We start from the raw sequence: 72,089 nt of genomic DNA, 5'->3' as shown, positions 1-72,089 counted from the left end.
ATTAACATTAATAGGACACAGAATCAGCCTGTTCTCAGTAGAGCTCGGTAGAGGGACTGTTAGACTGGAGGACATTCAGGACCGAGGCTGGATATGGGGAAATACACTTTAAATACAATATTGCTGGACAAATGACACCGACCTGAAATTGTTGAAAAACTGTATGATATGGGACCTTTAACATAAAATGAAACACGACTGTCTAGTATGAGTATTTCTCAGCCACCGAGACAAATCGTCTAATATCTGAATGCATAACGAGTGAAGACCCGGCGTTATTGAGTCCACAAGGCTGAACCAGAGTGAGAGCTTGCGGCTGTTTTCCTGAGAACGCTCTGTGTGCTTTCTACCAGACTGGTTAAGTGTCGCTGCTTTAGCTGTTATTCTTCCAAACTAATGGTTTCACCAGCGTCCCCGGCCGCTACCACACAGGTCTGCAGGCTCACGTCACCCTGGGCATGAAATACACGTAAATACCGAACATGTTTTGGATCCACCCGCAATAAGATCCAGAGAAAAACAGTGTGGGTCGGGTTACGTTCAGCAACGCTGCTTTCACAAGTTGAGGCGTTGTTGGGATGTGCAGAAAGTTCAGAATCCTGCTGGAGGTGTCGAGTCATCTCTCCGGTTTCATGTGTCCGTGATGGGAGGGTCAGACGGTGTCACATGAGGTCAGAGCGGCCCCGACTGTCCGACAGGATTCTGGAGAACGAGGTGAGAGGTTTATCTGGAGGTCTCCCAGGACATTAGTCCTTTATACACAACAACACAGGCCTGCAGGGCTTTGAGGAGTCCTCACAGTGCCACGGCCGCTAGATGGCAGCATTTCACTGCTTCATACGTCACCAGCTCTGACTTTCAATAAAAACTTTTAAGAGGAGACCAGGGCTCTACAACCTGCAGCTCTTCAACTCCTGTGTAGTGGCTTCCTACAGATTAAAAAAAGAAGAAGAAAAAAAATCAACTTGATGTAAATAAACATGAATTTTATTTGCACACTGATTTTCAAAAATGGTGAAATATCCAGGCTGAAAACAGCAAAATAGAATAAAAGCTCAGTCAGCCATAGCTTAAAGAGTAAAAGAGGAAGAGAAGGAAAAAAGATGAAAGAGGGAAAAAGATAAAAGGAAAAGAACTCAATTGAAAAAGGAGGAAAAATAAAGAAAAAAGAAGACAAAAGGAAGAAAAAATGCTTGCGTCACTCAAACTGCTCTAACTGTTTGGAAACATACAGTGAAAATACACAGATAAATATAATTGACTAAAGTAGCCAAGATTTATAGAATAACTAAAATGGGAATATCCATTGAAAAAAATAAATAGAAAATGGCCACAACAGCTAAAAATGTCATCAAACAAACTAAATTGTAGCTGTGACGTTTCTTTAACGCAACCTTGCTTTTTGTATTTATAGTAGTGCTGTCAATAATAACGCACCAATTTAATTAATTGATTTGAAATGTTTAGTTCGTTAAAAAAAAAAAAAGATTAACAAAGTGGTGGACCTGCACTCTAACAAAACCCAGACTTATGATAAATGTTTATTATTTTGATAATCTTGGAGAGAAACAGTTTCCCACAAAGCTAAAAGGACGTTGTAAAAATATTCTTTGAATTTAGATATAGACTCTGTGTTGAGTCGACATTAATTCCGTGGTTTTCCCTCAGTAAATATCCGTTACAAGGTTCAGTCTTCAGTAGAAAAACAATGCGATTAATCGCAATTAATTACAGAAAATTGTGCAATTACTTAGTTACATTTTTTTTATCGATTCACAGCACTAATTTATAGCTTCTTCTTTTTTCTCAAATTCAGATAATTAGCATGTTTCATGGCTCCAGACAATTTTGTGGGGGTGGAAAATCTGGAAGATGGCTCTTTTGGTGATTCAGGTTGCAGACCCCTGCAGTATGTTATTTCTCAGGAAGATGTGAGATGTTTGATTTTGCTCTGAGCAGCTATCAGAGCCTCTCAGCACTGCTGGATGCAGAGCAGTCCTCCCAGTGAAACACAGCGAATTCCTGATCCGTCCATCTGCCATCGTCACAGCTCTTTACACTTCACCACAAGCTCATACAGCGAACAGCCACAACTATAACTATTCGGCACAGTTACTTGCACCTCTTTGAGTGCAGGGGGTAAATTAATAGACTTCTAGTAGGTATGAGACGAGTCTGCAGTCTGTTGTGGAGGAGTCCAACCACAACTCCTAAAATCTGCAGTTAGAATAACATTCTAGATTAATTCTTACTCATTAATGACAGATATATAACAAATCCTCTATTCTCGCACCATTTCTTGAAAATTACACAACTTTTCCGGATCATAATAACTTATCAAGCCTTTCAGTCTGGTTTCTATCCACAGCACTGAGATATTTGAACTGTTTCAGTCGTTTCATTGATTCTAAGGCGGAGTGTCTCTGTCGTTTACAGAATGGAACAGTTGGCTGGCATCTCTGGCTTCACCCCAGACTATTTTAAATCCTTTCTAAAAGACACAGACAGGCGGTAACTTGAAGTCTGAGCTGAAGAGGAGGAGTTCATCAGGGCTCCATCCCGGGCCCACTTCTGTTTAACGTCTACACGCTTCCACCCGCTCAGATTTGTATGTAACAACAGAATCAGTAGTACCACAGAGATTGATAAGACTTATTCACCAGGACACCAACAGTCCAAAACGAGCACAAGCTTCGTTTTAAAAAGGAAAAAGATGAAGTGGCAGTTTTTGAATTGAGTGAGACATTAAAAGTGAGTGCTCTCCTTCAGTCCGTGAGGTTAAAGAGCAGAAACAAAGCCAGAAAACTTGGTGTGGTCATGAAGTCTGATCTGATTCTGAGCAGCCAGCAGGATACAGCTTATTCGTGCTTCTATTGTCAATAGACCGGACTAACTGAAGTCTCCACTGGACAGTCTCAGACAGTCTCAGCTGATCCAGATCCCTGCTGCTCAAGTCCTCACAAACACAAAGAAAACAAACTAAATCAGTCCAGTTCTCGGGTCTTTCATTTGGTTTCTTGTCACTCGCAGAATTCACTTCAGAATACTTAAACTGGTTGTTCGGAGCCGGATGTCCCAAAGTAGGCGTCAACTTTGTCGGCATCTAAGAACACAGACTGACCACTGCATGGAGGACCCGTGGTCTGACGATAGAGAATGGCTTCTTATCTTTTGTTCAGCTCAGATCAGAAAGGAGTTCAGGCCAATTCATACTTTCCTTCTCTGCGTTGGTCCATGACGGAAATACACGACAATAATGGACGCATGTGTGAGGAGATCTGCTGGTGTCTCCAGCTGTACAATCCTAATTTAAAAGATTATAACAGGAGCCAGATGACTCACAACTCCTGTCATTAAATGAACGAAACTTTAAGAAAGGAGGAGAATGCCAGCCAGCAGAGGTGGAAATATTTTCAGGATCGTTACGTTACATCACAGAAGGCGTACCGACGTGAACCTTGAACTATAGAAGGACTGGAACTGCAAGTCTGAGTCGTCTGCGGAAAGTATGGAAGAGCCTTTAGAGTGCCGGTCGTCAGGAGATATGCAACTCTCCTCCTCAGGAGCTACTTGGAGACAAAGAGAGGAATGCTGACAAGGCGAGGTCGCTGGACTTCACTTTCCTCACTAAGAATAAAAGCACTTGGCAAAGTGGACCCAATCCAAGATGGATCAAGTACTGGTCTACTTCTCTCTTTGTGTTCCCAGAGGCAGAACTAAATCTGGAGGAGCTGCTATCACTTTTCTTCTCCTCTTTGTGTTGATGTGAAGCACTTTGAATTCCCGTGTTGTTGAAATGTGCTATAAAAATAAAGCTTCAGGTTTTCCTGCCGTGGGCCATCAGGGAGACACTCGGTGCATTGCCACCTCCCTCCCAGCATTTTCACACTTCTCCCGGCCAACCCGACAGAATATCGGCTACCAAGCGAGCTATTCTTGGAGATCCACCACGGCAGACCAGACACAGTTGTACTATGTCCGTAGTTGTTGACAAAACACAACACGGCGTATCCAACAGCATGGAAGACCTCGGAGGATTACGCATCCGTGCTGAGCCCGGGATCCATTTCCAACCGTCAGCTCCCCGCGCAGCGCCGTTACCCCATAATAGGCAGACCTGGACGAACATACCGGTGGCTCTGCTCATACCAGGCAATTATCCCAATTAACACCGGTTGCATGCCTGCTGTTATTCCGAGAGAACGGCATTGTGTGGCTGTCGCGTCGGATTAAAAGCTGGAAAATAAAAGCTGGACGGAGGCGGAGAAGAGAGGAAAGCGAGCGGGTTCGCACTGTAACGTGACTCGGGTGTCTCTCCGTGTCTGTTGCTTCTCATTCCATTGTTGGATATTGGCTTTGGCAGGAGCCGAGGGCATCATAAAACACCCTGCGTCCTTTAAACACGGCAGCCATTGTGTCTTCTGTGCCGGCCGTCACAGCTCAATTAGTCGCGTTGTCCTTGAAGAATCCAGATTAGTGCAGGCGAACGGCAGCGGCAGCAGCAAAAGGTTCAGTTAATCACATTTAGTTCCCTGTAATGCAGGGGTGTCAAACGTATGGCCGTGTGATGGACTTGCCATGGAAAAGCATAGAAATCTTTTTGCTGGCAAAGAAGCATTAGTACCTAGTGAATACATGCACACAAGTTATTTGTTGCATTTTTTTCTTTTTAATGGGACAATACATATTAATGAGCAGACAACCAGTGCAGTAAATATGAAGGATTTAGCTCAGCGCTATAATTTCAATCTGCAGTCCCGTAGGGTCGCAACAAAATTGAGAAACACCATAATGCAAAGAAATGATTTTCAACCAGTGTGCTGTGGGAAAAAAAAAAGTCAGTGTCAATGATTCACCATTGTTGAGCGTCTGCGCCTGAAATGGAGGCAACATGTGTTGGCTGACGAGAAATTTAAACACCCCTCCTTGCCAGCAGGTGGCAGTAGGTAGCACATTAATAATGTCCTTGTTAATTTAAGACAGAAGAAGTTATGTGCAACAGTAAGGAGGGAAGTTACTTAAAGAATGGATGGATAAATATTTTAAAAGGAAAAATGCGAACTCTGACCAAACTTGAACCCAGGAGGAGAGAAAGGGGGAGGTTGAGAGAATATAATGAGTCACCTGGAGCTATGTTACACCAGTAAAGGCCACTAGATGTCGCTGTGTCGTGAAAAGGTCGTGCAGGTCAAGTTCGCCTCCTCACGGGTTTGGAGCGAGACCAAAATCACTGCTGACACAAGACCTCTGTTTGCCCTTATTTTCAAAGGGAAGCTTATTTTCTGTGACGTATTATAACGTCTGAAGAGTTACTGAATACAACTGTGTGTCTTGAAATAATAAATTAAAGACTTAAAAGCCTCAAATAATTTTTCCAAAACATGCTCTACCAAACGGTTGATTCAGCACTTTATGGTAAAGGTAGTGAAGACGTGCAGGTATAGTTAAAATTCACTGTTTGCTAAAAATAATGAATCACCTGAGCTTTGGTGTATTTCTGCTATATTCAACAGTATCAATGGTTTGACTTATTTTTGTATTTCTCAATGTATTTCCACACAGTGGCTATCCTACTTTATTAAATGCTGAAAGTACGTTTTGATTTTCAGTTTTCTATGTCGCCCTGTTCATGGAAAGAGTTAAATCTCTTTTATTCCAGTTAAAGGCACAAAATCTATGCAGATTTTCAAAAATGCACTTTTACCATGAAGGAACACCTCAACCGTGTGGTACAGGTCAGTACTTCCAAAACTGTGGGGTCTGTTCCAAAAAAAGAATATTGATTGTTCTTATCAGTTTCCCCAAGGAAATAAAAAATACAAATAAATAATTGTTTCATTGCTTTTTTTTGGCGGTGAGGACTTTAAAGGGTTAAATTTGGATTTTCCGTCACCAGCAGTGATCCCAAAGCAGGAACGTGAGCACTCAGGAGCTGAACTCGTTAACAAATTAGAAAATGAGAGACATGGATACTTCCTGCGTGCAAAGCCATTTTAAATGAGAAGCTCGGCCCCGTCGGGCTGAAGGAGATTGAGTCCCCTGTCGGATAACACAAAGTGCAGAGCTTTGCAACTTCAGAGTTTCTAGGTTTTAACTGGACAAGCTCAGCTAAAGGTCCAATGTGCATTTTGTGGCTGGAGACACGATCAGAGACAATCCTATCTCGTGTCAAATTTTCACAATCAAGTTGACCCGATTCAATTGCTCTGAGATGAAGTCCCGTATACTCAAGCTTTTTAGAACAAGAACAAGAGGGAAACCTTTGGTTGTTGATTCCTTCACTGGTCCGACCCACTAGTTATTTAATCAGGGTTTTTGTGGCTCCTGAAATAAAATGAATTTTGACACTCCTGATCCAATGCAAACGTCTCTAAACACTTATATAGTGGACCAAATGAAAATAAAATTGAAAAACAAAGTGGGAAACATGCAGGATAAGAATGATTCATTTGCAACGTGCCTTGTACGTTCCATATAAACCTGTTGGGTTTGGTTGGTTAGTGTAGACGGTTCTTCCTGGTGGTTTCACAGTTTGCACCATCAACGGAAACTCAAAATAATAAAGTCTATCGGAGTCCTTCAGTATATTTGCGAATATAAATCCACGATATGTTGTGTGGCTGTATGTGAAGACTCAGAAGACAGATAAAGCTCTTTGACCGTCCACCCAGCGAGGGACAGCAGTCGAATGAGTCCATGTCTTGTGCAGGAAAAAAAAAAAACAAACGCACAGTGAAGCGGAGAAGCACGCATCATGTCGCATCGCCGCTCCAACACTGTGGGAGCACGTCAGCGGAGATGTTTGTGCCGGGGCGTCAGAATCCGTTTGATCTGCTGGAGGCATCAGAGAGAGAGACGATCCAAAATAGCACTTAAGAGTCTGAGAACAAGTTATTCCCCGTCCTGGATTGGATTCATCCTCTTTGTCGCGTGCAGGGAACTCAAATGTGGCGCTGTCGACGTTCCCGCATTCTGTTTGTCATTGGGTGAAACCTTGGGAGGAAACGCAGCGCGGCTCCTCCACTGAGACTTGATCCAATAATTCAGACGTTAAACTACTAGAATACTAGTATCCTAAACATCTGAGTCCAATACTGAGAGACTTAGTGAGTCGATACATCATCGTGGAGAGGACAGGTCTCAAAGGTCTCGCAGAGACGCCGGCGTGTCACAGCCAGAGTCGGCTTTTTTAAAGGTTACAGCGCGGAGGCCGTCTGAACAGGTTAAAGGCTCCATATGTTCACTTTCTAAAGATGTACTGAGCGAAACCATCCTGCAAAAAACAGCCGACGTTAGAAATCATCCCAAAGATAGAAATACGATAATCCCGGGGGAAAACCCCGAAGCGCGTTCATCCTTATAGGGAATTCTTCTTCTTCACACCGTTTTTATAGAATTTATGTTTGTAAATGAGCAAAATCACACCTATTTCAGAAATTTCACCCCAAAATGAAAATGTCATGTGACGTATTCCCCTATTGTATTGACACATCATTCAGTCCATCTGCAGTCACCGCCCTCAACAGCAGAGGAAACATAATCCCAAGAATTTAAGCAACTTGCAGCCGCTCCTTTCCCTTCTCCCTTATTTTAATAATAATAATGTTGCCAGCCATGTTGTTACCCACCTCCACCTCCGCCACTCCTCCATCTTCGGATAGAGTCCGAACCACTATCTGTCTGTCTGTCTCCTCCCCCCCTCTTCTATCCTCCACCCAACCGATATAGCGGGAAGCCGCCACCTCTGGGTCTGGTTCTCCTGGTTCTTCCTGCTCCGGGGACTTTTTCCTTTCCACTGTCGCTCACATGGATCTTTTGGGTTTTTCCGTTGAAAAATCCTCTAGAACTGACTGTGTCCTTCTGGTGCCACAGACTTAAAGTCGACTGGAGTCTCCTGCTCGCCTCAGGCCTCATCCTCCTCCTCATCCTCCTCCTCTTCCTCACCACCACCAGTGTCCAGACTCCAGGGGAAGACTGATCCTAGATCATCATGTTCAGGCATTCATAACTTTGTTTGCAGTTTTCTGCCGGCGTCTGAGCGCCAAATAACCTTGTCATGTCAATGAAGTTCTTCTGCGGCATACCCCTGCTGGAGTCTTTACGGGGTTGAAATAAAGGCTAAACAACAGCTTCTGTGTGATTACGAGATCTTTAATGGAGAAATCATTAAAATCTTTGACAAAATTCTGAAAACTCTACCAAAGTTTGACTTATTTCAGTGTATCGTACAAAATATTTAACGTATCATTTATTTAGCAGTGAACATTCTGTCGTTAGTTTGGAAATAAAGTTATCAAATACGATCGTTTGTCCAATAAAAGGTTTTATTTTGACACTATGGTCATTTACTGACACGACACAAACAAAATCTCCGAAATATTTCATTTTAGTTTGAATTTTCTTTGTAAAAAATAGGCAAAAAGAAGCAGTTCGATCAGTCCCGGTGTAAAACATCTGAAACTAAAACCTGGAAGGAGACGTTGAGCTGCGGGTCTCAGTGAGTTCTGGTGTCCTTCAGCTGGTCCAGACGTACATCTCCATTAGACTAGGAGCTCCACCATAAAGCAGAACGTGGAGGTGAAACCAGACCCCTGCAGTCTGTCTTCACCCACTCAATCAACAGCAGAGCTGCTGCTGTAACACCCCCCACCACCCCCACCCCATCCACACTCTTACCAACCTTCTATATTAAGGCCCACCCCCCATCCTCCACTCCCCCCTCCATCAGAGATCTGTACATGCACATATCACCCAAGGTATTCTGTAGTACATTGCACAGGCGGTACTCGGGGAGCTCCTGTTACTCTTCATCACGACTTCGATTTTAATGGACCTGCGAAGTAACTGAAGTCATTAGGTCAGCGCACAGCGACTCTATATTAAGCATCAACTCTCAGATTGAATTACGCCCCTCTTTATGCACATAGTGTAACAAACCTGCCTCAACGTAAACACGCCAAGCGTTTACTCACCTATGGCGAGCTCGTGACGCTTCGGTACATCAACTTCAAACTCAGTCATTCGATATTTTTTTATTATTGCTTCAAATAAAGTGTCGAGGCTGTGAGGGGCTGCGCCTCCCACCAGTCAGCTGTTCTTATGGCCGATTGGCCGTACTACTCTGTGCTATATGATATGCAATGTTGTGTATGTTTTCATTAGAAATATATTGCTCAAAAGTAAAAGTAAAGTTTTCATTGCTCTTATTTTTATCCTTTTTATTCATATAAATATGTATATTATATTATTACAGAATGACTATACGTAATACAATAACAGATTAAATATTATTTGGGATGTATTTTTATTATCATTATTGATTATTTGTTATATTCTCTTCTTTCTGTTTCTAATTAGTATTAAACAGTAATTACGGTTGTTACTTCTAAATATTTGTATGTTTTCACCATTTTGTGAGAAACATTTCCCACGCAGGATCGGCACATTTTCTATTTTCTAAAAAAAAAAAAAAAAGAAGGGGGGAATCAAATCAATTCAAGAAACTTAATTCAGAGGTGAATCTAAATTTAAAGACAAGACAGAGACAAAACATGTCGATAAAAACCTAGGTTTTAGAGTCAGTATTTAAATAAATAAATAAATAAATAAATAAATAAATAAATAAATAAATAAATAAATAAATAAATAAATAAATAAATAAATATCAAGCTCTAAACCCTGGTAATTGGTAAGTACACTTTTTACCCTTGAGCAGTACATTATGTGAGCCGTCACGTTCACCCATTCACACAGTGACGGTGACAGCTGCCATGCAAGGTGCTAACACACCGTTTAAATGCTCTAACATTAAACTCATTGAGGCGGGCGATGGAACCCACAACATTCAGATTGGAAGCCAAGCTGCTGTGCGAGTCACACAATACACTCCCGTACGCGAGTCACACAAAGTGAGGGATGTTTGGCTTTCGGGTGAAATTTACGGATAATGTAAAGAGTTGATGTTACAGTGACATCACTGCATGGGAGTAGGGAGTTTAGGTAGGAGCATCACTGGCAGGGACGTGCAGGGACCTTTGAAGGGGGCAGGAGCTCCAATTAAACAAAAAAAGTGGCCGGCACGCCATGTGTAAATATCGTGTTCGGCGTGACTTCTGTCGTCTTCTGCGCTCTGGGGCCCGAAAGCATCCAGTCTGATCACGTTCACACGGCAGGCCACATTGAAAATGACCATGCAGAAGAAAAAAAAGTCGGATTCCAGCAAACAATCGGAATTGAGCATCAAGACCTGCGGTGTGAACGGAGCCTAATGTTTTCAAGTGGTTGTTGAATACGAGCCGACGGAATCTAGACAAAATGAGGGAAAGAAGGAGATCGGAGAGAAAAAGAGAGCGCAGCTTTTAACATTTTGGCGGCGCTGCTTCTGGTGCTGGGTCTGGTGCTGGGTCTGGTGTGAAAAAAATCGGAATTAGTGCATTCACACGTCCACAAAACAGGTCGGACATGAGTCACTGTTTAGTAAAAAAATTTGAATCTGGGTCGCTTTTCCCTGCAGTGTGAACGAGGCCTCAGCTTCTCCATAAGTGTTACAGTTACTACCAAGTAGCTAACGCTAGCTCCTGCTAACTGTAAGGGGAACTGTTACAGTTTTTCAGATTTTACTGAATTTATTCAGTATATCAGTTAGGAAGAGCTCCACTGACAGAGGGAGCGGTAATTTCCCCATATGACATCATGAAGGGAAAGTCATTGAATCGCCTGTATGAGCGAGTGAATGAGAAGACAGACTTCCTTCACTTCTGGGACCTCAAACACAAACTATGGAGACACGTCACTGTTAGAAAAGTTAAATTTGCATAATATGGGACGTTTAATATAGATCAGTTTGAAAACAGTATTATTACTTTTTTAAGTATGTATCTGTACATAAGTTTTAACTGTTGAAAAGACTGAATGTTGTATTTTTGAACTTATTGTGATCTACCTCTCACGGCCCTCCTCCAGTACCTCCAGTGGGCCGCAGCCCACACTGTGCTGGTGATACAGGTCCGGGTGCTTCGGACGCCGAATCACCGGTGAATCCGTGTTTTCGTCCACGTGTCTCTTGTGACGTGTTGTGGGTTCAGACGTGGGTGGAAGAGCCGCCGCCACATGAAAAGAGAGCTGGTGTAAAGCAGCCAAATGACTCAAACGTCTCGCGCGGGGGCAAATTTGTGCATGTAAGCCGAGTGAGGTCATGAGCAGAGATTGATGGTTCTGGCCAGCGTCTGCAGCAGCTGTCAGATAATATCTCCGATAAGACCGAGACTCCTGGAAGCGACGACGTGTTAATGTAATTTCACACACAGATATGACTCTCAAACTCCACATTCAAGCCGTGCGCTGAATGTCATCTGTCCATTTGGCTATTGTTCAGAACAGCTGTGTGAGATACACACCAATCAGCCAGAACATTACAACCACCCTGATATGGGCTCATGCACAGCAAACAGTGCAGCAGAGTGTTTCTCTCAGAACTTCTCTTTTTGAAGGATAATGAAAAAAAAAAAAAAATTAAATTAGGATATACCAAGCGAAATATTCTTATACGATATTTCAATTAAAACCTAAACTTTTCAATCCAGCAACTTCAAACTTTTTTTAACCAATTCAAGTGTGTTTTCATTGACAAATATGAATGATAGTCATCCAAACTGAAATTTAGTTTCAAAATAAAGTTGTAAATGTTTTGATTTCTCCACGTTATCACTGAACAGATGTGTTTTCATGCTCACTTAGATATGGAAACGATCTTTGTGGTTCTTCTGTAAAGTGCAATGACGTTCGTCAAGTTGCATTTGAAGACATTATCGCCACCTACTGGTGAGGAGTCCAAGATGATAAAACAGTGATTTATTTATTTTTTTTGCCATGGAGGAGCCACTAAAATCACACTGGGGACCCAATTTTGTGTCGGTTGAGAATCACTGACTTTAAGCACGTAATGTTCACTTGCTGCCTAAATGAACGTAACCCTCCTACCAAAGGTTTCACAATAAAGTGCTGAGAGGTGTTAGTGGTCTTAATGTAATGGATGATCAGTGCACGGAAACACTTTGGGCCCTGCTAATTAACATGACTCCAATTCCTGATCATCAGTCGTTTTATTTATTTATTTATTTTTAACCTTTAACAAGAGAATATTTGTATAGAATGAGCAGAGAATCCTGCAAAGCTTTTGTTTTATAAAAAAAAAAGTTCCATTTAGAGAATAAATTAATCAGTGTTTTTATTTATTTATTTTTTATTGATATTATACTGTACACAACAGTATATTTGATCATGTATATGGCAAATATGTGAGCACATAAACCTGTACCTGTAATGAAAATCATTTTTTTCAGAGGTAAAAAAAAACCCACATTGGACATAATTGTGGCCCATTTTTAATAATTAGATCGTCTGAATAACTGCTTAGTTCAAATAAAATGTTTGTAGAGTCTTTGTACTTTAAGTGTACATCTGTTACGATTGTAGTTAAGTAGTTGACGGATGAATTTAGTGGCATTCCTTTGCATTAGAACATTATCATCATGTACAAGGCTCCATTGAGGATTTACTTTGGGTGAGGATTTAATGTCGTTTATGGCTTTTTCTTCATCACAGTCACAGACACAAAGCTACTGACACTGGATGTAAACACTCTGCGGTCTTACCTTTGAGATAATCCAATAACCAATCAAGACGCACTCGCGTTCACATGTGGCGGATATTGAGAGACAGCGAACAGCCTCTACTTTTGTATACCGGCTCCCCAGGTGGAACTTTTCTTTGATGCTCGCGATCACCTCCCCCCGGCAGAGACCGCCAGAGAGAGCGCTGTTACCACCGCTGTGGTAAATACCCCTTCTGCTCCTGCTCGAGTAACAAACATGGCGGCCTCCAGAGTGGTGTGACTCCCAGTCCGTATTCTAGTTTTATCCTCCATATTAGAAGTTCTATAGTTGAGATTCAGCCCTAATCGCATCCGATTCGTCATCTGACCATACGAATGTCAGGTACTCTCGGTTTTGTTCACGTTTATAGCGTATCACTCCCTGCATGTGTGGTGTCGTCACAAAGAACAGCCAACAGCGCCACCCCGTGGCATGGCATGTTAACTACATTGTTTTCACAAGATTTGTACAGGTGGTATTCTATCCTTCCCAACTAGAATTTTTTCTTACAGAGTTAAACCTGTGATGTTGGAACGCCCTAAAATCCAGGGGCAAGTGTCCCCTGAAGACAGGCGTCTTTTCGTCAGAGGTCACGAGGACAAACTGTAGGAGCAGCTGATAGTGAATGAACCAAACACCAAATCTGAAGAAACTTTCTTTTATTCAAAAGCACATAACTGAACCAATACCAAAAAATGTATACAAAACAAATACTGAACAAGATATGTACATAATAAAGGTTAAAAAGGTTACAAAATAAATATTTAAACAATGATATATACATCTATTTACAATATTATATAGCAGTAAATCTGGAAAAGAAAAGAGAGATTCAAACAGTTGTCTAATTACATAACTCTACAATATTGTACAAATGTAAGCCTGGAAAAAAAACATGCAAAACAGTAACCTGCAAAATTATTTGAACTCCAATGGGAACCATTGTCATAACATAACATAGGAAAATGATCACATTTACATAGTAATTTATACAGAAACATAAGTTACATGGAGTTAACCAGAAACAAAGACTAATGTTTATTAATCATACATCCTGACACCATGTTGCTCCGCCTACCGTGGACCAGGCAAGCCTGTGATAGAAGATCATTTTATCTGGACTACTTTCAATAGATTCATTACTTTTTCAAGACAGGTTCTACCTGTATACCAACATGTGATATTACTATGGTACAATAATACAGCTAGTTGTTCTCGCAGTGCAGCGAGTGTTGAGTTGACATGGACCCATTGTCATACGGAGGCAACCCTCAAAAGAAACATGGCTGCTCCCATGGAGCGAGGACGTTGTGTTAAAAATAGAGCTGAACTGACAAAAACCTATTTTTATGATTATTCTCTGGGGATTGAAGTGAGACGAAAAACATCTCTGAGACATCAGTGAAATCTAACTTTTAAATGAAATTGCACTGAAGCGACGCTGTATGGGGGGATTTGTCTTTGTAAGCTTGCAAAATGCTGTAAATTTAGTATTTAAAAAAAAAATATATATATATATATATATTTCAATATATTTTGCAGCAGGACTCCTTGTGAGAGTTGATGATGTTTGCTCTGGTTTGTTTTGGAGCTGAGACTCAACACTTCATGATGAGCGTTGATGGGAGTCTGTCGCTAAAACCAGGACCGGACCCCCTGGGCCGTCCTCGGGGGTCCGTTCTGTCCGTCCTCACGGCTCTGTAATTCCACCCCAGCGAGCTGGGTCGTGGCGGGTCGGTGAGGTTTGGGACCGAGTCCGGCGCCTCTCAGGCTGCAGCATCGTGATGTAAAAGATCTCAAACAGGAGGTGACCCCATGTCGGCGCTGACAGCGTAACGCGAGGATCACACATCTGAAGACGCGCTCCTCCGAATGCCTCCGGTTAGCGATGGCAGAGTGCGTCCAGCCTCTGGGAACTCGCGGGATATTCTTGGAAATATCTCATCAATTCAAATACATCAATCATTCTGCAGCACAGGTCTGCAACCTTTACAAGCAATAGAGATGTTTGTGTGACTTTCCAGCCAATGAAATTCCTGTGGAGCCACGCGACGTGTTTAACCGTTAACAACAAGATCTCGCCGCCAATTCAGCTCCGTACAAACACCGGAGACACAGACAAAGGACGTGTCTCTCTAACAAGACAATTCACCATATGCATGTAAAGTCTCATGTTGCATTTATGGTTTAGATTATTTTTCGTTGTTTTAGTATTTTTTTCCTTTAAAGTAGTTTTACCGTCATTAACGTCATTGAGTTTAGCAGCTTTAGCCATTTTACTTACTGAGACTTTTTTAGCCATTTAGTTCTTTTCCTTTTTTTTTGAGTTGTTTTGACTCTTTTATTTAGCTTGTTTTTTTCTGTTCTATGTATGTTATTTATATTTCCTTGTAGTTTAAGCTGTTTTTGTTATTTTACTACTTTATCAGTTTTCGCCTTTTCAGCTCTTTTTATGAATTTTTGCTATTTTAGACATGTTTATGATTTTGACCTAAATATTTTAGAGGTTCAGCAATTTCCTAAAATTTGTAGTTATTTTGCTTGATCTTGTTATTTTTTTTTAACTCTAAGCCTCCTACTTTCAGCAGTTGGAGTCATTTGCGCCGTCATTTTGACTCTTTTAGTTGTTTAGCTTGTTTGTAGTTGTTTTATTCTTTTATTGTTCTTTTACAGTGATTCAAGTCATTGTGCTTTGCATTTCCATTTTATTAGCTATAGCTGTTTTAGAATTTTCAAAGTTTTCTTTTTAGCAGTTTAAGCTTATTTTTTGGGGTTGTTTTATTGTTCTAAGCCATTTAAGCTGTTTTTATTTTTATCCATTTGTAAATATTTATATGGTTTGAATTTTTCTTTTTAAGCTTTCTTTTACTCTTGCAATCTTTAGTAATTTTTTATATATGTTAGCTTTATTCAGCACTTTTTAGAAGATAAACTTGATTATATTTCATCATTTTGGCTGCTTTTTCCATTTTTGCTACCTTAGCTATCTCCGCTCTTATACATCTTCGGAGTACGTATATGTTTCGTTTTATTTCTTTATTTCCACTTTACCTAAGCTGTTTGTACCGTCTTCTATTTTTTAAGCAATTTTATCTCTTTTATTTTGAACTATTTTACTTTTTTAGGCAAAATCCTTTTTAAAACAAATAAGAAATAAATATAAAAGAAGAAGAAAAATGTTGTAATACTTTTTTTTTTAATATTTATATTTTAATTTCATAGTATAGTTTCATTTGACTTTTTTCTTCCGACAAATTGACTTACGTTTTTTAATGAATTTAACTCAGGAGTTTCAGAGCAGGAAGTTGCAAGGTGAACCTCCTCATCCACGTACCAGCGTGTTTCTTTGTGCCGTGTAGTAGTTTGGATGTTCCCCACTCCCAGAATAATCTGAATAACTCCCAACGATCACACACACACACACACACACACACACACACACACACACACACACACACACACACACACACACACACACACACACACACACACACACACACACACACACACACACAGTGGCTCACAGGTGTCAAAGAGCAACAGTGAAAACACCAACACCCTGTTAGAGCTGAAAGGATTGTTGGCTGCCCCCAGTGTGTGTGTGTGTGTGTGTGTGTGTGTGTGTGTGTTTAGGGGTGGGGTGGGGGGGTCATCAATGGGCACAGACATTTGGTCCGCCAGCGCTACGTGACCACCACGATACTGCGTCATTGTCGATGTGCTAATAATGGTGGTCTTACCAAACACATTGTGCATTACTGAGTTTAATAGAAGGTAAGAAGTTCAGATGCATTGTGATGAAAATTACGGACCTCAACTTATAATTCAATATGATTCCAGAGGGGACAGATCTTCAACCAGAGTGTGGCCCTCATCGCTTCTACCAAACATTCATTCAGGTTAGGGATGCACTGATACCACCTTTTTAAAAGACGAGTACAAGTACCAATGTGAGTACTTATCAAAGGCCATGTGTTCCGAGTACGAGTACTCTGTGCAGCATTAGATCCGATATCCGATGCTCGTATTGGTGCGCCCCTACTACATTTACATCTCAAATGATGAGAATATGGAGATTGAATCCAAACTATTGTCTGAAACTTCCATATATTTTTGATTTCTTGCGCACAAGCTGAGATATTTTAAGTAATTTTGGTTTCACTTCCAACAGTTTCCAGCAGATCATTGTCATTCAAACAGGCCAAACACAACAACGCCCACACTTCACTACTGCTGTTTGCATGAGATGGTTTCATTCTTACTTCATCAGCTGAAAGTGCAATTTAGCATGCCTCATGCAGGATCCTAGTAAATCAGAGCCAAAAATCTACAAATGCAACAAACAACTGAAGTTCAAGAACTTCACATTTGCCAAAATGCACAATTGGAATATATATATTTGTTTCTTTTGTACACTGGGTTTTGTGCACAAGAGATTTAAAAATGCGGAAATATTCAGGCTGCAGCTCTTCCATTCATGCAAACCAGCATGAACAGTGACGGATGGCTTTATGAAATTGTACCTCATGTGCATGACTTTATGAATGTGTAAGGGATAAGTAAACCATGTGTGACGGATATACTAGAAGTGTTCAGTACATTCATCCATTTTTTTTCTGCAGCCACTTTATACAACCGGTGGTCTGCAGGGTGGGATTTAGAGGGGATTCACTGTCCACAGTGTGTCCCAGCTACACTGTGGACAGGTCAAGATGGATTACTGAAAGAAAAATGAAGACGCGATATCACAGCAGGACCACCACAGCTAAAAACACAAGTGAACATGAGCTTCTGTGAAACTCTGAAAGAAATCCCTGCTTATCTTATTGGTGGCATACATTTAAACTCTCATACAAACACCTTTGGATGGTGGTAAAAACACACAAAATACTAGCTTTCACCATCAGTTAAAAGCTTTTAACTTATTTTGTCATAAATAATTTACTCAGCAAACGGTGCAGCCTTTTTTTTATAATGTTATTTTTAGATGTGTCACATCCTATTAATTCTGTCCCAATGAGCTAACCGAACTAGCTCACCACGGCTAACTCCAGCGGGACCAGTGAATGTCGACGCCCTCTGTCTCCTCTGCTGCCATCGGTGCTTTTTCAGCTGTGTGTTTGATATTTCGAGAGAATAAGCAAGAAAAAATGATGTTGAAAAAGCTAAAATAGTTAATGTTTACCGATCTTTGATGCTTCCAACAGCCTCTTCCTTTTTTCTTTTTATTAGAGCGGCGGGAATGGTATGGACTCGCTGGAACCAGCAGATGGCGGTAATGTAACTTCAAGGATGCCAAATGCCGTTGAACTCAGAAGAAGGGAAACAGTCATCAGGGATGACGAGCGCGGTGAGAAACAATGTAGATAGATAGAACCAGCAGATGGCGGTAATGCAACTTTATGGACACAAACAGCCACAAAACCCCCAAAAATAATGATAATGAGAAGAATTAAATGAGCTTTTAAGGCAATTCATTACGTTTGGCATGTTTTCTGATAGCTAGTCATCTATAACAGCTCAAGTTTTCTACAATGTGGACGTTTCAAAACTCCGGTAAAATTGCATTTGCTGAAAAGTGGGACATCTTTTCATTTAACTCCTCCTAAATTCCACTCTGCATAGAAGACTTCTATTTAGACTTTGTCAGGTCTCGTCCCGTGTCTCCGTGAAGTGTATGCGTCTTTACTGTTTGTCACTTACGGTTTTATTTTGTCAGTCACCTGTCAGGCTCACGTCTGACGCCCTTTGGACTGCCTGGCGTTTCAGCGTTTCAGGCCTTGGTGAATGACGTACTCAGAGAAATCCTGGTCTTCTCCCCCAAATTAACAACTCAGGTCCGAGACGTCAGACGAGTCTTAAGTAAACTGGTTGTTTTCTTTGTCGTTGGTTCGGGTGAAGGATCAGGAGAACGTCTCCGCCGTCAGAAATTGGCCAAGCAAAAAATAGCTACAAGGCTTTTTTAGGTTTGCCAATTTCTACAGACAGTTCTTTAGGGAATTCAGCAGCGTAACCACCCCACTGCATTTTTAACCACTGTGGATATACAATTCTCCTGATCCCCTCAAGGCGCCGCTGCCCTCAAGTGCCTCAACACTCTCCATACAGGCACACCTGTCCTGATGCTCCTGAATCCCAAGAGACAGTTTATTGTTGAAGTGGACGCCTCCAACCTCGGCATGGGGACAGTCTTCTCTCAGAGGAGCTCTACTGACCACCTTGTCCAACTCGGTGCCTTCCTCTCCAGGAGGCTGACCACCGCAGAGAGGAAGTACGACGCCAGTAACCAAGAGCTGCTGGTCGTGAAGTTAGCCTTGGAGGAGTGGCGGCACTGGCCAGAGGTGGCAAAGACTCCATTCATAGTTTGGACTGACCACAAGAATCTAGAGTATCTGAGGACCGGAGACTGAACTCACGTCAGGCCAGGTGGGCACCAAAAACTGTTCAACCAGACGCCCTCTCACGGCTGCTTGACTCCTCCCCTGCGGTCGAGGGCTCTGACACAATTTTGCCCTCCACATGTTTTGTGGGGGCGATCTCTTGGGAGATAGAGGAGAGAGTCAAGAATGCTCTTGAGGGCTAGCCGGTACTGGGGAAGTGCCCACCAAACCACCTTCTTGTTCCCGAGACCCTCAGGTTCGACGTGATCCTGAGGGACCACTCCTCGTCTGTGTTCTATCATCCGGGAGGCAGCAGAACTATTTTCGCGGTCAGACAGCGGTTTTGGTGGCCCAGCACCTACAGAAACATTCAGGACTTTGTGGCCACCTGCCATGTCTGCGCCCAGCACAAAGACCCCCGTTGTCCAGTGCCTGGCCTCATGCACCCCGTCGCAATGGGCTTCGTTACTGGGCTGCCCGTGTCTGGAGGTAATACAGTCATTCTCATGGTTGTGGACCGATTCTCCAAAATGGGGCATTTCATTGCTCTCCCTAAACTGCCTTCCGCCAAAGAAACTGATACTCTACTGAATCAGGTCTTCAGAATCCTCGGGTTCCCAGTGGACCTGGTGTCGGACCAGCGCCTGCCTGCAAACAATTGAACTCCTACATGTCACCTGTGTTTCCCTGTGTTTCGCTCAGTGCCAGGTTGTCTTTGTCCCTCTTCAGTAGACATCCCATGTCTTTTGTATCCACCCTAGTGTTTCCCCGCCGTTTGCCCTTAGTGCTTTTGGACGTCTGTTTATTGGACCTGGCTTTGGGTTACCCTGTTGGACACTGTTGCTCTTACCTCTAATAAACTCTGTAAACTGCACGATGGAGTCCGAATCTGCTGCGCTCACCGTGTTGTGTGACAGATTTATCTGATGTGTTTTTGTGTGGTTTGCATTTCATCCCTGCTGGCAATTCTGGGGGGTGATGTATCCTCCATCAAATTAGCAGTAGATAGTAAATTAAAGAGTAAAAGACACGCTGTGGACGGAGCGAGGTGACATTCAGGGAAAGGTCAGAGTCTGATCAACAGCTTTTATGGCGAACCCCCCAGGAAATGACAGTGTAGAGTCGTGTGTGTGTGTGTGTGTGTGTGTGTGTGTGTGTGTGTGTGTGTGTGTGTGTGTGTGTGTGTAATCAGCTGTCGGCTGGCTCCTGGCAGCAGTGGAGAGCAGAGCTGTGTGCAGCAGCAGCAGCAGCAGCAGGAGGAAGATTCACATTCAACCTGAGCTCTTCACAACAAAGCTCATTGTTTCTCCGCTGGTCTGATTGTGTGTGTGAGTGTGTGACAGAGAGTGTGTGACAGAGAGTGTGTGTGTTTGGATTGCCTGTTTTCAGACTCCAGTGACTGTGCTGACAGCAGTCTACAGACAAGGTAAGCCTGAAGCAGACCGATGTCTGGTCAATGTGACGTTAAAGAGCTGCTCTCCAGCAGTTTCACAACTTACCAGCAACACAAAACTTTTCTCCTTATTCTCTCTTTACCAGACCTTTCTGCAAATTTCCTCTTAGTTCGTGACAAACTCTAAAATCAAGAGTCAATTCTGTGAGTGAGATTTTGAGAACTGATCAGAATTAGATCAAATTGCTTTGTACTTTGACTGAACTTTGTCTTGCTTGCTTCAAAATGTGAAAAATGTTTAATACTGTTAGATTACAAAGGTATTTCATCAGGCCCACTGTGATTTTTAGGAAAATTTACATGTTTCCAGTCACAACCTTTTTTTCCCCCACAAATTGTTGTACTTTGGAACTCAGCAGAAAAAGACATTATCTAACATTTTTAAGCTCTAAATTTTAGAATCAGTGTGATGATGGATAGTTGTCCAAAATAAAGCTTGATTAATTATACACGAATAAAGTAAAGTATATTTTTAGTGACCCTAGAAAGTCACAATTTGAAACAATGTAAAGAAAAAAATATCCAGAAAGAGTGAGGGCTATTTATTTATTAATTTTATTCTTTAAGGTACGTATTTAGTTGAGAATATAGAGTCACTGAAACGTCCACAGACAGTGTATTTCATGTATTTCAGTCACTTTGTACATGACTACCATTGGTACTCTAATGCATGAAAAGTATTCAGTGACACTAACTGAATTTAGGGGGTGATTATAGTTACTTTACTACCTTTAAATACCTCCTTAGATGTTCTTGTTTATCACAGTGCTGAGCTGTCGGCACCGTGTGGCTCAGATCAATCATGTATATGTGTACAATAATTAAAAATCTAAAAAGCTCATGTGCCTCGAGGAGAGAATCCAGCCGCCATCATCTGCAATAAATGTTAAATTTGGCAGTTTGTGTTTAAAAAAGGTATTGTGCCTTCAACTAAATAACAGTTCTAGGTATGTTCATTCGGTCTTTATGGTTCTCGCTGAGTACAACCCCTGGCAAAGATTATGGAATCACCCGTCAGGCTTGGAGGTTGTTCGTTCAGTTGTTTAATTTTGTAGATAAAAAGCAGATCACAGACATGCCATAAAACTAAAGTCATTTTAAACGGTAACTATCTGGCTTTAAGGAACACTAAAAGAAATCAAGGGAACAAAATTGTGGTCGTCAATAACAATTGCTGGCTTTTATAGCAGCTTGCAGTCTCTGAGGCCTGGACCTAACAAGAGACAAACAGTACTCTTCATCAATCTGGATCCAACTTTCTCTGCTGTTGTCAGATCAGCTTTGCAGGTTGGAGCCATTTTCTTCAAATTCCACCCCAGAGTTTCATTTGGATCGAGATCCGGACTATTTGCAGGCCATGACATTGACCTCATGTGTCTTTCCTCAAGGAAAGTTTCCACAGTTTTTGCTCTATGGCAAGAGGCATTATCGTCTTGAAAAATGAAGTCATCGTCCCCAAACATCCTTTCAATTGATGGAATAAGAAAAGTGTCCAAAATGTCAACGTAAAGCATTTATTGAAGATGTAATGACTGCCATCTCCCCAGTGCCTTTACCTGACATGATATCGTCAATAACTGTGGAAATTTGCATGTTTTCTTCAGGCAGTCGTCTTCATAAATCTCATTGGAACGGCACCAAGCAAAAGTTCCAGTATCATCGCCTTGCCCAATGCAGATTCACGATTCATCACTGAAGTTGACCGTCATCCAGTCACCCACAGTCCACCATTGCTTTTCCACAGCCCATTTTAACCTGGTTTGTTTCTGTTTAGGTGTTAATGATGGCTTTTGTTTAGCTTTTCTGTACGTAAATCCCATTTCCTTTAGGTGATTTCTTACCGTTCGGTCACGGACGTTGACTCCAGTTTCCACCTATTTGTCCCTCATTTGTTTTGCCGTGCATTTTCTGTTTTCAGGACATGTAGCTTTGAGTTTTCTGTCTTGACACTTTGATGTCTTCCGTGGTCTACCAGCACGCTTGCCTTTTACAGCTTTCCCATGTTGTTTGTACTTGGTCCAGATGTTAGACACAGCTGACTGTGAACAACCAACATCTTTTGCAACGTTCCGTGATGATTTACCTTCGTTAAGACGTTTGATAATCCTCTCCTCTGCTTCAACTGACACCTCTGGTGTTGGAGCCATGATTCATGTCAATCCACTTGGTGCAGCAGCTCTCCAAGGTGTGAGCGCTCCTTTTGAAGTGCAGACTAATGAGCGGATTTAATTTAATGCAGGTGTTGGTTGAGGCAATGGAAATTTACAGGGTAATTCCGTATTTTTTTCCTCAAAATTGAGTGATTCCATAATTTTTTCTAAAAAGGCAATTGTTTTTGACTCCCACAAATTTTTTTTTCTTGATTTCTTTTAGTGTTTCTTAAAGCCAGAAAGTTGCCATTTATTTCGAATACGAAAACAATTGAAATGACTTTAGTTTTGTGGCATGTCTGTGATCTACTTTTTATCTACAAAATTAAACAACTGAATGAACAATCCTCCAAGACTGACTGGTGATTCCATAATCTTTGCCAGGGGTTGTACTCATTTCCTCTCCTCTGTCTTTAAACCACTTTGAGGAGACCTCCAGTTGAGTCACTTTTCTCCCGGACATCGCTGTATTGGTGCAGCTTTTCAAAGCAGAGTACTGTTATCTGGATGTCAGAGTGACTTTTACTTCTCTGTAGAATACAAACTGTATCAGATTGTCTTTATTCACATTAAAAAGACAAGACGAAGAAGAGACAATATCTAGTTTTCCTTAGACCCCCAACATAAGACCATCCCTCTCTGGAAGAAAAATACAAAAAACAAAAACTGCTCCTGCTGCTGCTCCTGCTGCCGCTCCAGCTTCAGTAACATCCCGTCCGCCGTCTCTTCTTGTTTCTGTTTGGCTGAAGATGATCGAGCTGGGCCTTGCTGACGGCAGCTTAATCGACGAGCTGATCGAGCTGACGGCACAGAGCCTCGGAAACCTGGAGATCCAGGAGCACTTCAACATCATCAAGGAGATCGGCAGAGGGAAATATGGAAAAGTGCTGCTGGTCACTCATCGCTTCAGGGGTACGGCCAGCTTTTGGTTTCTAACGTCTTCAGGCTCGGGGCTTTCAAGTATGGGTTAGTTAGTTAGTTAGTTAATACTCACATTTTGAGCGACAGTATTTGTGTTTAATACTTTATCTTGGAACAAATAAACAATTTTAACAAGAGACATTCTCAAGAAGTCTCTGTGGCGCAATCGGTTAGCGCGTTCGGCTGTTAACCGAAAGGTTGGTGGTTCAAGCCCACCCAGGGACGACTGTGAGCCATTCTACCCCCGGCTTGCTCAGATTTTAGAGCATGAGCCTTGCAGTCTCAAGGCAGTGGGATTATGTCACCACGCCTTCCCGTGGAGTCACCACCTCTACGAAGGTTTTTAATCAGTGTGATGTGCGTGACGCTGCTCATACTGCCACCCCCGTGACCCAGAAAGGGAAAAGTGGGAGTAAATGGATGGATGGACACTTAAACCAAAAATACAAAAGAGATTGTTACTGATCACCAAGTTCTTTTCCTATCCAATACCAAGTCAAACCAGAGCTGGTTATGACACCTACATACACATAAGTTTGTACTGAGTGAGGTACAAGGTCCTACAAATAATAGTTTGTAAAAATGATGATGTTCTTATTCTTTGTTGGAACTCCAAGCATCACGGTTTCCGTCCGGCTTCACCTAAACACGTCATTCACTGACATGATGATCTAAACTGCAGCTTCTTCATTAGCTTCACTGATCACACATGGAAGAAGAAGTAACTGGACCAAATTGCAGTAAATATGACCTCAATATTGAAATACCGATGTTAATGTAAATTGATCTCTAAACAGAGAAACGTGGTATCAGAAGAATCAATTTTTGGGATTAATCTGCACATCGGGAGAGATTATTTTTCATTTCTTTGAGAACATTGAGCTTCCAATTTATAATTTCCGATTCTTACAAATAGGAAACAGTAATTATTTAGACGACCCCCCAACATCAGACCCTTAGCCCTGAACCCTTTGTAGAGCTCTTAGTTTTTATGGAAAGAAAATCAAATCTTTATGTACTTTTAAATCATTTCTTTTTTGTGAAATGTTTCCAAGACTACAGTCTATTTAATGTCCAATTTAATTTGTTATTTGGAAGTTAAATTATATCTTAATGAGTAAGAATTCTTTTTTCAGTGGCCTATCAAAATGCATATGATCAAAAATATCAAACTATTGTTTTTTAAAGCAAATCACAGATACTTAAGTTGGACTCAAAAGGCAAAACAATAGTGTTTGTGTGATTATGAAAACTTTAAAGCGAAGGTTTACTAAATGTTTAAAAATCAATCCAAACCACATCAATTCACCTTGTTTTGTTACTATAAAGTCAAGCTGCTGCCTGCCGAGTTAAAAATGGTCCCCAGATTAAAGTTTGTTCCCAGGCCACAGCTTGGACTCCTCTGCTTTAGATAAAATACAGAGAAATAATTTTTACGTGGCGAATAAGGCTTGCTGGCTTTAGGCCTGGATGCTTTTAATTTGAAAAGCATTACAGTGACTGTGTTTACATGGTTGGGGGGTAACCCCTGAGATCTCTATGATTTTGAGTAAACATCCATATAAGGCTCTGACTAATAGATTTAAATATCGTCTTACTGAAATGGTCATAGGCATGTAGGTTACTTTTCTTCTGTCAGCTGATGTCCATGATCCGTGACAATAATAGCTGGATGTTCTGCAGGAACTCCCATGGCCTTGAAAGTGATGCCCAAAGCCTCAACTAAGCTGCAGGGCTTCCTGCGGGAGTACTGCATCTCCTTACACCTGTCACACCACCCCTGCATCGTGGGCCTCTTTGGCATCGCTTTCCAGTCTAATGAGCACTACTGCTTTGCCCAGGAGCTGGTCATTGGGAGGGACCTTTTCGCGGTTATTCAGCCAAAGGTGAGTCGAACAGTCATGGCATAGGACAGAGTCCAAGTCCAGAGTCTCAATGACGTCGATTATAGCTTCTCTGTTTCTTCCAGGTGGGTATCCCTGAAACTTCAGTCAAGCGCTGTGTCCTTCAGATCTCCAGCGCTTTGGAGTTCATCCACAGCCACGGCCTGGTCCACCGCGACGTCAAGCCAGAAAACATCCTCCTGCTGGACAATCACTGCTGCCAGGTCAAGCTGGCAGACTTTGGCCTTGCCCAAAAGCGAGGCACCCTGATAAGCTACATCACGGGAACGCTTCCCTACATGGCCCCAGAACTGTGCACGGTGGCCCTGCTGGAGGGCCAACAGGAAGTCAGCGCTCCGCCGCTCAGCGTGGAGCCCGGTCTGGACACGTGGGCCTTTGGAGTGGTCATCTTCTGCATCCTCACCGGCTACTTCCCCTGGGAGCGCTGCATGGACTCCGACGACTTCTACCAGGAGTTTGCAGAGTGGTGCCAGATGGAGGAGAGGCCGGACACTGAGGAGGACGTCCCTCTGTTGTGGAAAAGATTCACTCCAGACGCTATGGAGATGTTCGCCAAGCTTTTGGATCCAGACGTGGGGAAGAGGCGTGCGGTGGGGGTGGTGAAGGCGTATGTGGACAAGGAATGGTTGAAGAAGGTACAGGGTGACGAGCAGGGTAAAATCAGTGACTCTGGGAATAATGGCGGGAACAGCAAGGAGGACAACGGAACAGAAAGTGATATGAAATTAATCTAAAAGAAGCTGAGAGGTGGCTTGTAATCTGTAGGTAAAAAGCATGTGGTTTGTATCATGCTGAATGAAAGCGAATCATTCTGAGTCCGCTTTTGGCTCTTTGATGGGATCCAACAGAGACCAATCAAAGTGCTGCTGGAACATACTGACAGAATCAGATTTAAGTGAAAGCTGTAAAGATTCAGCATAAAATACTTTAGTAAGGATGAAAGCACCTCAAAATCCAACTTGTAGTCTCTTTATAGACAGTTCTATTTATAGTGTACAAGATTAGGTCATTGGCACCAATTCAATGTGTAATAAATACAATTGTGCTCAAGTGGAGGTGCTTTCACAAAGTTTGACTAAATTATCTGGTAGTTTCCAACCGGAGAACCATGAAACAGCCACAAAATAAGTCTTTACTTTAGTCAGAGCAACAAGCAGTAAGAAAGTTTCTGGTTCGACTGCAATGGGGGCCTTCCTGTGTGGAGTTTCCATGTTCTACCTGTGCCTTTGTGGGTTCTTCAGCTTCATTCATAAAAACTTACTCGGTGAACATCTAATGGGTGGAAACCAGGGAGCATCATTCAGACGCTCGAAGTATCTCAAATGGCTCGGCTGGACTTTAAGACTCGATCAGACGCTTGAGCTCGAGCTGTAGAATATGGATGAATGGACGACAAACCATATGAGACATGAGACGACTCTTCTTGGAAGCTGGTTCAACTCTGGACCTCGACTATCTTCAGTAAATGTCAAGAGTTCTGCAAATAATCCGTGATTTTTGGTGAAACACATTCCCCTTATTGCATTTCTGAATCACTTCACGCAGACTTTTCCTTTGACCAAATCCATTTTGGGCTGTGGAGGAAAGCGAAAGTGCTCAGACAAAACGGAGAACATGCAAACTCAACACAGAAAGGCCACACGCGGTGTTGATCCCTGTGAAGCAAGGCGAGAGCAAAAACCACGGCACCACCGCGTGGTCCTGATTTCAAAAGAAAATCTATTATTCCAAATGGCTTTATGCTCCACTGTTTCCCTATAAAAGCTTCTAAATATTCAGAACCAGTCTTATGTTTTTAAGAGCTGAGCTATTGTATTGATCAATAAAAATACAGCGGTGGAGAAGTTAACTACTCCCACTTGAAATGTATAATTAAGTCTAAGTGGTTGACTTGCAGTATTAAGCCCTGTTTACACGACAACGTTTCACGTGAGAACACCGAATCCGCAAAAAAAAAGCAGCAGCGGACACAGAGACAACGATGCAGTTAGTATGCCGGGCCACTGGAGGGCGCTGCTGCTTGATTTTGTAATGAAACTACACAGACGTGTGCAGAGAACAACACACTATAAACGTGAAGAAAATGGAGAGAACCCGACATCCGCATGGACTGATGACACATCGGATGCTATCAGGGGAGAGTCTCAACTATTAAACTACTGATCTGGAAGATAAAACTCGAATATAGACCGCGGGTCGTACCACTACGCAGCCGCCATGTTTGTTTACAACTGGATGAGCAGGAGGGAGGGGGAGAGTTGTGCATGCGCAGTAACAGGCTCTGTAGCCTCCATCAGTCTCTGCAGGAGGGATTTGCGCCGTGAAAGAATCTTTCCACCTTGGGAGCCGGATTAAAAACTTTGCGGATACAGTGCATGGTCATGTTATTTAGCCTAAATCACACCACAATGTATTTTTCTAAATATAAAATATCCACCATAAATAATCAGTTTTCTAAAAAAAAAATTATGCTAATCTATCCATCCATAAGCTCAAATGCATGTTTTCTGACTGTGGAAGAAAACCTGAGCACTGAGGGGAAACCGTCACAGAGGAAGAACATGCAGACTACATAAAGAAGCTCCACAGGAAGTGAAGGGGTCTTTCACTGCTGAGCACCTTCAGATTAAATACCACCAGGGATTTAAATTAGATTATTCATGAGCTCTGATGACTATATTCAAATTTCAGGAAAAAAATCAGTGAGATCATGATTTTTAAAATGCGTTTATTCAGATTATTTTGATGTGTGAATATCATAATTTTATAATAATTATAATTAAAAAAATACATCAATAAAAACATTTATTTATTTGGACTAAAAACCGGTTGTGGTCTGCTCCAGCCAATGGGTGCAGCGCATGCATTGACCTTTGACCTTACCACTTCCTGTTAACCAGAGTGCATTTCTTTTTTCAATGATTGCTTAACTCAGGCCCCGTTTACACGACAACGAATACGAGTGTATCCGCAAAACTTTCTTCACATTTGGGGGGTCCGTTTACACGACAGCGGTGTGCGGATGCACTGTATCTGTGAAGTTTTTAATCCAGCTCCCAAGGTGGAAAAATTCTTTCACGGTCGCTATTCCCTCCTGCAGAGACTGATGGAGGCAGAGAAGGCTGTTACTGCACATGCACATCTGTCCATCTTTCATTACTAAAACAACCAACAGCGCCCTCCAATGGCCCGGCATACTAACTACATTGTTGTCAGTGTGCTGCAGTGTAAACGCACTCCTTTCTTTTCACGGATTAAATGTTGTCACGAGAAACGTTGTCGTGTAAACGGGGAATGAGCGTCAACACTAAAACATGGAGAACTCTTTGCTCCTGAAACGTCGACGTGCTGTGGACGGGAGTGAACAGGAAGGCGATGTAATATCTTGCGTATTGTATATCGTAATAACTACATCTGTCAAAATGAATGCGTTAATTCAGATTAAACCATCATCATGGCTAATTTGATCAAAAATGTAAATACAATTAATCCGCCCGCGGTGCAGAATGAAGGTACGTGTCTACAACTTCCCATTCATTGTCTATGTGGAAGGCTACGCGGTGCATGCTGGGTGAGTTGCGACGTGTTTTGATTTGTCCCGGAGCTCATTTGCATAAACTTGGCATGACTCTGCTGGGGAGCGGCGGTCTGATGCATCGCAAAACTTTTGTAAAAAGTACCTGTAGTGCAACCAAAACGAGTATAGATTCAGCAGCTGCACAGATTATTTATCGCCTCAGAAGCTTTCAGAAATAATTTTCGCTGAACTGTTTTAGTAATAAAAGAGAAAGTTTGTTGGTTTGGTTTCAACTCCGGCAGCAGACAGCCCAGGGTGACTCGTGTCTTCTCGGACAATGTCATCAAGTCTGGGTCTTATAATCTGAATAAATATTTATTTTGAAAAAACCTTAATATGGACTGTTAAAGGTGTTTAATAAACAAGTCCGTGTGTGTGTGTGTGTGTGTGTGTGTGTGTGTGTGTGTGTGTGTGTGTGTGTGTGTGTGTGTGTGTGTGTGTGTGTGTGTGTATTCCCTTCTTCCTGGAGTTTGTTTGCTTGTGCAAAATGATTAATACAGATTAAAGATGAACGATATTTAATTGTGATTAATTGAAATGAATCCAGATCAACCCTGTGATTAATCTGATTAAACATTATAAGTGTTTGACAACACTGATAATAATGTTTTCCTCCAGTGGTATTAAAAACAATGTATAATTCCCTGGGAGGATTTCTTAGAGAGGCACAATAATGTGAAATGATCTGCAGCTATTTTGGTGTCTAAGTATGAGATGCCATCACATCCTTTGATACATTCACAGAATGCTGTTTTCTTGGTTCTAATGAAGAACTGAAACAGAAGAACTATTACTGTGTGGGTGTTTTTCATGTTTATTCGTGTCTACGTGAGCTCTGAGGTCTCCAGTGTCTTTATTATTCCATTTGCAGATTAAAGTCAATCGACTTCCCGCTGTTTGTGAGCAATACACACACCAGTTCATTTAAATAGAAGATAAAATAGTCTCTCCCAAATACAACAGCTGGACATTTTCACGACTCTATCAAAGCCAACCCAAACAGGACATGAAAAGAGAAAATACCCACACGAAGGACAATGTTTTGTCAACCTTTGGCTTTTCAGCATGCTTGTCTGATACTTGCAGGTCAGCTCACTGTTTTTTACAAGGTAGTTATGTGTTGTTTGTAAGATAGCGCCCCCCTGTGGAGTTTTCTGTACATGCTGACACCACAATATGCTAATGGGAAATACAAGAAGCAATAAAAAAAAGTGGAAAGACGCGTGACGTAGCCTTTTCTTTTTCCCCCAGTAAACTTCATGTTGTGTCACTGGTAGTGTAACATAATCTCCAATATAATCTCCAATCTAACCATCCTCACTTCTCTCGGCTGACAGACGACGAGCTCTCGGTCTACGGGACGATTTACAGGTTGTTTATTTCCCATTTTTAATTATACCTTTATATTTCATATTAAAAACTGTTCACCGTGCTTTGCTTGCTTTTCAGCATAACTTCCTGTTTTGACATGATGTAATGAACACACTGGACCCAAAATTGCAAAAACAAGCAGATTTTTATTTACTGTGGAAAAATCAAAAGTGAAACCAATCAGGTTTTTTTTATATATATATATATATATATATATATATTATTAATCAGAATGCAAAGCCTATCCTATTTTAAACACCAAAGTACAAATTTAGCAAAAAGTTGATTAATTAATGAATTTTGTGGCAAAAAAGCAACAAAAACACAACACAACACAATCATTAATCACTTTGTTCATGTAGTTAGTTAATTCATCTAGTTTAGTTTGGTTTATTAGTTGTGGGTGGGCAACCAGGAGTGAAGAGTGTTTTGTGTGGGGTGTCGTCCTGCCATGGTGCTCTTGATAAAGGCTGAGGGTCATATTAGAAGCTTATATGATTCATATATGTCATTAAAGAGTTTCCACATTTACTTATAAGACTTTACTTGAGAGTCTAAAGATCATGAGAGACTAACGTGATTTACTCTTCTTATGAGATTATGTGCCATTTCCCACTATACATTGAACATGAAAGTAGATATCCATTAATAACAGTATTATTGAGAGTTGATGGTCCACAGCTGGAGGGACCAAAAAAAAGTGGGTTGCAACTGTTATTAAGCCACATGTGTCTCAGAGATGTGATAAGAAGTGGAGGCAAGAGAAACCATGTTCAGAAGAGCCATTCATGATGTTCAGTCAATGTTCCATTCATGTTCAGGACACTTCCTGTTCAGAAGAAACCATTAAAACTGTTAATAATGACGTTTGAGGAATTTTTCTACAACTGTTTTGTGGAATCCCTGATGCGGCCCAGCCTCACCCAGACTCTGCCTCCAGCGGCCCCCAGGTCAATTGAGTTTGAGACCCCTGCTCTAAAGGAAGCAATGGGCCTCCGTTCCTTTGCTTATTGAGAATTCAGACAGTCCTTATCATGGCCGCCAAAAAAGTTCTGGGGTTCAGGAAAAGTCCATAGTTAAGGAGATAGGAGGGACAATTCGGATGTACCTAGAGTTTGGCTGAAGAAAGAGGATGTTCGGAAGGAATCACACAACTGTCTCTGGGCTTTAGTTGTTACTTCCGGTTAATCACTTCCTGTGTCAAAATAAAGGCACTCTGAGGAACAGGAAGTTTGAACCTAGAAATTTACAATCTAATCATTGAACATTTATTATTGAAGGCAGAGCAGTTCCCATTTATTCAACAATCAATTCATTTAAACATGTTAGAACTAAAATATTAAGACTAATTATCTGATGAATATGGTATAAATTACTTTTTTTTTTGTTAATGTCATGCTATATAATATAGAATAAATACAATTTATATACAATTTACAATAACATTGCACATGAATTAGTTGTGCCACTTCAAAAACAAAAAAAAGAAAATCTATTCTGTCTACCACAGAGTTAGATTAGACATCCCAATAGGGGATTAGTAAAAAGAAAGTACATGAATACTAAATATGTTTAAAAAATAAACTAGCAATAAATGTAAAAGAAAATAAAATCAGATGTCCTTCTTTAAAAACAAGGTTCAGGGATGTGTCAGACCCAACACACACACACACACACACACACACACACACACACACACACACACACACACACACACTCTGTGGTGTTTAAGGTACATTTATAGGCCATTACGTTACCCCAGGTCACCTTTCAGTCACCCTCGGGGTCCCAGTGCCCGTCCAGGCTCGTCGTAATGCTGCCTATGTAAATCCAACCGCAAAGCCAGGCTGCGGACATTTGACTCACCAACAATCTCGCGCTGGCGTTCACACAGAGGGTTTCCAGCAGATTACAACAACGTTCTGAATGCCTGCCCCATGCAACAAGTCATTACAGCCAAATCCACTGGACTTGGGGGACTTCAGAGTACATAAACATATTTCCTATTTACCTTGCAGGCTCTTTATTCCTTTTGCAGATGACTGACAGATTGTGCGTTTTCGCTAAGCTTGACGATTGAAATTGATCAGATAAGCAGAGGACATTTTACAGGAAGGAGCATCTGCTCGAGAAACGTTATCATCACACGATTTCCTTCATCTGCCAAATAAAGATCTTTTGGTGTCCTGAAACGATGGTGAGACACTTTCCTCTTTATCTAATCTGCAGCGCTCTCATGTTTCTGACACATCGCTCCATCACACAACTCTTATCTGCGAGGCCATTTCAGGCCACTCTGGAGCTCCACTCCAATACTTTTATCCATTTAGTCACTTTGCAGATCTAAAAATATTTATATTTGATATTTTCTAATGTAATTAAAGTAGATGTTGATGTGCAGGTGCAGCAGCTGCCGTCTTTTCTCTCAGAGGCTCAACTATTAATTCATTACTCATTTAAATGTAAATCTATTGAGGAGATATTGGAAAGTTGTTATGAGACCTAAAAAGATTTATCAATGTCAATATATTTTAGTGTAAAAACTATATTTTACTGCCAATGTTTGTGAATTTGTGAATGATTAGAAATGACTGTTTACTGCACAACATTATATTGACATTTAATACATGTTTATGCATCAGATTTGACTATGGATCATACTACACTGATGAAAATGTTCCACTATCCGAAGAAAATAAGACAAGATTTTGCATAATTTATGTTGATCAAGCCAGATAGTTCTTTGTTTTAAGTACTTTCTTCTCTTTTATTTTGAAAATATAATCCAAGTAAAGTGAACTTAGTGTTTTTCTTGTCTCAAGATAAAGGCGCCTGTTTATTTTTCCTTGAATATCTTGCGAACTTGTCAAAAACACTGATGTTTACATGAATCAGAGCCTGATTCCAGTTTTTATCAGTGAAGCACTCACAGTCACTGGGTTGTGTTTTTAATCCAGGTATGCAGATTACATTTTCCTCTGTGTTGATGACACACACGCACACGCCCACGGTTCCTGTCCTGTAGGGTGATGGAGTGATATCAGCAGTACATGGAAAAAGACAAGATGCTTTCGATGGATGTGTAATAGAATGTCAGTAAGATGTTCTTGCTGACAGAAAAAGATTTAAGTTTTCTGAGTAGGTACATCCTTTGGTGGAACCTCCTCAGGATCCCCTCAGTGTTGGAGGAGAACCTCAGTTGGTTGTTCAAGATGGCACCCAGGTATCTGCATTCCTCAACAGTCTCAACCGGTGAACCGTGGATCATGGTGGTCACAGCCGCTGTCAGGTCCCTGCGGCTGCTGGAGAAGGTCACCACCGCCTCCTTGGTTTTGCTGACATTCAGCTCCAGATGGGAAGAGTTACACCACCCTACAAGCTGCTGCAGAGTGGGTTCGTGATGCAGGGAGGAGCCGGATAGGAGCTACAGGAGAACCGTGTCGTCAGCAAACTTCACCAGGTGACAATCTGGACTTGCTGGGTTCTGTTAGTGAGAAAGTTCAAGATCCAGAGTAGGAGCTGACTGCACACGTTGAAGTTCTGGCGGAGTCGAAGGATGAGGGGTTGCAGAGTGTTAAAGGCGGAGGAGAAGTCTGCAAACAGGAGGAGTCTGGCAGATGTGTGGGGAAGCGCCAAGTGTTTATGGATGGTATCGATGATGAAGGCTTTGGCATCATCATCACCTCTGTGTGTTCGATAGCAAACTGGAGCGGGTCGAGCTGTGAGTTGGTCAGGGTGAGAATGTGTTGTTTGACAAGCCTCCACATGGCTTTCATCACCTGAGAGGAGAGCGCCACCAGGCGGAGGTCATTCAGGGTCATGGGTGGAGTGTTTCCAGCACTTGGGGACAATTCCAGTGCCGATGGAGGTCTGGAACAGGTTCTGGAAAACACTTCCTAACTGGTCAGCACAGTGTCTGAGGGCACGGCCACTGATGTGATCAGCTCCAGGTTCTGCTGTTGGCCTTAGACCTCTTCAGGCTCTTACAACGTCAATGGTGAGGAAGGTGATGGGGGGGTCGCCAGGTGTGAGGTTCGATCTGATGTTCGCTACGTGGGTGGAGTTGTTGGTCTCAAATGTGGAGTAGAAGGAATTAAGGTCAGTGGGGAGAGATGTTGGGGTTCTGCCAGGGATGTGTAAACAAAATAAAGCAGAGTCAAAATGCCGGGAACAGAAAAACAGAACGAGGATTGCGTCGGGGAAAAAAGACGAACTGACAGACCACAGAGGAAGAGAGGCTTAACTACACAGGGAAGGAGGGGAGAGGACAGGTGCTGCACATGAGACTGGGAATGAGAAGACAACTGCATAATTGGAAACGTGAGGTGAGACACACAGGCCATGTTCACACGTACCCGGGTTTTTAAAAATAAAGATATTTCCCCCTCTCCCTTTACAAACAAAAATCTTAATTGACACGGACGCCCATATACACCTGCTTCAGAGCTACCATGAGCAGCCAAACCTGTAGGGGGCGGTGTAACAAGTAGCCACTTGAAATAATTCAGTGGCTTTCCAACCAGCTGTGGACGTTTGGTTTCGAGATGCCGGCGGGGCTTTGAAGGATTCAGCGCTTCTTTCGCGAGCGTTAACCCTAAGTCACTCAACACAGTGGGCTGTAGGCTCTGCCTCACCACCTCCGTTCACAAAGCCTAACTTAATGAAGTCAGGGTTGTATTTGCGGACATATTTCACCTTTGAGGAGGGGGTGGCACCACTGTCATCCTCTTTTTTTCATTTTAAAAAGTTCTTCATCACTTTAATAAAAAGTTTCGGCCTGGCTTCTTCTTCTGATGCTTATTGGAGCGTGTTCAACAACTGAATGACGCATAACTGCCCCAAGTGGTGGGAGGCGGTATTGCGGCCCCGCAGGAGCAGAACTGAACATATATCGCGTCCCAGTAACTGGCTCTCACGGCCCATTCTTGGGCCACAAGCCAATGGTTGAGGATCACTGGTCAACTTTGTTTTTTCTTCAAAATGAGCCTGGAGATGAAAGAGCAGTCTTGTAATTAAAATGTGACCGATTACATGTTTGAAGCAGTGAAGCTTGTGTGTCTGTAACAACAGGTAAATGAATTAAATTCTATTGTTATATATCCTTGATAGAGCTGATGGTTCCAGACTGTAAAGTCAAAATATCACAAGTGATTAAAACTCTCATCATGAATTTGCTTTAAAAGAGGTTTGATTCCAATTGAAGTGTATTTCATTCACATGAAAAAATAAAAATCAGCTCTGTGTTTCGAATTGAAGTGGATAATTATGTCAAGAATAGAATAAATTGTATTTTACAAACTATGTGTCTCTGTTCATCTCAGTCAATTGGACAGTGGTGCCTCTTAATCCAGAAATACCCAATTCTACAAACAAGTGTGAGATTCATTATTAAACAACAAATGTACAAAGGTATCAAATCTGTTTAATCTAAGATGGTTTAATTTTAGTCAAACTAACAGAAGTACACATAGAATTTTATACAGTAGATGTATTTTAAGTTTACTACAAACATCATACCAGTGTTGATTAGAGTTCTTATAGTTACAGAGTTTACATTTATTTTGAAATCATGATTGGTAATAAAGTCCTAGTAGCTAGAAAGATATACTGAGTTCAATCTGGAAATGTAAGTTTGGAGCATTGGCCTCCAATAAGGGACCAGGGATGAAGAGGTTAACTGAGGATGAAGACTATGGCTTACGTAGGGAACCATGGAGTACACTGCCTCTTACAGAATGACAACTGGGACTGGACCCAGAACCCAAAGTCATCAATCAGTTCACAAGAATAATGAATGTCTGACTTAGATCATTGTTTCCATTACAGATTGAGAGCTTGATAGATGATCACATGGACGATGCCTCTCTAATGCCAATCCTCCATTTTACATAGCCACTGCAAGCAGGAATGGTGTGATCAGATATGGACTCGTCACCCTGAACAGAAAGACCCCCCACAGCCCTCGCTGATTTGCACTGTATTGCTTTTGTCTTTTCCAGACGGCTTGACTCATGGAGTAAATGCAATGACAAAAGGCAAATGGAAAAGGCAAAGACAAAACAGGAGAAGCATTGACAAAATGGAATAAGCAAAGACAAGATATGTACTTTTGTACATTTTTTCTCTTAATATTTCCACATTTATTTCCTTTTGATTTTGGCACTCCTGTGAATCCATAGGGGCGTGGCTCTCTGGGGCCTTCCTGGGTCTGGGGGGGGCCGCCGGGTGGATTCAGTTTATTAAGTCTGTGTTCAGATTCTAAAGTCTGTGTTCAGTTTATAAATTCTGGATTTACTTGATAAAATCTGGGTTGAATTCATAACGTCTGGATTAAGTTTCTAAAATCTGAATTAAGTTTAAAAGTCTGGGTTCAGGTTAAAATTTCTGGATTAAGTTAAAAAAGTCTGGGTTCAGTTTATAAATCTGGATTAAGTAGATAAAGTTTGGGTTCAGTTTATAAACACTCGGTTAAATTGATAAAATCTGGATTAAGTTTATAGAGTCTGGTTTAAATTCATAACGTGTGGATTAAGATGATAAAGCCTGGGTTCAGTTTCAAAATTCTGGATTAAGTTTATAGATTCTGGTTTAAATTGATAAAATCTGGCTTCAGTTTTTAGACTTTTTGTTTCAATAGTTTGCATCTGAGGTAAAGAGCTCAGGCCTGTTTCAAAGTTCTAGGTGTGGTTTAATGACTCCAGGTGTTTTCAGTCCATCCATCATCCATCATCCATGAATCCACACACACTCACATGCATGTTTTTGGACTGTAGAGCAAAACACAGTCACACATGGGGGGAACATGCAAACTCCACACAGACCTTGGACCTATGACCTTCTCGCCCGTGAAGTGGTAGTGCAGCCCACTGCGCGGCCCTCCGGATGTTTTAAACAGTCCTGAGTCTAGACTCAAGAGTTTCAGTGTTGTGAACAGGATTAAAGAACTCGGGTTGTGTTTGTAAGACTCCAGCTCAGATCTAAAACATCTGGTTCAAGGGGTTTACAAAGTACTTCATTTAATTCTTCCCTCCGCAGGTTTATGTACTCTATTTTTTATCTACTTGGAGGTTTGACACGACTGTTCCCTCGGGGATGAAGGCAGTAGCGAAGGTCCCTGAATGGAAAGAGGACCAGAGGATCATGGTGACGAGGTTCTTCCAGAGCACTTCCTGCTCCCAGCTCGCTCTCTGTCAGCACACATCAGTCCAAAACACGCGTCTCATTCTCACGGCGCAACTTTCAAGTAAACAACAGATGTGCTGGAGCTCCTCTGGGCCTGAGACAAACATTACCTGCGTCTGAATGAAACAGGGAGTCATGTCACTCTCAGACCTCTAAGCTGGGTTGGATCTATTTCAGTCTCCGGCTGCACCAGGCTCCCTGAGCAGTTCATCCGGGTGTGATGTTTACATTTCATACGAGGGCCGCCGCTTACAAATTAGTCCCTTTGGGTGTATCGCTGGCGCTGTGATCTTAGTGGCCCTTGGCGAGCTCCTGACTAAACTTCTCTGTCAGTCAGTCTCTTAAAAGCTCCAGCAGCGTGTCTGTCAGTGTCGTACGAAGGGCTTTTACTCATGTTAACATTCGTGGCAAACAGCTGCTCTGTCGCGTCCCGACAGTCGGAGGGAGACGTTTAAGTGATTATCGAGAATGTGAAAGTGGACGGAGGTGAAACCGGATTCCAAATGTTTCCAGAGTGTCGGTGAGAACCCAAACCGGAGGCGAACTCTAGCGATGTATCAACAAATAAAAATAGATATGAGCAGATAGCGTTCTGCTGACTCAGGGGTCGGCAACCTTCATCACCAAAAGATATCATTTGTCTGGCGTGGCAAAACTTGTTAATAATCTGGAATAAAGACAACAAAACATTTGCACGTTGAGTTCATGAAGTGAAGCTACAATTTCGAAAAAAATACTTTTATTCCTTTTCTTTAAATTGTGTCGCCATTTTTAGTTTTTTCATGGATTTTCCTGCTTTAGTCATTTTATGCAATTTGGCCATTTTGGCCACTTTAGCAATTTAAATGTTTATAGCTGCTGTGTGTTTCCCAATAGTTAAAGCAGTTTTAGCTGTATTAGCTATCCCCCCTGTTATATCTTAATTCTTTTCTGTTTTCTCATTTTTTTCTTCTTTTCCGCTTTTTTCTTTCTTTGCTTCACTTTTTTTTTATTACTTTTTTTATTCATTTTTTCTTTTTACTTTTTCTTATTTTTCCCCCTTTATTCATTTTTTTTATTTTTCCCATTTTTCTTCAGTTTTTTTTTTCTTCTTTTTTTTTTTTACCCCTTTTAAATTTCATTTCCCTTTTTATTTTTTTCATTTTCTTCTTTCAAGTTTATTCACATGACATATTGTGAAAGCGTCAGGGAGCCGCTCCAGAGGGGCCGTAGTCACATGTAGGCCGCTCGTCTAATTCATCCCAACCCGTCGTCTTGAGGAGGAAACGGCTTATTGTGCTGTGTATCAAACTATATACCACATACAAAACATACAGTTTGATACTCAACATCTGAGCCGAGTCCAATGTCTCACTCCCAGCGTGGCAGGGTCGGCATTAAAAACAGCATACAACAAGAACCGGCACATTCGTCACCATGGAAACCGATGGATTACGAAGTTATTTGATCCACCACACCACTCCTTCCATCATTTGTCATAATTGCTTCATGTTATCACTGTTAAACTGCACGCGCTCACATTAGCATTAGAGTTGCTGAGGAGGTCAATTCAAGCTCCTGCTACGTCGGATTTTTAAAATCTGCTGTTGCTCGCGGTAACAACGAACAACTAAAGGAAGTCGGTCGCCAGTAAACAGGGTCACCACTTAACGTGGAACACCAGGTCAAAAGGAATGTGTGTCAATGTGTGTTTGTTTTTTTAATCAAATAAAAATAAGACTGTTTTTCACGTGCTGACTTTTTCAGACCTAATAAATATATATAAACTCACATCCACTCATGAAAAGAAACCGTGGCTTTCGAAACATTTTAATGTAACAGCATGGTTGTGATGTGACACATCTTTATGAAGCTTGAAACGGAAGGAAAATGCACGCTGTGTTATTGCGCTTTAGCTCATGACTATGTACTATATTCTTCAAGAGAGTGCAAATGATCAACTAACACAAACAATTTAAAGAACACAGATAACACAGCAAGATCTGATGAATGTTCTATTCTCCGACAAAAGTCATGTTACACTCTAAACTTAGAAAATCAAACTTATTCAGAAATTACACATGCAGCAGACACACACCTGGAAGCTCTAAACATGAGTATTATATAACCTGGTGTCGACATATAAACAATATTAAGTGCCTAAATGTTGAAGTACCAGAAATGCAATAAACTAAATAAAATAGGTCATATACTTAATTTCTACCAGTCGGTGGCAGATAGATCGGGCCTAAATCCTAAAATTGTTTGTGAATTTGCGTTTACATTCAAAGATTTTCAGAAAAATATATAGAAAAATAATTTAACGCTCGCCTTCTGTGTCGTGGGCAAGAGTAGAGAGAGAGGGAGAGAGCAAAGTCAGTGAGAGAAACATAACAGCAAAAACATTTGTCACTACTGAAGTACTTAGAGGCAGTGATGGCCAAATGAAGCTTCGTGAAGCTTCATGAACCACTGTCTATATTTTGTAAAGCCACTAGATGGCAGTGTTTGTTCAACAAATGTGTTTAAAAGCACCCTTCATTGGCAGGCTTTTGGCCTCTAGCTTCAAACCAAGAGCGCCATCTGGTGGACACTGGAAATAAATAATGTGGTTCATGAAGCTTCATTTGGCCATCACTACTTCGAGGTACTATCCAAATCTGACTTTAAAGTAGTGATGAGGACATCAATACCAAAATATTTATTCGTTGGATTTCTGTTTTTAGGTTGATTCTTGTGTTGAAATATCAATCTTCACATTGTAGTTAATATTTTTTGAATGACGTGTTTTTACAAATACCATATTATCCCTCTGAAGTTAGGCTTTCACACAAGCTCCTTTGGACTAACACCGGGTCAGACAGCAGATGAGTGGCATCACAGTTTAGAGAATCCTTTTGTCTTCATCTGTATGGAGTCGGCAAAAACTGGTGTGTCTACACCTCGCAGCAGAGCACAGTGACGGTGCACATAAAACAGCACATTTTCAAGATTTGGCTTACAGGAGCTGGGGCAAGAGACATTAGACCAGAAGGGGGCGTTACAGGGGCAGCAGGGTGGTCAGAGGGGTTGAGTGAAAGGTAAGTTTACTCTATAGACGAGGAAGTTTAGAGACACTCTGATGAGCCTGTTTATTATGTCGGAGACAAATGGCAGTTTTCCACTGGTTCATCCTCAGCCTTGACTCTACCCGCTAAAGACGCTTTCCCACTACGTGTAAAAGGACAATTCATACTCCGTAAGAAAAAGAAGAAAGTTCGGCACTGCGGGGTCCTGACGAACAAAACAACATCATTTCCTTCGGCCAGCTCCCTCTGGCGACCGAGGCTGAGTCGAGTAGAGTCAAGTCGAGTAAGGCTGAGTAGGAGCTCGTGGAAAATCGCCAAAAGATCCCAGTGATTTGTGGGACCTTAATGAGCTGGTCTTGCCCACCAGATTTAACCTGGGAGGTAGATTTTAAAAAACATTCTGATTCTGATTCTTATTACAAGTGGAACCAACATCTGTATCCTTCACAGTGCATTTTTTTTTTATCTCTAACCACTTCAAAGTTACAATCTTTTGAAATCTTGATTCCAAAAAGTAATATTTCCCCTCCCAACAATACCGTGGTCCCTAAAGAGTTAAAGGATCATTATATCAGATTACGTCAGAGGATTTGGGCTTCATCCCTGGATGAAGATTGTTAACAAGGAAATCTGTAAATTCTTTCTGCAACATCGTGTTCTTTGGGAGGGTTTTTTTTCGCACTTTTTGGTATTTTGATATTTCTCAGACTTTGCTCACCCATCTTCTCCCGACACCAAATACTTTTCATCCCGCTGCTGAATTCTCGGCAGTTCTTCGTCGTTGCCTTCATGTTCAGCTTTGGGACTTTGGTGGACTTCAGCTTCGGTCTCGGTCTCGGTGAGTCCAATGTCATCGTAACCCTCCAGTGAGTCGTCCACCTCGTACGTCACTTCATCTGTTTCAGGAAGGAAGAAGGAGCTTTTGGGAACTTTTCTCAGTCAAGTGGAGCAAAGAATTGAGACGGAAAAGTAGAAGACTGGATGAAAAGGTGCTTTGACTGAGTGAATCTACACGGAATATTCGAAAAGTGTTCTCAAAGCTCAGTATTAGTATTTTTGTAAAGTAAAAATAAAGACAACTGGCATCGATCCAAAATACAGCAAATAAAGTATTAATATTGAAACCTGCGCAGGCAGTGAGTAATGTGCTGTTTCTTCTTTCTTCTTCTAAATTCATATACAATAAAACATCCCTTATGTTTAAACTGGAAATAAATGTATAATTGGTAAATGGAAATTTGGTTACAATTAAAATGAGGGTTAATTTTTGTTTGGCAAAACATACTCACCCCCCACAACGAATTCCTGTCGAATAATAATTTTCCCGGTTTTCAATCGTTGCCACCACGGCCTCCACCAGAGTACTGCTGAAACTCAATATCTTACCAAGTTTATTAGTCTTGTTTTTAGTCAAAATGTCTCATCTCATTAAATTCAATTAACAAGTAATAGATAGAGGGATGGATAGAGGGAATTTTGTTTAGAAATCTTAAACATCTTGTTGAGTCAAACAATCTTGAAATGATTATTATATTTTAGAAGTAACTAGGTTTATTTTACACCTCATATTTCAAGCTGAGGTGTTATTTGTACAAGATAGATAATCTTGATGATAGCATTTGCGCTTATTCTAAGACAATAAGCTTGAAAATACTGGTAAATTATAGATTAAAATGTTTTCTCTGTGCTAATATTAACATCTCGATATTCTTGATCAAGTCACATTTCAAGAAATCTTATCAAGTGAATTTTCATTTTGTGCTATTGGCAGATTTTTTTGTGTGACTTTTTTCAAGGTAAAAGTACCTTAAGTTTTTGTTTTCTTGTTTGGCATTTATTTTGTGTGCGGAGGCCGTGGTTCTCCATTCCCTCACAGTGCCGCATGGCGCCATTCTCTCTGTTGGCTTCTGGTGCCGAGAGGCAGCAGATTCATCCAGTAATTCTAAGAAGTATTTGACAGGAGCTGTTTGCTTGCTCTCTTCACTTTCTGAAACTTCCCGGTCTCCAGCTGGAGCAGCCGTCTTGGTTTTGGGGTTTTGCATCCCGGCCCACCAGAGCCAGTGAAGAGTCGTCATCTTCCTCATCCTCTTCAATCATGAGGGTTTCCGACTCATTGGCTGAGCGACCCGCCGCAAGGTTGGGCTCAGCTAATACTCTTGGCAGCGATCAATGAAGTGGACCTGTTTCCATGGCAACATTAGCGGCAGCCATGCTCACTTGCAGGGTTTGTTAGCTGTGAAGCTAACGTTATGCTGTGCTGTTGAATGCTATTGCTAACCTAACGAGGCTAGAGGATAGCGGGACCAAATGTGGAAGTGACGTGATATCCATAGGGTTGCCACCCGTCCCTTAAAATACGGATTCGTCCCGTATTTGGTCATTAAATGGTGCGTCCCGTATTGAGCTAAAACGGAACGTTGTTTGTTCCGTATTTGCATAAATTTAACCAGACATGTCCATCAGGCCGTCAATCGCACGCACACACACACACAAACCACTAAATATGAGAATTGTAAACAAAATAAAACGCAGGGAATGCCAAGGCCAGCAATATTGTTGTGCCGGGATATACATAGGACCCCTGCTCCTCCGGCGCGTCTGCCCCACCCCTAATTTCACCGGACGCGGACACTGACAGCGTCTTGCGCTGTCACGGAGTGTTGGAGAGAGAGAGAGAAAGCGATGACACACACCAGCGATCCTGCGCTGCACAAACCGAATTTTAAAGATGTCTTGTACACCCAGTGCCTCACCTCGTCCTCCTCAAAAAAGAAAGCGTTTGCAGAAGTACAGGAGAGAGTGGGAAGAGGCGCATCATTGGCTAAATAGCGTCATTGGGAGAGATTACAAAGCCAGTTGCAAGGTGTGCCGGCGAGAGTTTTCAGTGTCACACGGTGGACTGTCTGATATCAAACAGCATGCCTCAGGAGAACAGCACCGTCGATATGTTCAGAGAAGACCCAAGCATCAGTGTCACAGTTTTTCATCCCTCAAGCATCCCCTGAAGCTGATACAGTAAGGACCATCATGGTTGTATTGATAAATAAAATATACTTGGATTTCATTTAATGTTTAGGATGTGGAGGTTTTCGAGTCTGACAATAATAATTATTATTACAGTGTTACTAATCAATTAATCATAGTGATAGGTTAACATTGAATAAATAAATGCATCTATATATATATATTCCCTAGATTAAAAATGTTAAAATGTTTGTAGTAGAGATTTCTGTATATTCAGTGGTTCCCAAGCTGGGGTAAGTGCCGTTTACCCCTGGGGGTACTAAAACCTCTCAGGAGGTACCCAGAAAAATGTGTCTATACAATAATCATATTTATTTAATTTTATTTAACATTATTATTGTTATTATTATTATTAGTAGTAGTAGTAGTAGTTGTTGTTGTTTTTTGTTTTTTACATGCACATACTTTTCCCTCATCCATCAATAACAATTTGTGGCACAACTTTTAAAAATACACCAAAAGGTGATGTTCAAATTCTAAAACAAGCAAAACATCAGCAATAAATTAATAAAAAAGGCCTCAATTGAATGTTAAAGAATATTTTCCAGAATGGCCAACAAATGGAGTGCATGCAGGAACAAATGCTCCTTGGAGCTCATGAGGAGTGAGCTTCTTATCACTCTCAACTTTGAGCAGTCCTGTTCAGAGTTTTACAACAGCGCTTTAAAAGACAAAGAGTTACTCAGTTCTGCAAGGAGTAACAAGAAGTACACTTGGAAAAATAAGTGATTCAGGCAGGAAAAGAGTGAAATCAGTTCAAATGTGGCCTACTCCACAGACCGGTTTTGATGAACCAGACGGTTAAGTCTGTTTTGCACTTTTTTTTTCTTATTTGAATAAGCAGGTGAATATGTTTAGAAGTGTATGTTCTTTTTTTCCTCTCTAAGTGTTCATAGAATGTCAGTTACGCATTTTAAATTGCATTATGTTTTAAATTGATTTAATTTATTTTTAAAAGTTCATTGTTGCACACTCCATACAGACATCTTTTAGGTGCTCCTGTTAATACCATGTTTCAGATAATAGATTTCATTCAATGTGTTAAGTGATAACACATTAGAATGTGTTCCTTATAATAAAGCATTTCAAGCTTTAACTTTGACTAATTGATTTCTTCATCACCCCTTTATGGAAAACACTGACACAAATTAGATACAACAGTTCTATGGGTGCCGCACCCCACACGGGCCCGTGGGGGCCATGGCCCAGGGGCGTCCCTTATTTTTTTTTCTGAAAGGTGGCAACCCTAGATATCCAGTTGGATTGTGCAGCCGCGGGACTACTCTGAAATGTGTTAGCTAGGTGAGGCTAACGTTTGGGAGTATTACTACTACTACTACTACTACTGCGGAGTGTTGCCACTGGGTTTGGCTAGCGGCCGAAAATACTGCTACTCTTAGCAGCCAGCGACTCAGACTACTGTTTGGTGACAAGCTAGTCTGTGCAGTACAAGTCAAACAACTGAACAAAGCGCCCGGCGACCAAGTCTTTCGCTCATGTCTGCGGACAGTTAAGCTACGACCCGGAGAGACAGTTTGCTCGAGGGAGAAAGTTAGGAAGTTCTGCTGGTAGCGAGAAGAGGTATCTGAATAACTGGCAGCGCAGTGTCGGGCCTTTTTATAGGGGGAGGGTCTCCCTCTATAAAACAGAACTACTGTCAAAAGTACAATTCATACAAAAACTTATAGACGCAAATTTTTATTGTGCCTAAAACCAGGACCAAGACCCACGGGGAAGCTGTATTCAACTCTTATGGCCGCCGTTTGTGGAACAGCCTGCCGGGGAGCCTCAGGGCTGCAGAGACCGTTGAGGTTTTTAAAAAAAGGTTACAAACGCACCTTTTTAATCAGGCTTTTCACCTGATGTTTATATATGTGTATATGTATATATACAGATATGTGTATTATTTATTTATCTACTTTTATCTACTTTATCTAGTAGTCATTTATCTACTTTTATTAGGTTTTTAACTGAATCTTTTATCTCCAGTGATTCCTCTCAGGGGTCGCTACACTGGTGGTGGCCACGTTCCCCACTGGTGGGGTGGTCCCGCGGGTTCCCCCGTCCCAGGCACCTGGTTGGTCCCCTACGAATGTTGTGGGATTCGCCGGTCTGCTCGGGCTGGGGGGACCTGTGTGGCAGTGGCCCCTGTGGTTAGAGGCTGTGCCACTCCCAGTGTGGACGGCCCCCAATTGTGGCCCTTTCCTCACCTTAGTCTTCAGTGCCCTGCCATGTCTCCATATCACTAGGCATGTCTGCGTGTGTGTGTGTGTGTGTGTGTGTGTGTGTGTGTGTGTGTGTGTGTGTGTGTCTCTGCGTGTGTGCGTGTACGTTCACTTGTTTCTTAAATATCTATTGTATCTTTGCACTGTTTTTAAATCATGTCAAGCACTTTGTATTACATTAATTGTATAAAAAAGTGCTATATAAATAAAGTTGATTGATTGATTGATTGATTGAATGTAATAGAGTAAGGCCCCATTTACACGACAACATTTCATCCGACAACACCTTGACCGTGAAAGAGAAGCGCTGGGTTTAGTTTGTGTTATGAAACCACACCGACATGTGTGCAGAGAACAATAGGCTATAAACGTGAACAAAAGCGAGAGAACCTGACATTCATAAGGACGAATGACGAATTTAATGCTGTCAGAGTTGAGTCTCAAATATAAAACTACCAATATGGACTATAAACCTAGAATACGGACTGAGAGTCATGCCATTATGGAGGCCACCATGTTTGTTACTCGCGCATGAGCAGAAGGAACTATTTACCTCGGCGGTGTGCGCATGCGCAGTAACTGCGCTCTGTGGCCTCCGGCGGTCTCTGCAGGGGGGGAATCGCGACTGTGAAAGAAATGTTCTGCCTTGGGAGCCGGTATGAAATAGTCAAGGCTGCAGTGGATCCGAGCACCGCTGTCGTGTAAACAGACCCCCCCCCAAAAGTGAAGAAGGTTTTGCGGTTACGTATTCGTTGTCGTGTAAACGGGGGCCTGAATGTATTGTGTTGGTAAACACCTCTTGTGCCTGCGTCCGCGTGAGTCAACGGCTGGGACTCAACAGCTCCATCAACGTCATCGTAAGAAGAAGTGCTGCGTGCGTCAGGTTCTGTCATCACCCCAGGGCCTGGTCTGAATCCTGCACCAGCAAAGGCTAAAAAACAAAAACAAACTGTTACCTGACATTTATGTATTCATGATATGGAGGCCCAGAAGGGCCAACGACACAACACAACAGCAAAAAGCCATGTTGTCACCTCCAAATGCTTTCGAGACATCACAGGTGGATTTTTTATTTATTTAGGGCCATAACATTGAAAACCTCCAAGCAATTTATGGCAGCAATTAAATGGCATTTCTGATTTCTGGAATGGCGCTCAGGGGGAACAAGCAAACATTAAACGTGCTCATGTCACATTTTCTATTGAGATTGACGTGAGAACATTGATTTGAGACCCATGTGTCTGGATCAAATAGATGAGCTGTGGTCTAAAACTGGGCACCAGAGGATCCAATCCAGCCCATACAAACTGCTAATTTATTGACAGGAGATTGTACCCTCTGTTTTATTACCAGTGCATGCTGAAGGCTGCAAAATGCCATAAATTAAGTGTTGAATCTAGTTTATTTCTCTTTTTTTTTTCTCTGCATTTTGCACCAGAAGCCACAACGTTGAAATTGCTCTTTTGATCAGGTTGTAACTGGAGAGATGTTGCACCAAACAAAAGCAAAACATTTGACGTCAGACAAGAAAATAGTCTTCAAAAGATTTCATGCTGCCATTTTCTTTGTCTGGCCCATATCAAGTCAAAGTGATCAGTGTGTGACCCCCTGGACTGAAATGAGTTCGGCACCACTGCTGAAGATGAATGCAACTGAATTGAAATTGCTTTAATTCACTGATCATAATGATTGTGGTTGTCGTGCGCTGACATATTTGCTAAGCGCTGTTAGGATTGTGTGAAGCATGAGGAGGAATGAATAAATGGTGAACGAATGAATGTTTTTAGACTCACTGTCTGGACCGATGTCTTCCATGTCACTGTCGCCGTGCTTCATATCCTCGTAGCTGCCACTTTCAAACTCCTTTTCCTTGTTTGACAGCTTTCTCGCTACAAGAAAACAGTGTTATGTGTTTACCAGCACAGAGCAAAACATCTGCTGTGTTGTCAATAAGAAAGCGGCGCAATATACATATAAACAGGGTTGAATAATCTGAAGATTTAAGGGTAGATGTAATGATGTAATGAACATGGGTATGGTTGGATTAAACGCTACGGTTGTCTGAATGGATTTATCGTGTACAAACAGCTCCCTCTTGTGTCAAAATGGCAAAAGCTTCTTCTTTCCATGAGATCAGACGTCTGCAACATTTCGGACCCAGAGGGCAGTTTACCCTCCACCAATCAAATCTAACATTTTGAAAAGACCAAAACCTTCTTAACCTTCAAAATGAAGATGAACCCTGCTCATAGTTTTCCATGTGTAGTTTGTATATGTAAAGGCAGAACTGCCCTTTATGTTGCATTGATCAAATTAATAACCAAAAGTCTGTGCACCCTGATTTAATGATGGAAAAATGTACAAAAACAGTATTTTAATTTTATTGACACTATGGACAACTTCTTTAAAAAAACTACGTTTTTACACACAATATTCAGTATTTTGTATATATAAAAGTCCTTTTCCCTCCTTACTCCTTAACATTTTTACATCTTCCTGTAAGACGTCCTACTTGAAGACGTCTTTATGTAAGAGCTTTTTTCTAAAAGCTCTTTTAAAAAAAAAGGCAATGCAAAAAGACCCCCCCCCCCCCCCCCCCCCCGCCAAAAAAAAAAAAATTTGGAATGACTTGCTTAGACTGGTAGGTCAAGATGATTTAATCAAGTTATAGGTTTAGCTTGAATAAAAATAGTGCCTTCAGAGTTTCTCGATCAAACAGCCAAGAAGGACTTTAAAGGGTTAAACTCTCTTTCTGTATAAGGTGCTCGAGATGTGACTTTATTTCTGCTATACGGCACGCTGCAGCTGGTGATGTTACACTGGAAGCGATATTCAAAGAGCACTGGCTTCACCTTTGTTTAACAGAGTTTCATTTTAAAGCCCTACTCACACAAGCTGTTGGACTTCTTGGCTCTTTTAATGACGCACAAAGCCATCACGACGCCCAGCAGGATCACAACAATCACCACTCCGATGATCAGTCCCACTGAGACAGACGCCGCTTCTGCAGGCACAACTTGTTCCACATAATCTGAAATGAAACACAGAACGACAAGAGCTCCATCTTATTAAACGCATCAAAATAAAAGGATCTATTAGATAGAAACACTTTGATAGTGACAGTTGTTTACTGTTGCAGTAGATCTCAGCTGGGAAGGAGTTTTTACAAGACTGTCTTTTAACACAGTACTTGATATCGAAGGTTTCTTCGCTGCACTGCAGGGTCACCTCCAACTTCACCTTCCAAGCAATGGAACATTTAGGATCAATCAATCAATCAATCAATCAATCAATCAATCAATCAATCAATCTCAAATGCAAATAACAAAACTGAAGTACAGTGTAAAACCTAATATCACTCCTTAATAACAGAAATATGTTGAAAAGAAGTTGAGATTAAATTCATAGAATGTAATTTAACACAAAAAACAATTTTCATCATCATCACTCATCTGAATTGAGTTCACTTGAATAAATGTTTATGCCTTATGGCAGATGTAGAATGTTTCAAGCACAAAACTAAATTCAAAATATTAATATATTAGCATAAAGGAATATCTCAAGCTTTTTTTGAAATTCATCTGATTTCAAATGTATGTTGTTCCTTAATTATTCTCAATGGGACACATTTGGTGTTGGTATTTTCAATAACCTAAAACAGTGTACGTTACTAAAGTTGTAACAATACTCACGTTATCTGAACTCAAATTAAATCATTTGCAATGAATAAGCGATTTCAGGCAGTCTGTGTCTTCAAATGGCTTCAATTAATGTAACTCATCCAGTTTTAGAGTGATGCAACGATTGTTGTTAAAAACCATCATAAAGTTACCATAAATACTACATTTACTAAAATATTGCCTTCCGTTAATGGATATTTAAAATCTGGCTTTATCATGATAAAAAGCATTAAGGTAAAAATACTGGAACGATCAGTCTGATGTGCCCAAAATGTTCTGAATAGAATAGAATAGAAATACCACGGAAGAGTATTTGGGCCACTGAAGAAAAAAAAATTCGGAGCTTAAAAAAACCCCAAAAAACCTCATGCGCTTCCTAAAAAGTGGAAAATCAAAGTTGAGATTTTTTACAAAGTGGAAATGTTCGTCTCCTGTGGTCCATCCACATGCCGGCTTGTGTAACTGCTTCTACAAAATGCATTGCAGGCAGTTTAATGAAGTGGTGGACCGACGCTTCAGAACAGGATTTAACTCATAAACACAGCGCGCTTATCATCAGTATTAGGACTTTGCAGAGACAGTGCAGCTTGCAGCTCTCTGTCACGTTAGTTTGTCGAGTACAAAGGACAAACACACGGATCCCGGGGTGCTTAGAAAATTTATTATTGATAAACCAAGAAATCCTGAGTAAAATCAGACGTCCTGAAGCAGTAAGCAACCCAATATAGTCAGAATTATGTGAACTAATGGGATTATTTCAGCATCCACAGGCTAATAATGAGGGATGGAAAGACGTCTCTAGTTTGTATTTAAAAAATAAATAAAATTTGACATTGATTTTCGACTTTTTGTCGAAGTGCATGAGGATCGTTTTTTTTTTTTTTTTTTTTAACTCTGATATTTAGTTTTTCTTCAGTGGCCCTAAAGAAAAACCCAACATTGATTTTCTATTTTTTTTTTCTCTCTCTAATATACTTTATTAATACAAGAGTAATTCTACCAACTTGTACTTCCATGTAAAAACGATATCGCTTCTTGTTTGAAATTCCTTTAAGATTCAAACAAAATCCGCAACTTGTAAAACCAATGAGACCTGTGAGTGATGCATAAATATGGCATATGAACCGAACGGAGAGTAAACATTCACCTTCTTGGTTTCCCTTCGTGTTTTTATCCCTGCATTGTGGCCGCCGCAATTCAGTTCCCTGCACAGTTTCTCCTTCATTTCCTGGGAGAGTTCCTCCGGCATGCACACGCGTTCCCATTCCTTATGAAATCTGACTTTGAGAGCACCGCCACAGTGCTGCGAGGTGTTGAATTTGATACTGTCTGCAGAACCAAAGAAGAGAGCGTGTTGAGAAGACGGGACGGCTACTGGAAGTAGCCTCGTTAGCTTTCTGTTCTGACAAATATGACAAACGTTAACTTGGCTTCATCGTGCCAGCGCGACGGAAAACAAACGTGCGTCTGTCTAAAGCAACATTTCAAACTATTTTTACAAGGAAATAAACAAGGATGTAAACCTTCATACATTGTGAGCAATAAAGTTAAATAAAGTTTGTCTTTGAAGACAAGTGCCGAATCATGCTAAGCTAAGCTAATGGACTTAAAGCTTGTATTTCAAGGGTTTGTGACAAAGATTATTTGATATACCATTAAATCACTTATTTTGATAAACTTCTACAGTATCTTCCATATGTGAAAGTTTTCATGGAGCCTTACCTGGAGATACAACTGTTTTAAAAATCAATTATTGACTTCAAATATCCATATTTCCCTTGACTGGGCTGTTGTTGAGATAACCATGTGCTTTTTTTCTAACAATCTAATAATTGCGCTACTCTGGTCCTATTTCCTTCCGCCTGGTGTGAAGTACTTCCTCCTGGTTTGACTGGTGATGCCATTTCGGTTGGATAAATGCTGAAGACGATCATGTTCAGACGGTGACTGACTTCTAACGGTCACGTTTGGAGAAGAAATAACTTTAGGAACAAAATATTAACCTTTGAAATAAGGACAGGCTCATGTTTCATCGAAACGTGGGCTTTTCTGAAGTTGTTTCAGCAGGTTTATCGTTTGTTTTGACATTTTTATCAAATACTACCGAAGTAACCATTTTAGCTTTTGGGATATTTTAACTCTTTTAGCCATTTTACTTGCTTATTTTTCTTGATTACATTTTCTAGCTGTTTACGCTGTATAGCTATTTTAATACAGAATTTCTGTTCTATGCGAATATCTAGACTACTTTTCGTAGTTGCTCTAGCTATTTTATCCATCTATTGGTGTGTGAATGTGTGTGAATGTGTTAATGTGACTAACGATGTAAAGCACTTTGGGACTGCACTTAAAACCTGCTATATAAGTCAAATCCATTCATCATCTAAGTCATTGTAGACCTTCCATAGCTGTTTTAGTTGCTTTCGCCAACCTGTGAAATGTTGGATGTTTTTCATTTTAAACCAAATCAAGTAATTTATTGCCATTTTGACTGCTTTTCATTGTAAAATCCTATAAATCTTTTCCTTTTGTTGCAATTTCAGCTGTAGCTCCCAAGCTACAGGTTGCAGACCTCTGACCTTGAACATAATCTCAAGGTCACACTACAGTTTTATACTTGGTCTAAGATTTTTAAGGAGATCAGTGATATAGCTTGACGGAGCTAGACGGAGCTTGACGGAGCTACACGGAGCTAGACGGAGCTAGACGGAGCTACACGGAGCTTGACGGAGCTAGACGGAGCGACCCGCAATGAGAAAGTGCATCGGGAGGTCTCCAAGCTGATGGCCGCTCACGGATAACACCAGACAGTGAAGCGGTGTCCTGGAAAAGCTCTGACGACCTCGCGCATGATGAGGTGGTACTATATTGGAATGGAAAACTGAGTCGAGACGATTCGAGTCGAGCTGGAACTGTGTCGTGGAAAAGCGCCACTTGGGTCCTTACCAACACAATTAACAGATACCAGGCTTTCTTTGGAGCAGCTTTCTTCCACTCTCCTGCACTGGCCGAGTTCATAGTGGTGCTTGTCGCAGCTGATGTAGTACGCCTTCGCAGGAACTGGCAGATTATCTTGCACGTCATCAACTATGGCGTTGCCACACTCAAGCTCTTGGCAAACCATGTGAGAATATTCAACCTTCCAGTCATTATTGCAGACCGCCGTGTTGCCTATCCTCAATTCTCCGTGACATTGCTGGGAAAGGGTGATCTTGGGTCCATCTATGGAGGAAAGCAAAGGACGGTTAAACATTGGGCAGTGGACTCAAACTGAAATGGTGAAAGTGACAACTTTTTTATGTGTTTGGGGAGAAAGCCCCAGAAAATGACAAGGAGGAGAATATGGATGCGGTTGTGGCTCGGAAAGAGAGACCAACTTGTGACGCCAATTTTACAAGGGAGTATGAAGTAAGTACTTGCTAGCATTTACTGGCATGTTACGTTAGCATTTACTGTTCTGGTCTTTCATTTCCTGACAAATCACCAGTGGCAGCTGGTCAATAGAGGGTGCCAGGGATAACGGTGTATTCTAATGCATTCTGGACTACGAAATTCTACATTGTGACATCTTGATTTTGCTTCTTAACAGTAATATATTTCCTTTTCTCCTTGACATTTTTGCTGATGCATCCAATATACTTTCTTGCTTTGTTAAAAAGTTGTATTTTTCTTTTTTAAGGTAATATTTATTTTCTTATTTTCATTGGTGATGGTTTTCACTTGTACCTGTACCTGTACCTGTACCTGTACCTGTACCTGACTCACCTCACTCTAAACTTCACTACATGTACTTGTTTATGCGCCCTGTAGTTGACACATTGCTTCTATCTGCAATGTACACCTGTAAAATATGAACTCTGAAATAGTTTCTATTCTCCTCTTATTGGTTTGTAATTGAATATTAGATCTTATTTGTTCTCTGCAGACCTCCTATAGCTCAGTCCCAAAACTTTAGAACATCACAGTCACACATAAATTGGTGATGGAACAAGGATGATTGTCAATACTTATCAAAATCAGCATTTTTACAGCAAATATTTCATTCTTCAATGAAACGCATGAATGATGTTCAGTTAATCCAACATCTGTCAATCATTTTGAAAATGAAAAATTTGATCGATCATAGGTTTATAGAATTCGTGCCACCTGAGTGGATTCTGCTGATATAATTCCTCAGCATTTTTTAAATAAAATACATCCGACTTCCTCCCCTCTGCTTCACCATTTGAATGCGTCAGGGTGAGTCAGAGAATTACGAACCATTCAGAAGCCGCCTTTCAAAAGGTATAGACCACACGGTATGAATTGACCAATCACGTTGCTCTGTACTGTGCGTAATACTAAACCGGAAGTCAGTTGCAAGTTGTGTACTCGAGCCGATAATTTGCTATATTTTGGCAAAAAACAGATGAATTTAGGCAAAACTAGATGGTGAGAAGTAGTGATGGCCATCATACACATATTTTAGAGCAGGGGTGTCCAACCTTGGTCCTCGAGGGTCCCTGTCCTGCATGTTTTAGCGCTCTCCCAGTTGCAACACACCTGATTGCAATGAGGGGCTTGTTATTGGGCTTTTTCACAACCTTGGTGAATCTAATCATCATTAGATTCAGGGGTGCTGAAGCAGGGGCCAGACACCAAATGATGGCTGGACGACTTGCTGCCAAAAACCATGTTTAGAAACCATACAATGTAGACTTGTGATGTCACTGGCATTGTCCTGTTTTGACACAGTCTTGGTGAGTTTCCAGCCGAAAATCTATACTATCTTAGGCCACGTTTACACAAACCCGGGTATTTGAAAAAACTGATATTTCTCTGCGTTTGGGCCTCACATTTACACATAAACGCAGCTACGACTCACCACTAACGATAATTCCTGAAAACTCCGGCCACAGTAGAGATCTGGATAAATTCTGTGTCGCTGATTGCATCTAAAAGTGGGTAGGCGGATATTTACGTCGCAATTCATGACGTGGTGTTTTTTTTTCCAGGATTCTGATTAGCTGTTATGGCTTCATGCTTCTTGCTACACTGCCCCCTACAGGTTTGGCTGCTCATAGCCGCTCTGAACGACTGTATATGCTGCCCGTGTAAATGAAGATATTTTTTTTAAAGGTCGAGTGGGAAATGTCCATTTTTTGTAAAAACCCAGGTACGATCTTACCTTGACATTTGATGAAGAGCTTTTTCATCTCTGCCGGTGGGTCTTGGGTCTCGCAGTCCCAGATATTACTGACGTTTTTACCACCACAACTGAAGCTTCTGTTCCAGAAAGGATTGACCTCATCCCGGTTCGGCAGACTTTCCGCCATTGACTTGAAGCTGCCACACATCATGTCCTCGCAAAGTCTTTGTCCCTCCGTGTCGTTCCAGCCTTCGGAGGAAACAAGGTGTTTTTTTCCCTCGGAGAAAACAAAAACTTCCCCGCTGCAGGTCTCTTGGAAGCTCATCGTCCTCCAGTCTAAGACAGGCAACAGGAAGTTGAGTTGATTACAAAAGCAACTGCACTGGTTGAAGATATTTCACTTATGAGGGGAAAGGCCTTGGATTGGATTTGAATTTCTCTCAGCAAGTCTGGTTCCCTTTTGGTCAATAGTCTTCACAGATAAATGAAGGGTTCATTGTCAAGATCGATACATGTCTTTGCGTAATCCATGAAAAGATGTTGACAGAGAAAGTCTTGAACCTACCAGAACATTCGAGGCCTTCATAATTGCAGCTGGTCTTCTGAGGGCTCATGGTACATGCCGATAAGGAGCCGGCCGAACCTGTAAGACACTTCACCTCCGACACGGCTGAAGGACTGACTTGCATCGGTCCAAAGTAGCGCCGAGTTCTGAGAGCCCTGCCACAGTTCAGCTCCCTACAGATGACGTTTTGAGTTGTGACGTTACTCAGAGCCTCCGTGCAGATTGGGACCGACGTCCCCTCGTAGTCCACAACCACGTTTCCATAACACTTGTCTCTGGTCATTTCAAATCTCGTCTTGACGCTTTCTGCAAGAGAAAATATGACACTATTGAAAATGAATACATCAAACGAGAAGAATAGAAATTTACTTAAACGTTTTTAAAAAATGTGATGCTTTTAATCCTTTTTTGCACATTTGGTCTAATTTTGGAAAACTGAGTAAACGGTTTACACTGGAAAGTTTAAATGCAATGATGTTAATGAAAGACATTTTCAAGCTTTGGTGACTTTTTGAAAGAAAAATACAGCAAAAAAAAATAAAGATTATTTTGAATAGCCTATGCTGATGGTCACACGGTTAAGATTAATACAAGATATATGTATGTACCACAAGTAAAGATTTTGGTTTTACAAAGCTGAAAGTTTTGGAGGAGGTGGGTTTATGGAAACTTTTGTATTTAGGTGAAGTCAGTTTAAGGGCTCACAAGTTATTGTTTCAGAAGCTACCGAGTACGAACACAGGCTCATACAAACTACAAATACATGTAGTGTTTTTTTTAATGCAGCTTCATGTAGGTTTGCTCTGTGCTACACAACTGTGAACGAGTATTTTCGCAGAAAATTGTGTTCAACGGCTGATCGACTCATCCTTTGAAAAGAATGAGCTGCATACTGAAGATAAGCCGCAAACATGTAAAACATATGAAGAATTGTGGTGAATTATTGAAAAAAAATTGAACTGAATGGCAAATTATGTAGACAATAAAATTACTCTCAGATATTCAGCTTCTTGTTTTTTGAAAGTCTGCAATGCGACATGTATTACAAAAAAAACTTTTAAAAAAGTGTGCAATGATTGGGAGTAAGAGAAAAAAAGTCCAAAAACTCCATCATTTGTAGGAAACAGGCATTGTGCATTTTCATAGTTTTCTCAAAGTAACAGCTCTCCTAGATTTAGCACAACTTTATAGTGACATATTCCATCAATAGCATCGATTTAATATTGATAGGAAACAAGAAAGTGAAAGAAACTCCCAAACTGTTCACTGTACGAATGCCACTGCTGTGTTAAAGTAACAAAATCAGCTGAACTGTAGGACTTTACTGTACAATCACACAATCTTTTACCTGAGCAAACAACGTAGGCTGGGTTTCGGTCGCAGGAGTGGTCGTTCTTCTCATTTTGGACGAGGTTGCAGTGGCTCAGGTCAGTGGTGTTTCTGGTCGTTTGCAGGGTCTTAAACTTAATATTGCCGCTCTCTGGTGATGTGAGGTTTTTCAGTTCTCTGCCGCAGCCGAGACTTTCACAGAGCATCGAAGACTTGTTGGGCGTCCACGTGTCTCCGCACACGCCGCCACATTCTCCTTCGGAGCAGACGACGACCCGTCCCCAACAGCCATGGGTCAGGCTCACATTCCGGTTTCCTGATGTGGAAATCCACAAAACAAATGGCAAAAGGCACGAAGAAGTTTGTGGAAAGTGGATAGTGGAGGAATTTACAGGCAACATGCTGTACATTCAACCACCTGGCCCTCAACAGGGTGTTTTGGATTCTTGCAAATCAGACAAAGAAACATCACCTCTTAGTTTTCGTGTGTGTGTGTGGGTTAGACCTAGACACACAGAACAATGGAAAATAGATTTTATAATCTTCACCTTCCACAGTTATACACTCTCAAAAGCTTTCCCCCAAAAGGAGTCAATATGTGTTGGATTTGTCACCACTGTCTGCAAAGATGGACACGATTAATCAACAAATGTGGCATTTAGCTGGCAAGAAGCAAACCTGTTACTCAGTGGCTTGCAAAAGTATTCCTCTCTTTCAACTTGACAGCCCAAAATTTTATAGTGGATTTCATGTGCTCGCCCAGTTTCCACAGTTTTCTACCAAATAGAGTCAAGAGCCGCAAAGCTTGTTAATGATCTGGAATAAAGGAAAGAAAACCTTTGTAGGTTGCATTCATGGGGTGAAACTACAATTTAGAAAATACTTTCATACTTTTTTACCTTTTGTAGTAATTTTTTTCATGGATTTTCCTGCTTTAGTCATTTTATGCTTTTTGGCCACTTCAGAAATTAATTAAAAATTAAAAATTAATGAATTTTTTTTTTTTTTAAAGTTGTCATGTCAATAACATGACATATTGTGAAAGCTTCAGACCCCTGTGTAAGACCAACACATAGTGAAGTTTAAGGTAAATGATACATGGTTTTAAAGATTTTTTTATCACTAATAAAAAAACTGAAAAGTGTGGCGTGCAAAACTATTCAGCCCCCCTTTACGCTGAGCCCCGTCAATAAAATCCAGTCCAAACAAGTGCTTTCAGAAGTCACATGATTATTAAAAAGAGAGTGAATTTTAATCTCAGTATCTATTTAATCCTGTTATGTATGATTAATGCTGTTCTGCGATGGCCTCTGACATTGATTAGAAAACATTTGTGAACAAGCGGCATCATTAAATATTTTACCAGAACAAACTGAACAAGTATCGGTGAAAGGCATGTTATCCTAAAATATATGAAGCCGTGGTTCCACCGCGCAGTACGTGCCGGAGCAGGAGGGTACGGTACGGCAAAGCGCGCCCAGGCCAAACTCTGTTGCGCAGTCCCACCACAGAAAGTACGGTTAAAATGTAGGCGGGGTTGTGAACAACGCGGGGACGCATCGTCTGGGCAAAGAACGCGGAAGCAGTCGGCGGGAGTTGTGGCCGGCTTCACCCGGCCACAACTCCACGGCCATCCGAGTAAAGCCTTGAGCCTCGTTCTCTGTGACACAGCATAAACTTTGTCATTGTGAACAGTAGCGTCCAGCTCCTGCTGAATCTCCTCCTCCTCCTGAGAGGAGCGTCTGCACCTCGTTGAAAGACGGCGATGTTGTGTTGCCCGCCGACGTTTCAAGAAACCCGGTTAACAAAACAACCAGTGAGCGCAAAGCGGCGTATGTAAACAAAAACAGGAGGGTTTACGGCCAATGAAATATTTAAATATTGCGGGCAATATTGCAGGCAGTATGAGAGTCCTCACAGTCCCGTTCCTCAGTGCGAGGTACCTCAACAGAGGGGTGACAGAAAATCGTAGCCTGTGGTCGCAGTTTTTTCTGTACCAAACACACATTTTTCGGTGAGACCACACAAAAATCCATAACGCCCCGCTCCGTCACTTCGTAAAAAGTGCGGTGGGTCCGCGGCTTTAGAGTAGAATTTAAGATCCATGGAGCTTTTTTTTTTTTATTTACCTGTTTTGGTTGTTTCCGAAGTTTTTTGCCATTTCACTTTGTACCTTAGTCATTTTTATAAACCTACTTAAACCAAAATACTTTCAGGGCCTGAACATCAACAAAATGACCAGATACACATTCATTTTTACATCCACTTACATTACTGTTTGTGTACAACACAGTTAAAGCTATGGGGGGTCAGGGGGCAGTCACTTCTTTCACAGTGAAAGTTTACAAAAACATGAAATACATCATCGCTGATAAAGACTTCAATGTTGGTACTGGCTTGGCTCTCACTCCTTTTTAGTGAAAATAGTCATTTCACCAAAACATACATTCACTTTTTACATGAGATAGCTCTTACGTATTGTATTTTTGTCCACGTGTAATTATTTCTTTATTGGTTTGTATGTATGTATGTATGTATGTATGTATGTATGTATGTATGTATGTATGTTAACAACGTTTCGCAAAAATATTGATCCGAATCGCATGAAATTTTCATGGATGATTTATCTACATCCAAGGATGAGCGATTTGGTCAAAGGTCAAGGTCTGGATCAGGTCATTTAGGTCATAAATGTGTTTGGTCATGACGCGGTCAGTTTTAATCCGATTGATGTCAACCCAACGGCAAATTTTTCAGTTCCTATCCAGAAATATCAGTTTTCCTCTGATATGCCACCTGATGCATTGACGTCATTATCCTAGTTAGTGGTTGGGGGTCAAAGTCAGAGAGGGGGGTTCACACAGAAATCCTAAAATGTGTGTCAAACAGTGATAACATGAAGCAATTCAAACAAACATGACAAATGATGGAAGGAGTGGTGTGGTGTGGTGGATCATATAACCTTGTAATCCATGATTTTCCATGGTGACAAATGTGGCGTTGGTGAAGGTATGTGCTCTACTGAGTGCCCGTTATAGTTCCAGTATAATTATCTTTGTTCAGTGTGCTTTTAATTTCCAGATGCTGTACAAAGGATGGTGAGACATCGTGGTTGTCAGATGACGAGTCTGTTGCTATTGCATCATGGACATCTTGCATCATCCAGCTTTGTATGAGCACGATCACATACCTGAACACGTGACGGAGGCAGTGGTGTTGAGGTCCTCAGATGAAAGTTTTGTTTCGTTGCATTCAAACAGGCTCTTATCGGTGGATGAGCACTTGTAAGCAGTTCTCCAAATGTCCTCAGTCACATCACCTCGGGCTTTGGAGATAAAGTCTACGGCGGTTCCGCAGTGCATCTGTCGACACACTGCATCTGCAGACTCTTGGTTCCACAGCATGGAACCGGAGAGCTGGTAGGTTTTGGTCATGTCCTCTATCATGACCTCGCCGGAACACGGATGCGTTCCTCGCAGAAAGACCACCTTGTGCGCTGACGGACAAAAGAAAAACTGTGACAAACACGCTACTGAAACTCAAACGTCAATCTCATGCTAGCAGGTAGGAAAGAAGCAAGCACACGCTGGAATATAAGACAACAATATGGGAATCTGTCAGTAAATAAGGTTTTGTTCAAAAGAACTAGGATACCGTCATGGAAAAGATGGAGGGTAAGCTCTCCAAGTGGAGGTGACTTCTCCAAGAGATGTCACTGAAGGTGCTTTCACACCAGAGAGGAAGAAATGCATGTCAAAGAAGGAACATGTTCATTGATTGGTCCGGACCCAGAGCGGAAATCCCGCCCCTTTAGCCGGTAGTGGCTCAATGGGCTAATTAGCTTGTGGCTAATGAGTAGCCACAAACAACTGTGATATATAGTCTTCAGATCAGATATAAGCGCCTTTCTCAGTACTTCTTCCTCACTACTCCACGTCTGCCCGCAAGATATTTTCCAACTTTTTCTTTCTACGTCTGCTTCTTCGGATTTGCGCCGTTAGCTCTGTTTATGAACTACACAAAATGCACTGCGGCTGTAGGTCACATCCTCTAACTCCGTCCACCTGAAATCCACTGATAGTCCCTGACGCATTCACATTGAGAAGCGAGAGCCACGTTTTCAAGTGGAGAAGCGTTCACTTGTTTGATCCGGATCAGCTAAAGCAATTTTTCCGACACAAAAAATAAGACAGAATGTAAATGAAGTTGTCAAAATATCAAGAGGAGGCAAAGACTTGTTTGTCCAACAACAGCAACTTAATTGCCAAGACATTTGATCCAGCAGAGTTAGCCTGCAATAGCATTTGTAACTTCTCTGAGGTTACTGCTTATTTCGTCCAATTTCAGTCCAAAATCTGAACAAAGCGGTTTCAGCTCTGCTACCACAGTGGCTATGTCGGCCATGCTCCTCGGGTCGGCTTGCAAATGGACCGGATCATAATCATACACAGTGATGCAAGAACAGAACTCACCTTCACAAGTGATTTGTACCACCTCAGCGTCTCGGAGCAGGAATCCGTCGGTGAAAGTACACTCAGATATTCTCTGCATTTGTGGCTGGCATTGTACAGTCAGTGGAGTACCAGTATCTTGACTGAATTTGCCAAATTCTCCTCGATTTTGTGCATTGCCACAATTCAGCTGTTGGCAAACAGCATTTGCGTATTCTAATTTCCATCCAAAGTTGGTGACTCTTTTCCACTGGCCTTCGTAGTGAATTGCCAGTGTGCCAGCACATCTTTCATGACCATCCACCAGTTTCACATCCACACTCTCTGGATCGTGACAGCAGGGGAAACGGAAAAATGAGTCATCCGTGATTTCGATCATCTTAACCATCTCCAACACCTTAAAGCTCGGAGTAGTTATTTACAAAAGGAAGAAACAATCAAGACAATTCTCACCTGAACAGATGATGTAAGGTGTGACCCAACAATCGACGTCTCTGCCATGACGAGCGTGACAGTGCCACAGCGAGGACTCATTGTCTTTGCACTCCACATAATCTATACCCTCACGTCCAGGATGGTCGAGGTATTTGTTATTACTCTGAACTACCTGGAAAAAAATATTTTAATAGTTTGATGGATTGATTCACAATCAACGCGTGTGGCCACAGTGCGAAGATTCTTTTCAGTCAGACAGTTGTGGAGGCGTGTGTGTTGCAGTTATGGAAAGCGGAGTGGACGAGCGGCCACTGTGTCCAAACACTGTTCAAAGCGGTAGTGGCAACACGTCCAACATGTCGGGGGGCTTGCAGAGACATCACCCAAGTGAGACAATAGACAGTTCAAGAAGGAAAGAATTGAATTAGGAAAGTGTAACTGGTGGCTCAGACAGGGCCAAAACTACAACCAAACCACTGGAGTGTTTCATTGCCAAAGACATGCAGCCATCATCCTCGTCATCATCATCATCATCATCATCATCATCATCATCATCATCATCATCATCATCATCATCATCATCATCATCATCGTCAGCAGGCGTCTGTGCATGCTGTGGTCTGGGTCGGGAATTGGTCGATTTGGCACTACTTCGTAAGTTTAGCATATTGGTGAAATGAAAACTAACAGTGCAGCTGAGTTTTATTTCAATCGTGAGCACACGTGAGAGAAAAAGCAGTGATTAGTAGTGGCGCGCAGTACATCATGACGCCGCGTAAAAGAGCACGGCAATTCCTGTCAGTTCTTGAAAACTTTCGGGGTCGATGCATAATGATGCTTGAGAGTAGAAGAATGACATTATTCATTTTGACATAAATAAAAGACATAAATATAACAAAAGTATAAATACATCAAATTGTGTATTCATTGTCCTATTTTGGGTGTCTTTTCAAAATATTGTTATTTAAACATTACTATTTTTTGTGTGTGTTTTTGAAGGCGCATTATGACACATTTCCCGGCTTCATTTTACAAGTTGACTTTAAATATGAAATAATGCTGTAGCCATCTAAATTTCTATTATTCTATTGTGAGTACTACACATCCTTATGTGAAAAAGTCTATTAGCTAAAAAGGGAGAAATAAGATTTTCTAATAAAAATTAATTGGGGAAAAAAAAAGAAAGAAAGAAATTTCAAGCAAACTCAAAGCCACAATTCATAAAAAATAAATAACTAAATTAAAACCCTGAAATCTTTGCTGTTGGTTCTGAGTGGTGCAGAGGTTAACGCTGCAAACTTACCTTTCCACAGCCCAGCTCCCTGCACACCACCTTATCCTCCGCCGACGTCCAGCTGGTGGCGCACACCTGGGAAATGGAGTCGTTTCTCTTGAAATGAACCGTGCCGTAGCACTTACTCTCCTGGCCACCGTCCATCAGAACTATGCTGATGTTGTCTGGAAGAAAATCAGTTCCGTTATCTGAGAGCTCAAACCACAGTCTTCTTATGCCAGTTTCAGCCTTTTAATTTGAACAGTGTTGCCACAGTTACCTTGAAAAAAGTAATCCGATTACTAGTTACTCCTTTAAAAAGGAACTTGGTGACTTTACTGATTACTTGTTTTTAAAGTAACTGAGTAACATTTCAAGTTACCGTTTAGTTACCTTCAGCAGCCACCGGCAACCCCTCCCCCCCCTACCGTCTCAACATAAAAATTACAGCTGGTTTTGCCCCAAAAAAGGGGGGCGGGGCTTCATGCCAATATATCTTTTCACTCAGGAGAATTACAAAACTAGTGTAACATCTCCGCAGTCGTGTTATAGTTACAATGTTTTAGGTTTACTGATGATGTTGTGTTGGTTCTGATCCCTTTGTGTCACCTGAATGCACCGTTAGAGCGAGTTGGCCTGTGATTGGCTGAGAGTGGAGAAGGAGGCGGGTCAGGTGAGCGTTGCAGAAATGTGTGTGTGTGTGTGTGTGTGTGTGTGTGTGTGTGTGTGTGTGTGTGTGTGTGTGTGTGTGTGTGTGTGTGTGTGTGTGTGTGTGAGAGTGGCCTGGTTTTGTTCAGTAATAAAACAGCTTTCCAGAGAAGAAACTCGTCCTGCTGGACGCTACAATAGTGACGCACAGTGACTGGGAGGAGTAACTTTAATCTGATTACTGGCTTGGAAATAGTAACGCGTTAGATTACTCGTTACTGAAAAAAGTGGTCACATGAGAATAACGTGTTACCGGCATCACTGAATTTGAAACACAAAAGATAAACCCCAATATATACTTTAGTCACTTACATTAATGATGATGCCCCTACAATAAATGAATGAAGATGCCCGTTTTAAAGAAATTACACATTTTTCGTGTTTTTTTTCTTTCGACTAATTTACCTGAACACGTCAGCTGGTTGTCCGGGCCGACGCTGCCAAAAGCCCCGCAGTCCATTTGCTGGCACCTCAGATTAGGATTGGCGTTGTTGTCGCTGGCGGGGATCCACTTGGTGCCTCTTCTTCTCTCCAGCCGTCCAGAGCACACGTTGGACGAATTTCCTGTGAGCTGCAGCCTCGTGTGACCTGTGCAAACCACTTCTGTCAATCTCAGCGCGTGTGGTCACACAAATTACTGAACCGATTTACAAGTTAGTGGAGCGCTGGAGCTGAATTTACTTTCCCTTTTTTTGTTTTCAACATTGTTAACTTATTAGTCCCCAGTTGGAGCACTATCCAGCACCCCTCCCAGGGACTCCAAGAAGGTCGGGTACTCTGTACTGCTGTTCGGTCCGTAGGCCGAGACAACAGTCATTGTTCTATTGGGGGACTTCAATGCCCACGTGGGCAACGACAGTGTGACCTGGAAAGGGGTGATTGGGAGGAACGGCCTCCCTCATCTGAACCCGAGCGGTGTTCTGTTATTGGACTTCTGTGCTAGTCACAGTTTGGCCATAACGAACACCATGTTTGAGCACAGGGGTGTCCATAAGTGCACTTGGCACCAGGACACCCTAGGCTGGAGGTCAATGATAGACTTTGTGGTCGTGTCATCTGACCTCCGGCCACGTGTCTTGGACACTCGGGTAAAGAGAGGGGCAGAGCTGTCAACTGATCACCACCTGGTGGTGAGTTGGATGCGCTGGACGGGGAGAAGGCCGGACAGACTCGGCAGGCCCAAACGTGTCACGAGGGTCTGTTGGGAACGCCTGGCCGAGCCCTCTGTCCGCGCAGTCTTCAACTCCCGCCTCCGGGAGAGCTTCTCACGGATTCCGGGGGAGGTTGGAGACATTGAGTCCGAGTGGACTATGTTCTCCACCTCCATTGTTGAAGCTGCTACTTGGAGCTGTGGTCGCAGGGTCTCTGGTGCCTGTCGTGGCGGCAACCCCCGAACCCGGTGGTGGACACCGGAAGTAAGGGATGTCGTCAAGCTGAAGAAGGAGTCCTATCGGGCGCTGTTAGCTCATAGGACTCCTGAGGCAGCTGACGGGTACCGGCAGGCCAGGCGGGCCGCAGCCCGGGCCGTGGTGGAGGCAAAAACTCGGGCCTGGGAGGAGTTCGGGGAGGCCATGGAGGAGGACTATCGGTCGGCCCCGAGGAAATTCTGGCAAACCGTCCGGCGCCTCAGGAGGGGGAAGCAGTTTTTCACCAACACCGTTTACAGTGGAGGTGGGGAGCTGTTGACCTCAACTGGAGATGTCGTCGGGCGGTGGAAGGAATACTTCGAGGACCTCCTCAATCCCACCATCACGTCTTCCGCTGAGGAAGCAGAGGCTGGGTTCTCAGAGGTAGACTCGTCCATTACCCGGGCTGAAGTCACCGAGGTAGTTGCTAAGCTCCTCGGTGGCAAGGCACCGGGAGTGGATGAGATTCGCCCTGAGTTCCTTAAGTCTCTGGATGTGCAGGGACTGTCGTGGCTGACACGTCTCTGCAACATTGCGTGGCGGTCGGGGACAGTGCCTCTGGAGTGGCAGACCGGGGTGGTGGTCCCTCTTTTTAAGAAGGGGGATCGGAGGGTGTGTTCCAACTACAGGGGGATCACACTCCTCAGCCTCCCTGGGAAAGTTTATTCCAGGGTACTGGAGAGGAGGATCCGGCCGTTAGTCGAACCTCGGATCCAAGAGGAACAATGCGGTTTTCGTCCAGGTCGTGGAACACTGGACCAGCTCTATACCCTCCACCGGCTACTCGAGGGTTCATGGGAGTTCGCCCAATCAGTCCACATGTGTTTTGTGGACCTGGAGAAGGCGTTCGACTGTGTCCCTCGGGACGTCCTGTGGGGGGTGCTCCGGGAGTATGGAGTCCGGGACCCTTTGCTAAGGGCTGTCCGGTCCCTGTACGCCCGGAGCAGGAGTTTGGTTCGCATTGCCGGCAGTAAGTCGGACCTGTTCCCAGTGCACGTTGGCCTCCGGCAGGGCTGTCCTTTGTCACCGGTTCTGTTCATAACTTTTATGGACAGAATTTCTAGGCACAGCCAGGGACCGGAGGGGGTCTGGTTTGGGGACCACAGGATCTCGTCTCTGCTTTTTGCAGACGATGTGGTCCTGGTGGCTTCATCAAACCTGGACCTTCAGCGTGCACTGGCGCGGTTCGCAGCCGAGTGTGACGCAACTGGGATGAGGATCAGCACCTCTAAATCCGAGGCCATGGTTCTCGACCGGAAAAAGGTGGCTTGCCCCCTTCAGGTCGGTGGAGAGCCCTTGTCCCAAGTGGAGGAGTTCAAGTATCTCGGGGTCTTGTTCACGAGTGGGGGGAAGATGGAGCGTGAGATCGACAGGCGGATCGGTGCAGCGTCTGCAGTTATGCGGTCGCTGTATCGGTCCGTCGTGGTGAAGAAGGAGCTAAGCACAAAAGGCGAGGCTCTCGATTTACCAGTCGATCTTCGTTCCTACCCTCACCTATGGTCATGAGCTTTGGGTCATGACCGAAAGAACGAGATCCCGGATACAAGCGGCTGAAATGAGTTTCCTCCGTAGGGTGGCTGGGCGCACCCTTAGAAATAGGGTGAGGAGCTCAGTCACCAGGGAGGAGCTCGGAGTAGAGCCGCTGCTCCTCCGCATCGAGAGGAGCCAGCTGAGGTGGCTCGGGCATCTGTTTCGGATGCCCCATGGACGCCTCCCTCGGGAGGTGTTCCGGGCATGTCCCTCCGGTAGGAGGCCTCGGGGCAGACCTAGGACACGCTGGAGAGACTATGTCTTTCGGCTGGCCTGGGAACGCCTCGGGGTCCCACCGGAAGAGCTGGAGGACGTGTCTGGGGCGAGGGAAGTCTGGGCTTCCTTGCTTAGACTGCTGCCCCCGCGACCCGGCCCCGGATAAGCGGAAGAAAATGGATGGATGGATAACTTATTAGTATTCACGGGTCTTGAGTTGAGTCTTCATTAAACTGAACATTCAGGATTTATATGGATGTCTGCATCATCTTTGAAAATGTTTTCGTTGTTTTTCTGCATAAACAAGGTCATCGGTAGATTTTCGACAACACATTCAGAGTGAGGATTACATGCGACCTCAGGCCCTGTCCACACCACCCATAACAATGTTTTTTTTTTAACTCCTCGTCATTCTTTAAAAAAAATAAAAATCCTATCCACACAGGAAACATCTGCTTCCACGTGACACCATGGAAACTACTCAAAATGATGTAGTGCATATTCCGGGCTGATAGGTGGTGCTGTAACACAAATACACCAAAAACAGAGAAGAAACAGAGAATGCAAAAATTGATAAATCAGCAAATCTAACATGTAGCCTTATTAAAGCAATTAACTCCATCTGGAGCATTTTTGTTGTTGCTCAGTGACGTCGCTGAGAGGGTCGAAGGTAACGATGCAGTTACATGAAACGACGTTGTCGTGTGGACAGCCCTCGGTGTGTTTGACGTGTGTTGTGATTTGTTTGATTTTTTTACCTGTGCAGGTGACAGCAGCAGGACTCCGGCACCCTGGAGGTGAATCTTGGTGGACACACTGCCACAGGTGAGTCACGTCACGGCTGGGGCATTTGATCTCAATTTTCCGAGATTCGCTGAAGTTTGATGAACGAAACCGCCCGGGGGTCGGAAACTCTGCGAAAGCACCGCAGTCCAGGCTCTGACACAGCAGGTCGGCTTCATGTTCCCCTGGAGGACGGAGCAGAGTCAGAGAGCTCCAGGTCCGATACACACACACACACACACACACACACACACACACACACACACACACACACACACACACACACACACACACACACACACACACACAGTCTGCCTGGCGTCAGTGTTTTGTGGGTGTGTGTGTGTGTGTGTGTGCGTGCGTCATCATTAAGCTGCTGCATCAAGACAAACTAATTGACAAAATAAATGAAACAATGTGTATCATTTACTGTAGTACAAACCCGTACTTTTTAAAAGACTTTACTCCAATAAATTATAAATTTTTTTCCCTGTAAGTAAAGAATGTGTGAAGATTTTTGCAGGCTCTGCTTCATTTCTTTCTGTCTGATTTCCTTTTATATATATATATATATAATGTCACTCTTTTTTTTTACAAATAATTACAAGTAATACATAAGTCAATCAATCTTTGTTACTTGTTCACATATTAGTGAACTCAAATACACACTTGGCTAGAACTAAAAATCTGCTTTAGTAAAAATATTTTAGTTTTAAGAATATTTCACTCAGGTCTGCTTTGACCATGTTTTGTTTCACTAAACTTAATCTTTTTAATCCAAGCTTCTTTTTTTTGTTACATTTGTGTAATTTTACTCTTTGCAAATTTAAAAAGTGTTTTTGTTTTAGGATTTTTCTTAAAAAATATACATGCTTGACATTGATTTTTAAAAAGTGTATTTATTTATAATTAGCAGAATCGTATTCAAACGTATAACATTGTTCAGTTTTCATTGGCATGTGTACATTAGTCTCTCCAAATAAAAAAATTTATATAAATTGATGATGTATTTTTTTGTTAAAACTTTAATGTAATATGTGGGCTAAGTATGCAAATTTCTATGTTTAAAACTACATTTTATTAATAGAGCGGCTTTGTACCACACATTTTTGAAAAAAAAGGACAATAAATAAATAAATTCTAACAAATAATTCTGTGTTTTTGTGAAAACATGGTTTTGTAATTTTTTGTAATTTTGTTCATGAAACTTAGAAAATAACATTATTTTTCAGATTTTCCCAACTTTGTCTTTTTTGTAGCTTCTAAATAAATTTGCTTGTAACACATTAGATATATTTTTGTTTTTGTGAAAATATGTTTTAATTCTAATTATTATTCGAAAAATAATCTGTTTTCAAATCATGAAATGTAACTAATATTGTATTTAAAACATTTGAAAAAGGATATTTGTATATTTGTAGTACATTTGCACACATACAATAAATATATATACAGCGAACGAGTGCACACCCACACAGTCATATCCAGCTTAATAAACTTAAAGATTAAACAGTTCGAGCATTTCACCTCCATAATTAATAAAGGGCAGAGTTATATGGTAATGTACATATAAGTATTTCTTAAACACATTTCAAATACAAGATATTGATTATATTAAAAAGCATACACACTAACAAACTCATTTGTTAGTGTGAGAATATGTCAATTTAATTGTCTATTCATGCTTCATTTTTATTTAGTTTTTTTTTCTATTGTGTATGTCACTTTGAAGACTGTAAATTATTTCTGTTTTGCCTTTTAAAAAAACGACAACAAAAAAAAACACTGCCATTTGTTTTTATAAGGATTGGTTTGTTATGTGGCTTTATAGCCTGAAAACATTTTATACAGTTTGTTGGGGTAAAAAATAATGAACCTATGTTCTCACATGTGCACGCGCACACACACACACGCGCGCGCACGCACGCACACGCACGCACGCACGCACGCGCACGCACACGAGTCCATATCATTTGGGGACCTGCTGTGATGTGTGTGAGGTTTGTTCTTTATTTGTGCGCTCCACAACTTCGAAAACGGGGGCTGCTGATCTGTTAGGAACTATATGGTATGCAGTAAGAGTCTAGATATTATAGAACTTGTGAGAGGTCATAAGAAAAAAGAAAAACAAAACTCAATGTAATACATAAATATGGGTTAGCAGATTGCATGTAAGCAGCATTAAAACCACTAATCTAATATTAGCTTCACTGTAAAAATAAATTAATTTGTATACTTCATGGTAAAATACTAGCAGCTGTGGTTGAAGGCACCATAACAATGCAATGTATAACATTATGGTATAAGGCCTCCATTTTAGAATTTCAACATTAAAAATGGTTTTCTGCATGTTATGCCTGTAAAATAAATATAGCTATGTACTGTTTCTTGATTTACACTGATTCAGATTTTACAGTGTTTTACTGTTGCTATTTCACTCTTTTTTTTTTTCCACTGTTACTTCTACAGATATTTTTTTACAGTGTACGATTGGTAATTTTCTTTATTAAGAGTGTCTTGGCACATATTAATTTAGTAAATGAATACACAGATATTCTTTACGGTAATGTCATGTGATGCACAGTTACCCCAGTTATTGCTGCAGAAGTAGCCGGTGTTTGACCCCCCATTGATGGAGTACCGGACGACTCCTGAACATTTGGATCCTTCCAGGCTGAGCTCGATCTTATCTGCAGGAGTGAATGAGTGACAGCACTGAGGAGAACATGGGTTTCTCAAAGTGTGTGAAATATCAGTAAAAAAAAAAAAAAACACCTTACTGGAACACTGAATCTTTTTCACATAGGGACTTAGGTGGACGCTGATTCCCAGGCCAGGACTGGAGCAGTCCAGCAGGTCTTTCTCCTGACCCGAGCACTTCAGATCATTGAGCCAGACCTTGTCCATGCGCTTGGGGACGCTCACCGTGGTGTTTTCCACGGGCTTCCCACAGAAGGTGCTCCTGCACACCACCTCCTCGATGCTCCTGTTCCAGGGATTGTCCCCCACGTGGCCCCAGGTGTGGTTGTAGTAGGCCTCCACATGGCCTTCACAGGGGCCGGCTCCACCCTTCAGGATCACCCTCACAGCAGCTGCTCAGTCAACAGCAAAGTCATTCAACCTCACTCAAATTTCACAATAAAACGTAAAGCATTCTAACATTTTTACTTTGTGGAGGAAATAATGCAACACTCAGTTTGCTGGTTTATTTTTTTTCCTTAGAATAGAAACGTTTCCACAAACAAAATATTTAGGAATTTATTTGAAAACATGATTTTATATAAAGATTTAATAAAAGCAGTTGGCAGGATTCGTTAAAATCCACAAATTATTCCTGAAATATGCACAATAAAAATGATTAACGTCTATATGTCCGAAAAATGCTGAAATATACTGCCTATATCTTTGTCCATGTTCATTATGTTTTGGTAAAAAAATAAAAAGTGTTTTAGGAATATTCATGAACAGGGAAAAATAGAAAGTTGGCCTGAATGTCAATCAATTTCATTCAACTTATAGAAAAATAAAGATGTTATATATTGTTATAATGTCCATAAACTAATATTTAGTTAGTTAAAAAAATATTAAATGTAACTTTTTTAATTAAACATTTGTTTTGATACGAGTCGGCTCAAATCAGGAATCAAGTTTAAAATTGTTACAAAACAAAGTATGTTTATATATATGCAACTTCTTTTTTTAAATTATTTTTCATATTACAGGAATTAAAGGTGTTTTTTTTTTTTTGAATGATATTAAATAGAAAGGTTCATTGGTTTACCTTTTTATGTGTCATGCTATGTACCTTTACCTCATTTTTGGAAAATCTGAATGATTATTTGTAAAAATTACTAAGTTAAATCAAACTTTTGTAATTTTCACGGATAGTAGAAAATGGTGAAATTATCATATCACAATCTATAAATAAAAAAAAAGAATCATCCTTGGTGTATTGATTCAGTAAATTAACCTCCAACAACATGACGTCCACATATGTGGACGAGAGCACAGCACAAATATAGTTTGGGTATTAGGAGGTTAAACAATTATTTAACCAGCACATTTTAAAATTCACAAATGATGTTCTCATCTTTTCTGTTACATTTTTGCTGTCAAGCGATATCTGGAGGAGTTTACCTCCAAAGCCGTCTCACATTTACACCAATATTTTCTCCAGAGTGAAACCTTCTGGAAGCCTTTTGGGGGTGTCACTTGCCTTCGGAGGTCACCGTCTGGATGCGAGCGCCTTGGAGGAGCAGCAGCAGGAACCACATCGTCACCACAGGTCGTGACAGCAGACTGACACAGAAACAGTGATGTGCTCAGCTTTATACTGCAAACTACAAGCACCGAATACTGCAGTCCAGCTCAAGACTGCTCCCCCCAAGGTGAAAGAAAACTGAGATACTTAAATAGTCAGAACGGATTCAATACTGCTAAAATCAACGTGGTATCTAATGAGCTTCAAAACTGCAAAAATTCTGCATAATTTGTCTGATTATATTATAAGATCAGGGTGAAGCTGAACCCTGAATTCCTGAATCCCTGGAGGTGAAAGAGTTCATTCTGGAAAAGAGCTTGACACTTAGTGACTGGAGGAAACCAGAGAAGTGAAAGAAGGAGGAAACTCTATCAAGTGAGTCTGCTGCCTGTCTGAAAGGGGTTTGGTGGGTTTTCTCTGGTTTCCACCCTAAAAAT

General features: G+C 41.6%; 2 protein-coding genes across 2 annotated transcripts; one reads left to right on the top strand and one right to left on the bottom strand.

Moving 5' to 3' along the window:
• Window positions 1–20,086: 20,086 nt before the first annotated feature.
• On the top strand, window positions 20,087–27,829 carry LOC308112828 (serine/threonine-protein kinase SBK1). The gene is made up of 4 exons (XM_080468591.1): window positions 20,087–20,459; window positions 23,386–23,548; window positions 25,241–25,443; window positions 25,527–27,829. Exons 2-4 carry the CDS (start codon window positions 23,386–23,388, stop codon window positions 26,193–26,195), a joined length of 1,035 nt encoding a protein of 344 aa, XP_080324717.1. The 5' UTR covers window positions 20,087–20,459; the 3' UTR covers window positions 26,196–27,829.
• Window positions 27,830–39,390: 11,561 nt separating this feature from the next.
• Window positions 39,391–71,774, bottom strand: LOC308113714 (scavenger receptor cysteine-rich type 1 protein M130). Its single transcript, XM_080470158.1, has 19 exons — window positions 71,608–71,774; window positions 70,172–70,483; window positions 69,980–70,081; window positions 67,367–67,576; window positions 63,862–64,044; window positions 62,779–62,933; window positions 61,494–61,647; window positions 61,062–61,364; window positions 59,780–60,085; window positions 56,609–56,905; window positions 55,261–55,566; window positions 54,735–55,031; window positions 52,514–52,789; window positions 50,715–50,896; window positions 49,019–49,127; window positions 48,778–48,918; window positions 47,681–47,776; window positions 46,684–46,818; window positions 39,391–41,534 (listed from the first exon to the last, which is right to left on the bottom strand). The coding sequence occupies exons 1-19, from the start codon at window positions 71,663–71,665 to the stop codon at window positions 41,353–41,355; spliced, it is 3,804 nt and encodes a 1,267-aa protein (XP_080326284.1). The 5' UTR covers window positions 71,666–71,774; the 3' UTR covers window positions 39,391–41,352.
• Window positions 71,775–72,089: the final 315 nt, after the last annotated feature.

This window comes from Lipophrys pholis, assembly GCF_963383615.2.
Source record: "Lipophrys pholis genome assembly, chromosome: 8".
Classification (NCBI taxonomy): Eukaryota; Metazoa; Chordata; class Actinopteri; order Blenniiformes; family Blenniidae; genus Lipophrys; species Lipophrys pholis.
Note: the sequence above shows the minus strand (reverse complement) of the source record. Positions and strands in the feature narration are given on the sequence as shown.

What these genes read in the sequence shown, in the direction of transcription:
- LOC308112828 (XM_080468591.1), top strand. Translation starts at nt 23,386, where the DNA reads ATGATCGAGCTGGGCCTTGCTGACGGCAGCTTAATCGACGAGCTGATC. An exon ending in GGTCACTCATCGCTTCAGGG is followed by an intron (nt 23,549 to 25,240) that starts GTACGGCCAGCT and finishes GATGTTCTGCAG; the next exon opens with GAACTCCCATGGCCTTGAAA. An exon ending in TCGCGGTTATTCAGCCAAAG is followed by an intron (nt 25,444 to 25,526) that starts GTGAGTCGAACA and finishes TGTTTCTTCCAG; the next exon opens with GTGGGTATCCCTGAAACTTC.
- LOC308113714 (XM_080470158.1), bottom strand. Translation starts at nt 71,665, where the DNA reads ATGTGGTTCCTGCTGCTGCTCCTCCAAGGCGCTCGCATCCAGACGGTG. An exon ending in AGCCTACGTTGTTTGCTCAG is followed by an intron (nt 55,567 to 56,608) that starts GTAAAAGATTGT and finishes TTTCTCTTGCAG; the next exon opens with AAAGCGTCAAGACGAGATTT. An exon ending in GGAAGACATCGGTCCAGACA is followed by an intron (nt 46,819 to 47,680) that starts GTGAGTCTAAAA and finishes TTTGTTTTTTAG; the next exon opens with CCTTTGCTGGTGCAGGATTC.